The sequence below is a fragment of the Cajanus cajan genome, chromosome 4 (genome assembly GCF_000230855.2).
Source record: "Cajanus cajan strain Asha chromosome 4, NIPB_CcT2T_4, whole genome shotgun sequence".
Taxonomy (NCBI): Eukaryota; Viridiplantae; Streptophyta; class Magnoliopsida; order Fabales; family Fabaceae; genus Cajanus; species Cajanus cajan.
In genome coordinates, this window is record NC_138520.1 from 69,243,432 (window position 1) to 69,306,793 (window position 63,362).

Below are 63,362 nucleotides of genomic sequence, written 5' to 3' on the forward strand. Positions count from 1 at the left end.
TCTTGTATCAAAATTTTAGCTCTTTAAATATTATAATTATATAACTTTTTGTACTTATTTAAATTATATGTATTATAATTTTCATTCATGTATTAGATGATAGATATTTATTATTACTAAAATTTTGGTATATGTAACTTAAATAGTCAAAAGATTACACAATTACAATATTTAAAACATTAAAACTGTTTAATTAAAATTTAAAGAACTAAAATGGATAAAAGTGTATTTAATCCTTTTAATTTATTTGAAAATTTAGAATAGAAGAAACTTCATAAAACTTTTTTTCTTAAAGTGTTTTAGAATGACATTTGAATTAGAATTTTTATCCAAAGCGTGTCACGTTCCTTGTATTTGTTGTTTATTTATTTTAAAAAAAAAAATTGTTTGATAGTAGTGAATAAGATAAGGTAGGGGTAAGGTTAGGTAACAGTGGTTATTTATGAGGTAAACAAAAGGTGCATGATCTAAAAAAAAAAGAAAGGAAAGAGAAAAAGATATTATTATTATTATTATTATTATTATTAATTTATTATTACTTGAAATCTGAAAGGATACAGTAGCACGTGACTGTGGACACTTGTCATTGTAGCAGCTGCCTCTCTCTTTTGGGAAAGGAAAGACTTACCCGTGAAAGATACAGAAATTCAATTTTCTTTTTATTTTTCTAACAGATAAATAAATCAACAAAAACCTTATCAATCTTACCCATGAAGTCTTTCCATTTCATTTACAAATCTTATTTATTTATTTATTATTAACTAATGAAAGAGAAACACTATGTGTCTCTTGTAAAAAAAATTAAAATAAATGAAATAAAAATAATAAAATTTTAAGAATGTTCAATTAACTTTAAATTAATAAAAAAAATTAAAAGATAAAAATATAATTAAACAACTTATTTAAAAAATAAAATGATAAAATATATGTGAATATCAAAATAAGATATCATTTATTAATGTTATAAATAATTAATTACATTGCATATTTTTATCACACTACATGAACATCTTGAAGATGATTATATATATATATATATTCACTCCTTGTGTTTTATATTATAAGAAAAAAAATATAATTAAATTTAATTACTTTTACATCATTAATGATATTTTTTTTAAATTTTTTTTTATAATATATGACATTTTAGTTGCATTATTTTTTTTACATTTATAACAAGAATAATTTTAAAAAAAAATTATGAAAATAATAAAATTTAATGTAAATAATTATTTTTTTAATAAAATTAATTATTTTTATTTATAATAAAAGACAGAAAAATACAAAACATCTTAAACGATAGTCATGTGATATTACATATCAAGATAAAGTTCAATAAATTTTTTTATTAAATTGTCCTCTTGGTTCTCAACATTTATTTTATCAACAATTTCATTTTTCAATTTTTGAATCTAATATTTTCAAAGCGTGTTTAGCATATTATTTCATGTATTTATAATTTTTTAAACTAATTTATAAGTTAATTCAACTAAATTAAAGCTTTTTATACATAAAATTATACAAGTTTATTTTAAGAGTTTATAACTCATTTTCATAAGCAACTTCAAGTAACTTATGACTTATAAGGTATTTTTTTTATTTTCATTAATTTACTTCAATTTTTTATATACTTTTTTAATTTAGAAATCATTTTGCATATCCTACTGTGAGACTCGTAACTTTCCCTCCCCACTTTCTCATTTTCCTTTTTCTTTCTCATTCCCTCTCTTGGCTAAGTCATGGTGTTGGTGGTAGATCTAAAAGCTTGAGCTGGTGAGAAGCAAGGAAAATAACAAGGTTGTTGGAGTCTTCCTCACGAAGCATCTTCATTTCTTCTTCTTCTTCTTCAATCTCAGAGTAGTTCGGAGTTCATCATTCACTCCGTTTCGAGGTAAGGGAAGCTAGAACTCGAATTTGTTGTACCTTTTGGGTTGCATGTGGTTGAATCATCATCTAGGGTGTGATTTGGGGGCTGAGTAGTTGAGTTGGGTGGGTTGCATGTTGTTGGGTTGTGGTGTTCTTAAATGAGCTGGGTAAAAATGGGTGATCATGAACGTTGATGCATGCATGTCAAAATTTTCATGGTTTCTGGGTTGCATGAACGAGTGTAGTAGTAATCATGGGTGTAGATTATGTTTAGGGGGAAGATTGGTGAAAAAAGGAGAGGATCGAAAGTGAAATCCATGGAATTTCAGATAATTCTAAGACTCACAGCCATGGCTGTGAATGGCCGTGGGGAAAATGTGGAGGTAGAAACTCATAGCCATGACCATGGATTCACAGCCATGGTCGTGGGGGAAAATGTAGTGGCAGAAATGTGAGACCCCCCTCCTTTTTCTTTCTTTCCCCGACACCCTCACTCAACACTCATTTCTTGCCTTTTCTCTTTTTACTCTTGATTGTTGATCTCTCTCATTCTCCTCTCCTCTACTAAACTTCATTTTGGTGGCCGTGGTGATCTTGGAGCTGGGTAGTGGTGTTGGAGGCTTTAGCTGAGCGCGGATTCACTTCTCCTTCTCCGTTCATCTTTCTTCCATTCTTCTCTTCCCGGAGCTCGGAATCGTCTCACCGAGGTAAGGGAAGCTAGCTTTCTTCGCTATTTTTGGATGTCATGGAGTTCAAGTAACTCAATAGTTGTTGAAGGGGTTGATTCTTGGTTATGATTGAAGAAAAATTTTCGTTTTCGGGTTTCCGGGGTTCAGGTACAAATCTTGGGGATTTCTCTTGTTGATGGTTGCATGTTGGAAATGAAGTGTTTTTCTTGATGCTTGATGAAAATGCTGGCTTTTGGATGGTTTGCATGTTGTTTTCTTGGTGTTTTTCGCAGGTTTTGATGAAATTTTCGAAGTGGGTAATTTGAATTTGCGCTGGGCGCAGTTCTTCGCGCCGGGCGTGATTTGAAATGGGAAGTTTCTGGGTGAATCGCGCCGGGCTCGGGGAGAACCACACCGGGCCCAATATACCTCTGTAGGTCTCTGGTTGAGAATTGAGCCGGGCTCGCTTTTAATGCGCCGGGCGAGACTTTTATTTTCAGAATTGGACTCTATAGTCTTCATGAAAGTTGTAGCCTTTGATGTTAGCTTTCCAATGGCGCTGGAATCACTCAAAAAGGAGTTTTAGAACTCTAGATATGACTGTTTTAATGAAGAGGGGTTGAGCTGCTAGCTTTGTTGATAGCTGTTGCGGTTTTTATCATTTTTAACACGGTAGATGAAGGAATTAGGACTTTGTGTCTTCATGAGAGTTGTAGTAAATCTTCTTATCTTTCATATGAGACAAGGATGAGTATGGTAGGAGTAGTATAACTCCTGATGCGCTATTTTTTTGTGAAGGTTGCCATCTCCCATTTAGTGATTTGGTTGAGTTGAAAGTTGTCTTAGGTGCTTAGGTTGATTGTTGTTGTTTGGATGAGTCGTATTATGTGTAGAATATGTTGTTAATGATGTAATGCTACACTGTATATATATATTTGTCGTGCAGAGCTGGGCTGTCATGAATGATTTTCATGTTGAATTAAAATATTGTTGTACTATAGATTGTTGAGCTGAGTTGTGAGTAGTAAGCTGTGTTGTATACTACCTAGTTGTGCTGGATGCTGATATTGATGTGCTGCGTTGAGTGCGGTCCTTGTCGCACTGGGCGTGAGACTCCTTGGGAGTCTCTGCCTTTTGGGCGATGGGCGCAATTGGTATTGCGCCAGGCGCGAGTGAGCCTTGGGCTCTCTGGCTGGGTCCCGCCGGGCGCAGGCATGCTTGCGCTGGGCGCGTTGGCCCCCTGGTGCTCTCTGGTTGCACTGCGCTGGGCGCAACCACGAGTGCGCCGGGCGCGGAGATGTGATTTCACTAATGGATGTTAGAGGTTGTTTATGTTGAGTTTAAGTCGAAGTTGTTGATTATAATGTGATGACTTGTGGTTAATGCTGATTGTTGATGTTGAGCTGTATTAGTTGTATATTGTTGTAAGTTGATATGTTGAGTTGTATTAGTTGTACATTGTTGTAAGTTGATATGTTGAGCTGTACAGTTGTGTTGTGTTGTGTGTTGCTATTGGATGTTGTAAGCCGAAAGGCTGAGGTGTTGTAGGAGATCTACGAGGTGATATGCGTGACGACGCATTGTGTGCTTATTACTGATTACGCTGTAAAATCGATGAGTTGTATGCTGATGATGTGAGATGTGTGCTGTTATTGTTGAATGTTGTGGTAATTTAAACTGATTTTGTTAAGTTGATTGATGATTTGATTTGATGTGTTGATAGGGGTAGCTGTTTACTATTCATATATTTATATATATGTATGTTATTTCTTTTCACTAACTTACCCTTTGTTGTTTCCATGTGGTTTGGACTGCGATGATCATACTATGTATGGGAGCAGAGCAGGGTTAGACTGGTGATAGTGGCAAGTCTGCAGTTGGCAAAGGGAGGAGTCCTGTTTGGCTAATGTCTTGTTGTTGGGCCACTATTTGGCTACTTTGGTTGTATTTTGTTTGTACACCCTAACTCTAGTCGGATTGGGACATTGTATATATTTATATTCTAGATCCTATATTTATATACTCGTTCTATTTTGTCTAGTATTTCCAGTGTGTTGTGGTTGTGAGTGTAGTGACCTGCCGGGTCGTTACAAGAAACTTGCAGCCATGGCCGTGGCAAGGAAACTGAGCTGGCAGAAATTCAGTGCTAAAATGCTGATTTGAGTGCTGCATAGTTGAGGGTAGATAACCGAATTTGGTCTTGAGGTCTTCATGAAAGTTGTAACCTTGGATGTTAGATTTACAATGGCACTGGAATAACCCAAAAAGAGGTCTATAGATCCAAATATGCATGTTTTAGTGAACAGGGGTCAAGTTGTCAGCATTGGTTATAGCTGTTGCGGTTTTCAGAATTTTTAACAAGGTAGATGAGGGAATTAGGACTTGGTATCTTCATGAGAGTTGTAGGAAATCTTCTTATCTTTCTTATGAGATAAGAATGAGTATGATAGGAGTAGTATAACTTCACATATGCTATTTTATGTGAAGGCTGCCATTTCATAATAAGTGATTTGGTTAAGTTGAAAGTTGTTTTGGGTGCTTAGGTTGATTTAGGTTGTGTATGTCTGTACGTTAGCATGATAAATGAGTTGTAAATATGTAGTACGAGTGTATTATGTGATGAAAATGTTGTGTGATGATATGAATGATAAAATATTGATTAATGATGTTGTTGGTGATGCTTTCGTGTTGAAAGATGATGTTCTGTATCATGATGAGGATACTTAGTAGTGAGATGTGAGATGCATGTTGTAGCTAAGTTGTGAAGTTGTGTAGTTGTGTAGAGGTGCTAAATGAGTTGAAGAGTTATGCGTTGAGTGAGTTATTGTGCTAAATAAAAATGTGATGAACATGTGGTATGTTGTTAAAGTTTTTTTATGTTATGTGTTGACTATTTATATGTTGTGAAATGTGATAAGATGATATAGTTGAGAGTTGTGAAGAAGCATGATGTAAAGTGTGTAGATGTGTTGAGATTTACACAAAGGTTATTAGTGGTCTGTGTTGCTAAATTGTTAGATGAGAGTTGTATGCTGTTATAAAGTTGTATGTTGTACTATGTGTTGAAAAGATATTACTTTATGATGGTTGAGTTGTAAATTGTGAGTTGAGCTATTAAGCTGTTGAGTTAACTGTATTGTTTAAAGTTGAAATGAGTTGATAATTAAGCTGATGAGATGATAACAATGTTATTAAAGTTGTGAGTTGACTGTGTTGTTCAAGTTGAAAGTTGATTGAGATGATGAGTTGATAACAGTGTTATTGTGCTGTGATGATGAGTTGTTGATCACTAGGACTAGGGGAGATGTTTTCGAAGTTGTTCATCCCATTGTGTGGATTGAGAGTGTTGTGGTGCTCTGAGAGCCCAATTTGTTGAAAACTCTCATTGGGAAGTTGTCCCTTGGAGTGGATAATGTGTTGTTCTCTTCTATGACTTAGTTGATCCCGTGTGTGGGCAAGATTGATGCACACGTGTACAAAGCAACCACGATATAGGGGCCAGATCGAGTTATACCGATTACAAGCAGCCAATTCGAGTAAAGTACAAAGTTGAGAACTTAGTTCCTAACCGAGTATCAGAGGGTTGTAGTATTTGGAGGATAGTCAGTAGGCTAATCCCATAGGTGGCTTAGTTAAGCTAGCTAATGTCATGGTAAGCCTAAACCCAGTTGTCCTATCTTGACATAGTACTATATACTTCCTTGTTTAAGTGACAAAGTTTGAGAAATCGTTATCGTGTTGTAGATTTTTATCCAAATTTGTTGTTTACCTAACAAGTCCAAAAAGGTTTTGTGTTGTCGGTTTGATAGGGTCTAGCCACTTAAACTGCTCATCCTGTGTTGTAGGAGATCTCTGAGTTGAAATGCGTGATGACGCATATGTGTTGATGAGTTGATATTGTGATGATATGAGTTGTATGTGTTAACGTGTTGTGAAGGTGCTGTTGAGATGTATGTTGTCTATGTGATGTGTGTTGCATGATGAATAAGTTGTTATTGTTGGTAGTGACGTTGTGTTGTAGGATGCTTTTATATTTATATGTTGTTTTAATATTATGTATTGTATGTTGAACAAGTTGATGAAAATGATGACAGTGATGCTAAGTTGCATGTGTTGTGTGTTGAACTATTTGATGATAATAGTGATGTTAAGTTGCTTTTAAATATATGTATTGTTGAGAGGTATGTAATACATGTGTTGCTTGTTGTTGTGTTGAATATGGTGATTATTATCATTATGAGTTGTTTATTTTCTTTAACTTACCCTTGCATATTTCCATGTGATTTGGACTGCGATAATCATACGATATATGGGAGCAGGGCAAGGATAGGTTGGGAGATAGCTGCTAGAGGCCACAAGAGGTGCGTGGAGTTGGGTTTTATTTTGTAGACTACCAGTTGTTGGTAGATACTTTTATATATATGTTGGTATATAGTTGCTGGACAAGCAACATAGTTGTACATATTCATGAGATATAGATGTGCTTATATTATATTACTGTTTCAGTATATGTATATGTGTAGTTAGTCGTGTGTTGCGCAGTGTGACGACCATGACGGGTCGTTACACCTACCATTCTCCCACTCTCATTGTAAAAATAATTTTTTGTCATTTTACATTTAATACCTAGCTCGTCAACTAATCTTATCAAATATCTTTTATTCAATTAATTTGCTTGTAAGTTTCCAACTTTTGAGATATTAACTTATAATTTGTAACCCTTCAATTACCTTATAATCTTTTAGTCAATTGATGAGCTAGTGTTACCAAACATACTTTTAGCCTCTTAATTTTGTGAAATCCATAATTTTGGTCTAACAATTATATGCTCATTTATTAATGGTTAAAGTTATAATTTTAATTAAAATATGACATTAAGTAAATGACATGGTAAATTATATTTAAACTAAATTATATTTGGCTAAATTGTACTTTTTAGTCTTTCTATTTTTATCAATCTATAATTTTAATCCCTCTATTTTAAAATAACAACATTTACTCCTTCTAATTTAAAAAATACAAATTTTTGGTCCTTCTATCAAACTGATATCTATTAATTGTCAAGTTTTAACATTTATTCATATTTAAATTATTTGACATTTGAAGATAAAATAACTAAAAAAATGTGCAAATAAGATTTATTAATAAAAATAATAATAACCACTCATTAAAATATATACAAACAAAAATTATTTTGTATGTTATTTTTAAATTTTTTATCTCTACATATCATATCACTTAAGAGGTAATAGGTCACTAAATAACGTTAAAATTTAACATTCAACAAACATCAAATTAACAGTAGGACTTGTAACACTATGTGATTTTAGCTTATTTAATTACTTATATGATATTTGTGATTAATTGTTGAAATACTATTATTACTGTTATTTTAGAATTCTAAGAGTCAAGGGATCCTTGAGAGTTAAATTGGTCCAACTTAAAGAAAGGTATATAAGATTTTTCTTAAGATATGAATATCATGAGTTCAGTTCTTAAGAAAAGTAAAAAGAAATTAGTGAGATACGCTCTAGAGTCATAAAAGATCCTTAATTTCTCTAATTTTTCAAGAACCTTAGAAATCTTTTTCTTAGATAAGCAATGATAGTTGCTCATCAGATTCAAAACTTGGAGGCCAAGAATCTGAAGTTGTGAGTCGTGTGGAGAAGTTTGAGTTCTTCTTCTTTCTTCCTCCCCTTTTCTCATTTTTTGGATGATTCAAGGTAAGGAAAATTTGTAATCTTTCCTATTTTTACAAAAAAAAAAATATATATATTATATTTTTTTAAAATTTTAGTTACCATATTTAATTTTTTTTTTAAAAATTAGTTACCATATTTAAAATAAATAGATAAATACTAATTTTTATTTTTTATACCTTATAAAATTTTATATTTTAAGTAGATTAAAAAAATATGTGCATAATATTCAATTATATTATAAATAATTATAATATTTTAATTATTATAATTACATGTAATACAGATTAAATATATTATAATTTATATAATAATATATACATATAAAATGGAATGGTTCGATGACTTGTTTAGTGGTGCATAAGAACCATAAGTTACAGATAACAAGTATGTCATGGCTCTATATATTTTTATATAACTAATAATAATTAAATAACTTTTATCACAAAACCTAATCTAAATCTAGACAAATCTTGGACAATCCTGTCGTAGATAAAACTTATCTACAAGTACACAAATCCTCTCTATATATTTTTATATAACTAATAGTAATTAAATAACTTTTATCCCAAAACCTTATGTGAATCTAGACGAATCTTGGACAATCTTGCAGTAGATAAAACTTATCTACAAGTACACAAATCCTACAGTAGATAAAAATTATCTACTTATCTACAAGTACAACTCTAATAAATAGAGTTAGGAAGATACGAGTTAGTAACGCCAAGATGAACGATGAACACGGGCCTATAAATAGCATTGAACAAGAACGAGAAAATTTGAGAAACAACGGGAAATTTTGAGAAACACGGAATGTACGAGAACGGAAAAATTGTGAAAGAGAGGAAAAACTGTGAGAAAGAGGAAGGAGTGAACTTTTACTTGTTTTTTTTTTTTTATACTAAGGTAAGGGGGAGGAAACCTTTGTCTTTTTAAAATTTTATATGTTATTATGTTTGTTTATTTTATGTTATATTTTATATGTATTTACTTAGTGGGGTGTCTCTAACCTCATTTACTTGCTTAATCTATGATATTTTTTACTCTTAATAATTAATGAGGTGTTCCTAGTTTATATTGTTTAATTATTTTATGATGTTTATCATTGTCATTTACTTGATTAATATTCTTTAATACATTCTATTTACGTAAACTATATTATGTTAAATTTTAAATAATTAAAAATACTCAAACTTATTTAGCTTAATTATTTTTATATTAATATTAACTATAATATAGTTTTGTTAAAATATCTTAAACTCATCTTGTTGTTATTTCTTCATGCATTTATAAAGATAAAAATTATTCTATGGCCATGAGAATGAAAGTTTGAATTAATTTGTAGTTGGAAGTCTACCTTGGGGATTTAAATGAGTAAAACTTAAGGTGAAATAACCTTTAATTATTTATTATTATAATGCTCATTTATCCTGACTAATCACTACAAGTATAATTCAAATTTTTATATCAAGAAAAATTAATATATATATATATATATATATTAGTATTAGTTTAAAAAAATTCTATGCATATTGTTTAATTATTGATATTTATTGGATAATTATTATCACTCCTTATTTTTTTGTTTAAAATATTTAATTAATTATAATAAAAAAATATAGATGGATCTACCGGCAATACCCAACCCTTTTTCTTTTGTCATATTAGTAGTATTTTCTGGAACCACTTGGAGTGTAGATGTTGTCGCTAATTCGATTACTTTCCAAGGAGTGGCGCTGTCAACTTTCACATATTCTTCGACTCATAAAATCCCTACAGTTATTGATGGACCGATAGTAGTTACTTTTTTCCTACCTCCGGCCAACCACGTTAATCCTATAGTAATCTTATATCAACCTAATATGTAAATATTGTAATAGAAGTGAAAAATAAATGTGTAAAATAGTATGATGTTGTAAATATTCTTAGAATAGTTTGTAATGTAATTATAAGCTAACTATATGTAAACAAGTTCACAAAATCTTTGTTTTTATGTAAAATATTATTAATGATATAATTGTGATATTAATATATAAGAAAAATATATTTAATATTTTATAATTAGGCATTACATTTTAATGGTATTAGAGCAACATTCCATGTGTAACTTGGGAAAATGTGTTAACCATGTTTCTAGTATGATAAACTAACCTATAAAAATTTTAGATGGTAGGAAGAAGAAATACAGAATTAACAAAGGCTATACTAGCTATTAAGGACATGGCTGCAGCCTTGTTAAGAAATCAAAGACCAGAAGGGTTGGTTGAGTCACAGGGATTGGTTGAGTTTAGGAGAAATAAACCTTCCCATTTTGACGAAGGATATAATCCTGAAAAAGCTGAATTATGGATTAAGGAAATAGAAAAGATATTTCGAGCCATGAACTGTCCTAATAACCAAAAAGTGAACTATGCAATGTTTATGTTAGTAGGAGAAGCAGAATATTGGTGGCATAGTACTAGAAATTTATTAGAAGGAGGAGAAATAATTATTACATGGGAAGTATTTAGAGCTAAATTTTTTGAAAAATATTTTCTTAATGATGTTAGGAGGGCCAAACAAATAGAATTTATGCAATCAAAACAAGGGAACATGACAGTAGGAGAATATGCTTTTAAGTTTGAGGAGTTGGGAAAATATTTTGCTTTCTTTTATCATCTTGATGAGAGAACGAAGTGTATAAAATTTGAGGATGGACTTAGACCAAAATTAAGAAAGACTGTAGGGATATTATAAATTTTTGATTTTCCTACATTAATATACAAGTGTCATTTTCTGGAAGGTTTTGATCACAATAAGGACAACAGACCAAAATCTTTTGGTCCTTAGTTTAACAAGAAAAGGAATAATGAAGGAAAATCTTATGATCGACCTCAATGGAAACCCCAATCTTCTCAATTTGCAAGAAATTATAGTAAACCTATGAATAATCAGGTCAAGTGTCTTAAGTGTGGACAAGGACATTATGCTAAGGACCGTCATCTCAAAGGACCTGTGTATTTCAAGTGTGGGAAGCTTGACCATATGTTCTCTGAGTGTGGACAACCAAAGACACCTGCAAATATTTCTGGACCCAAATCAAGACCTACTACAACTGGGAGAGTTTATACCATGACTGGAATTGAAGCTGCTCAAAACAATGATCTAATACAAGTTACATGTTTCATTAAAGGTAAAACTTTGAATGTACTGTATGATTCAGGCGCAACTCATTTCTTTATCTCCAATGATTGCGTTCAACACCTTTAATTGTCAGTCACTTCTTTAGAGACTAATCTAATTGTTTCAACCCTTACAAACAAATATGTAATTGGCAATAAAGCTTTTTTAGACTGTCCTCTTTTGATAAATGATAGGAAATTTCTTGTAAGTTTGATGTGTTTACCTTTATCACAATTAGATGTGATTTTGAGTATGAACTGGTTATCTTCCAATCATGTCTTTCTCAACTGTGCATAAAAGTCTATAATATTTTCTGATTCTAAGGACCTATCGGTTTCATTATTCAATCCAATAAGCTCATTTTCATGGGATAAGGTTCAATGATATTTAATATTATCTTCTATGGAAGCCAAAGAGGAAGTTGATTTGAAAAACATACTTGTTATTCAAAATTTTCCTGAAGTTTTTTCCAATGATATTCCTGATTTGCCACCTAACAGAAAGATTAAATTTTCAATTGATTTAATGTATGGAACTGAACCAATTTCAATGACACCTTATAAGATGTCACCTTCTGAATTAGTTGAGTTAAAGAAATAATTAGAAGAGCTGCTTGAAAAACAATTTATACGCCCTACCTTGGGGGCTTCTGTCTTGTTAGTTAAAAACAATTTATTCAATCCAAAAAGCATGTTTTCATGGACTCCTGCCTGATATTTTAGTTTCATATAATAAATATTTACTTCTTAATAAATATTTATTAAAAACTAAATACATACTAGTTTTTAATAAAACTAGAAAATATATATTCACAAAGTTTGTAGTTTGAAGTTTTTTTTTCCTTTGAGATAGAAAATTCAAAGGCTTGTAAACCCTATAAAAATTTTCTACAAGATCAAACAACTACCAACAATGATTAAAAAATGGAGCGGTTTACTATCCCAACAATTTAATTGACAATTTTTTATAATGTTCTTATCTTTATAATCGATAATGGAACCTTTATGCTTCAAAATTCATTCCAAACCTAATGATTTAAGATAAGATTTTACCAATAAAAAAATGAACCTTTTCCTTTTGTTTAGAATAGAATATGGTTGAAATTCAACAAAGTGAACTGTGTTGGGCATGTACATTCAACAAAGTTCCAATAAATAAAGTCCAAGGTTGACTGTCCTTGTGCCACGTGTCTGACACACATGAGACCGACTGGGGTTGTGGTTTCAGCCCCAAGTTCAAGCAGTTATCCTTGTATTAGGTTTCTTTGGCATTTAGTAGATGGATAAAATTTATATATGCTATCATAGATATTATTATATTTTTTAATTAAAATTGAAGTTTTATTTTAATAATATTATTAATATTTAATAAAAAAACATTAGAATTAAATGTGTTTTCTCTCTCAAATATTATAATTTACGTGATTTTGATCTAAATAATTTTAATAATTCAAGTATTATAATTATGCAATTTTAGTTTCTTTTACTAAAAATTTAATAATTTTTATTAATGCAAAACTAATTGATGATATGATATATCAATATTTTTATTTATTTTTTTCTAATATAAATATCTTATATAATATGTATAAATTTTATTTATTTACTAATAATATATATCACTTAATACATGAATGAAAATTATAATATATAACTTAAATAACTTAATAATTGTATAATTTTAAAATATTATATTATATGTATATATATATATTTTAAAATTTTAAAATTATTAAATTTTTAATCAAAGTAACTAAAATATATAATTATAATATTTGAAAAATTAAAATTATTCAATTTATGAAAGATTAAAATTTTATAATTGTGATATTTGAGAAACTAATTTTTTTTAATTAAAATTTTAAAAATCAAACTCATATAATTACAACATTTCTTCCACTCCACAAGGATCACAATTTTAATATTTGAAAAATATTTTAAAATAAAAAACATTTTTATTTTTCAATGTAATATCAATTTTTTTTTTCATAATTTACTCTATCATTAATTATTCAATTATCATAATAAAAAACAATGCATTTATTTAAAAAAAAAAACTATTTTAACAAAATTATATATAAAAATACATTTATCGTTGACTTTAATCTATATGCAATTATAATACGGAAGGAAGGAGTATATAGAAGTAAGTTTCTAAATTCTATTAATAACACTTATAATACTCCTAAGTTTTATCCATTAGTCTATAGTCACCTACCCTCAAACTAGGTCTCTTTATCTCTTCTCTCTCAGGTTATTGTTGTGCACATGCTTTGCTGCGTCAAAACCCAACAAGATTATAATGGACCCACCCACACAATTTCAAATCCAGACATAAATCAAGGACTCTTTTTTCTTTGTTATCTGTATTCTATTCTGATAGGGAAAAAGCTATTAATTAAATAATGACCACAATATATATATAATTTTTAAAAAGATACATGGTTTATCTTTTAATTTTTTTTAAAGATAATAGAGATAATGAGATTTCTAAAAGATTTTTTAATAGTATATAAGTCCTTAAATTTTAACTTAGTTGTGTAAGTTAGTCTTTCTGTTACACTCAATTATTATCTTAAACAATTAATAGTTAAATATTAGGTTGAAACTCGTTTTCTCTCTGGATATCATCTCTCTTATAATGCAAAGTTTGGATACTTTTCAATCATCAACAAACACTTTGTCATCTTTACATATTTTGTTTATGAGTGTTTTAGTTAAAATGGAAGGTAGTTGTTGAGTTTTATAGGGCTCCCTATAGTTGAATTTTTCTCTCTTAATTATCTTTAACTTTTTCGTCTATTTTACTACAATTAGGATTGTAAACCTTAAATTATTGAATTTAAGGATTAGCAAAATGAGTAGTTGTTACCTCAATTGAATTTAAATATTTTTGTTATGTTTAATGAATTATAAAACTCTTCTAGTTAGAATTGAAAAGAACTTAATGATAATGGTCCTCTCTGTTAATCGGAAGAAAGAATATGTATCATTGTGACAATTAACTATTAATAAGTTATGAAACATACAAAATTAGTAACTAAGTATAATGAAAAGACTAACTTATATAATAAAGTTAAAATTTAAGAATTTAAATGTCACAAAAATCTTTTGAGGGCCTGTTGGTCACCTCTATCATCTTTTTAGATCAAATTAAGTGTTTATTCAATTTTTAATATTAATTTTGACATGATTTTTTTTTTAAAACTTCTTCCTTGTTATTTAAAATATTCTCACAAATTTTAGAATTTTTTTTTATAAAAAATTTGCTATAAAACTAATAATCACTCTAAAATTTAGTCAACTTTTTCGCCTCTTTTCAAATATATATTATGTGGAAATTTAAAACATTTTTCTCTCCTAATTTCAGTGTGTTATTAAATTAGTTGCACACATATTAAATATTAAAAGAGTTTAACTCAATTGATTGAACATAGTTGTATAAATGTAGTAAATTTTATATATCAATTTTAATTCTTCTGGAAGAAAAAATGAGTTGCACATATAAATCTTAATTACAATTTCAAGTTAACTTTGATTTTATATTTTTCTTCCAAAAAGTATATACAATAATTGCATTATTTTTGGTATATATAATAGTAATAATATGAAAACTAATAGGCATCTTTAAAGTTTAAATAGTGACGTTCCCTAAATGAAACAGTAAACTAAACATATGAGCCGACAATCCCGAAGATTAGAAACGACTTTATACGACAAGAAATCCAAAGTTTTATGATGATGTTAATAAACCAATAATATCACTCACTCATCCTTATTAAAATATTTTTAATGTCATATAGTATGCAAATAGTATATTCCTTATTATATGCTCCCATCCTCCATATGTATATATACGTCAAAATATTCTATCATTAATTAATGAAAGTTTTTCTCTAATATGATTTTTAAAATGATTATAATAATAATTAACAGTTTTTTTTACCAGAATAATTAACAGTTTTATTACATATAATAATGTAAAACATGTATTATATAGCATATAGTATATGTAAGATGGTCAAAAATAGTTGGTATATTAGATTGATAGCATTTATTTGGAACTGACTTTAGACCCAAAAGAACAAACCAAGGACCGACTTCTACGACACTGAAATCAACCAAAACCATCCCAATCGAATTGAATGAAAAATCAATAATAAATACAATAAAATTTTAATTTTTAATGTAAGAAATACCAAGGTTTTATTCAGAAACAAATATACTTTTTTTATATTTCTGAAAGAAAACTTTTCTAGTTTTCAATGTTATACCTTATTCTAATAATCAATAAAGTCTATCCAAATTAGTTGAATAAGATAATGTTATAAACTCTTCGGTACTAAGTTTAATTTACATAGTATAAAATATATAACATTTTGACATGCAATTTATTTTCTAATGAATATTTTCTTCTAATGAAATCAGTAAGTTAAATTTTCCCAAATGTATATCCTATAAATGTGTATATGTGACTAAGTATGAGTACTAATAAAAGTAGCTTTAAGTTGAACCATTCCAAGTTCCAACTATAATAGGGATATGTGAAAATTTGTGAATATAGGAATTAATTTCTAGCCAGTTCGTCCAAGAAAAATTAAGAGGACATGATATTTAGTACATATACCAATATTGTGACTTTAAATATAAATTGAACTAATTGTTTTCTCTGCAACAATTACAATTGTAGTACGACACCTGCCACGGGGACAATTATTTTATCCTTTAGATGCGATACATTTCTGCAAATCTGCAATCACTTTAGGTGTTAATAGTTCTTGAGGTTTAGTTCCATTGTCCAGGTTAAGTTTTACTCCATTTCTTTTTGATCGTTAGATTTTTAACAAAAAATATTTCTATTTGCCTGTCGTTTACAAAGCTAAATATAACATTCTTTTAATTCTTCCCTTATCCCATTAATTATTTCACATTTTTTAATAATAACAAAAATCAGTATATTTCGAGATGTATATGTATTACACAGATTAAAAAATGGAATGATTTACATTCATCGTGATACTGGCATGACACTATAAATGAAAAAAAAAAAATAGTTAAACATGATTTGGGCACAATTTTTTCCTTTTAATTTTTGTCACCTAATCTAAGAAACAATTTTTCCACCAAAATATTTTTTTTTATATATTATTTATTCATTTTTATTATATTTGAACACAACATTAACATTACCTCCATCCCTATACATAACTCTTCACTTTTTTGCTTGTCTCTTATTAAAAGACCCCTTTTTAATTGTCGGATGCATTAATTGTTTCATTTCTAAAATATTCTTATTTAATTAATACTTTTTTAAGACGAAAAATAATAAATGTTTGACATTAATTAAATAAAAACTTTCTTATTAAAATTGAAGATAAATAGACACAAATATATCTTTCTCTTTCAAAAGTGAAAAATGATTAAGTGAAAAGATTAAATGAGAATTTAAAAGCTGTTAAAAGTAATTTTTAAAAAGTGGTTTAAATTATTGAAGAACAAAATAAAAACAGATAGACATCTTTGCAGTAAAGTTTATAGATGTCAAGTTTTGAAAAGTTAAACAACGGAAATCTAACTGATTTTAGTTTATCCAAAATAATAATTGGTAGCTTAATTCGTAAAGTTAAGTAAATAGCTTTCTCCAAGACCATAGAGGTCAAAAAACGCACTAAATAATGTTTGATTCATGATCTCTCCCCTGGTGCTAGTGCTAGTGCTAGTGCAGAATAACTCGTCATCAGAAGAAAAACACGAGAAATTCTAACAAGTCACTTAGCAAATCATCCGAAGCATTAAAATCTACCTTCATCCAGACAAGTATGTCATAGCAAACACCAATATTTACGTAAGTCACAATCACAAACGCTTGGGAGGGATATATTGCACACGTTCGTCTTCACATATGGTCTGCAAATAAACAAGTAAATAAATAAACCAAATTCATGTGGTGCAAAATAAGATGATATATAAGCCAAAATAATCACATCTCATGGCAACACTAACAACATATTACCATTTCATAATGGAACAATTATTACTTAAATAACCTCATTCTATTCGCCAAACATAATAATCACTCAAGCAATTTATAAAAATCCCAACTCCAAGGCTACACTGCAAATTCAGATTTTCCCTTGCAGTATTTTGGATTTCAGAATCAAGATTTTCAACGCATACAACAAACAAGCCAACTTAAATCGCCATACCCAACCAGGTGAACTAATGATAAAAGGCACAACCTACGAGGAAGTCCACAAAAAATTGCTGGTTATGAGAAGAAAGTCAAGCATGAAATGCTTTATTAATTAGAGACTACAAGTAACAGACCATTTCAAATAATGAGTTCACAATTTCACATGATAAATTAAAGTTTACAGTGATTCCTGCTACAAAATTCAAAATCAATTTCATATAAATTGAAAGAAAATTTAAGACTGCTTCCCTCATACCATAGTTGTTACTTGTTAATCCCGAATAGCAGTGCAGAGTAACTGACCCATAAAACAGACAAGATAGTGGATAGCGGGATAGCCACAATATTAAAGATAATCAAAAAATGTAATTTATACTAAACATGTATAAATGAAAGAACAATTAACAAGTCATGTCTCGACACACAATCACCATCAATATAAAGGAATAATTAACGAGACTGAAGCTGCAGACTCTTCTGGGCTGGTTGTGACTGAGACAATGCCATGACTACACTACACCAAAGAGGGGCTGGAATTAACAATTAAGAACAAAAACAGACAGAACGGAGGTCGAACAGGATGTGTCTCACAGCAAGAAATAAATTCAAGATTGAATCATGGAAGCTGCAACAAGAAAAAGGGCAGGACTGCAAGTATGAACAACGAACAGAGCTCAAAAGAAGGTGTGGGCTCAACAGAAGTTAAGAGGCTGCCCAAAAACATATATTGGGACAACCAGGAAAGCAGGGAGCTTTGCTAGAAAGAATTGTCTACCGGAGAGTCCTTGCACTACCAATGACAGAAGGCAAAAACTTATGCTACGGTTTACTGTTTTCTCTTGTTTGTAAGAGCTGTATCAGCTCCTTTTTCTATTTCTAATAATACAATCAGACCTGAAGCATTCCAGGGTTCTATTATTGGTCCTACCTGCCGGATGCTGCAGAGCATATTTTTATTATCGACCAAGATTTCAGGTAAAGTAAGGGTGTGAAGGTTAATCTAACAAGGAGGGTATAATGCATGACCGACTATCTTTTTAATTGTCTTATAATTAGCAGTATAATCTCACAAGTCCCTTAATCATATATTGGTTGTCAAAATCTTGCACGAACTCATTGTTGATAGCTACAGATCACCAAATGGCATGCTGAATCACTTCCACGGGTGGATTGCTCCAAGATTCTTGACTGTTGAAGTGCACTCCACAAATTTGTATGTAATCAAACTGGGTTGGGTCAAGCAACCCATTTTGAATATTAAAAAAAATGCCCTTTTCATGATCTAATTGCCGTGCAACTCTTTCTTAATGCTGGATTCACTCTATCAATCTCCGCTCTTCCCTTATGGTTCCCCATCTCTACCCTAACTGAATGGACCCTCTCCATTCACTATTGTCCCGAGCTCTGTTCTCCTGATCCTTTCTGCTTCTCTTTGGTTCTGGGTTGTTGCTGCATGATGTCATTGATGTGACTCTTTGTTGTATGCTTTAGTTTTGTGTATTATTTGTGTTGTCAAATTTATGTGACTTGTGAGTTCTATAAAGACATGAATCTTCAATTCAAGTTAAATTAAATGTTAGTTGTGATTTAGAGGCTACTTTTTTATTGTTGTTAAAAATAATAAAAAGAACAACCTCTAAGTCACAACAAACATTTATAATATTGTGAAAAGGAGGAGAGGGAGACTAAGAAGAACATTGGAGGAAGCACAACAAACATTTATAGCCTAGTGAGAAGGGGGAGAAGGAGACCAAAAAGAACATTGGAGGAAGTTGTCAAAAGAGATTTCATGGTGAGTAATAACTCTGAGGATTTGGTCTTTAACCAAGTCCAATGACATTGCATGATTCATGTAGTCAACCTCACCAAATGAAAGAAAGGCTTTTGGTATTGTTGTTGTATTATTTGTGTTTGTGTGGGTATGTAAATATATTTTTACATAATTGGAAGTTGGAACTTACACTCCATGTTACGATCCTACAATTCTACACCCTCTCTCTGTTCCAACATTAAAACTGGATTTTGACAATCTTGGCCTTAATAGAGGAGCAAAGTCTAGTGGCCAATCAAATACTGTGGCTAGATGTATTGACCAAGTGATTATTAGACAATTGTCAAATCCTGTGCTAGAAAACAAATAGCTATGAATCACTCTTTAACAACATAGTAATATATTGTGAAATCTATCACAAGTAATATATTATGAAATCCACATTGCATTAATAGAAAATTACAAACCTGCATCTCTTCTGGAAGAGCCTCCGAGACAGCAAGAGTATATACACCAGGAACAAACTTACCTGCAGCATATTAAAGAGAACCCAAATTTTACAACTCAACTGCGATAAAAGATTTCAATCTAGATACAAAGTCAGCAAATCTAGACACAAAATTATCCTCTTTTTTTTTTTTTTTTTCTTTTCACAAATTGTTGTCACTTTTCTGGCAAATAAATTGGCTGATTCAATGGACTAAATTGATTGAAATAATGAAATAAGTGCATGGATTAATCTTTATGGCCTTTTCTTTTTTCCTTTAATATTTATGGTTTATGTCATGATCCAATGTTTTGAGTATAAAATTAAATACGCAACAAAAGTAGTGGCAAGCAAACAGCTAGGTGGAGGACACCATTCAAATCAATTTCCATTATAATATATCATTTCATTTAAATTCAAGTTTTCCTTGTTTCATGAGTTCTCAAATTATCTATCCAAATCTTGTCAGCCTGCTGCAAGTTATAAAGACTGTCAGTGATATATTAGAAATCTGAACAGGTTACTCAAATTTTATCCTTAAAAATTTAGACATCTAGTTTTTCACAAATTACAAATATTTAAAGATAAAATAAAGCTAATTACAGCAGAAAAAAAGCTTTTCTTATTTTAATTTTAGAAGTATTTTAATACAGTATTTTGAACTTCAAAGTCTCGGGTAGATATTTTGGGAGCTTCTTTCCAGACAAACAATCATTGTATATTAGATTTATCCACCTATTGCTAATTATTTTAAATAGAAATTTTATTATGAAAATTAGATGGCAAACTTAATAAAAAAGTGTCATGATAATGTTGAATATTCCAGTGTAATACTGTCAGAATATTGTAAAAACGAGAAAATTGGAAGCCAAGGAAAGGAAAAAATTATAATGAGTGTAACAGGAGATTTGATGGCAAACTTAATAAAAAAGTGTCATGATAATGTTGCATATTCCAGTGTAATACTGTCATCAGAATATTGTAAAAAAGAGAAAATTGGAAGCCAAGGAAAGGAAAAAATTATAATGAGTGTAACAGGAGATAAGTGAACCTACCAATGCGCAACCAACGGGCAGCCCAACTACGAGTTGGATCCATAACTGAAATGATCCTGTGGAAAAATCAAAGGAAAGAAGAAAAACAAAATGAGTATTGAGAGATTCAAAGGTGAAGGGGATTTTGATGAAAAGGAATTGACATCAACAAACCCATTAAAATTGGGAGTAGTGCAATCAACAACACGCTCGTGATCTTCTTCCATCTTAAAGAATTGGCAATTCTCACAGCCCGACTCTCTGAACTGTGAAAAACAAAACCAGAAAACGTAAACAAATAACAACAAAAATAAAACAAAAAGAATAATGAAAAATGTTGAAGTGTATACTAAGACCTGATCATAGGTTTTGACAAGGCGGCAACGAAGACAAGCCCTCAACTCATGGCCAAAACTTGTAGGAATTTGTGCAGGTGCATTTGCCATTTTTTGTTAGCTCCCTGTTTCAACTGATGGCTAGATTAGTTCAACTAGTTGGGCAAATGGTCAATCTGATCATATGACATTATAATTATATATGACATATTATACATAAGTAATTTCAATTACTATAAATTATGAAAAAGACATAACTCAAACTTAGTTAGCTAGCGTTGTCGGAACGATCTATCTATCTGGCGGATAACTAGTCGTGTTACTAACAGTCACAGTACTATGAGCAAGATTAGAATACATCATATATCTAAGTCTCTGAGAGCACTAATATCCATCATCACATGTTAAAATCACCCCTTCCCACCCAAAATATTGTGGAACACTTAATGGAAGACAAAACAATAAACACCTAGAACTTAAAAACAACGATTGAAATTGGAATAGACATGTGCAGGAAACATTATAAACGCTGATTAGTTGTTCATTGGAAAGCAGAAACGCACATGAAGCTCGAGACCTGGTCCTCTCTTAGATGACATGCAAAGGGCATTCCCAACAAAATTTGTTCATAATTTCCCAATTGAAACAGGGGGCTAGTTTCGATATTTAAAGCAGAAAATACCATACTCAAAATTTGGAAACCCACAGTGAGAGCAAATGAAACAATTTGAAATTTGAAGGAAGAATAAAAACCTAAAATTACCGATTGAGGCCTGGGCCAAGCTAGGGTTTTCCGAGAACGAAGAGTGAAACTGTTGTACGGACAGCGAGGGTCACCGAAGTGGTTTGGGTTGAGGTGAGAGCGGAAGACAAAAGGAAAATAAATTTCCCAACTTTTTCTTTTGCCTTAAGTTCGTCGTCACACTTGTGCATTCTTTTGTCCCTAACTCTCAAATTTCAATTGAGTTTTAGTTTTTTTTTATGTCCATGTAGTATAGGGCAGATAGTGGTGATTAATCTCACCGAGCGAGACTGCACATCAAAGGGTGGGATAGCTAGCCCCAAAATTTAATGCGGAAGTATATACAAGGCAGGATTCGAACTCCTACCGCTGAACCACACGCTTGAAGTTAGTTTTAGTCTCCTTTAATAGTAATAATAATTAATAATTATTTTAAATATATAAATGAAAATTGCAATATATATATTTTTAATAAAAAAAAATTACATGTGTTTATTACTAACGAGTCTAAAAAATATAAATTATTAATATAAATGATATAATCAATAACTTAATGGGAATAATATTATTAACTATTGATAATATTATCAGTATTATTAGTACTATGGAAAAACAACAATTCTGTCTCTCTATTTAAAATAAAAATAAAATATAATCAATGATTATTTAAAAAATTGAGGTCTGAAAACTAATATTGTTAAAGTAGAACAAATATAAAATAAATAAAAGATAATGAAAAAGTCTATATCAAAAAATAATATCTTCTTTATTAATAACTTGTATGACAAAAGATATTTTCGATTTTTGTGAAAAAAGTTTTTTCATTAAAAAGCAAATAGATAGTTATTATTTTTATAGAAATTGATTGTTTATTTTTATATATAATTTTTCTAATTTTATCCATAATTATATATTGGTGAAAAAAATATAATATAAAAATATAATTATGTTAGAAAAGTGGACATCTTCTTTATATATTATTATAGATATTAGATATTATAATTGAAATCAATAATTTAACAAATATAAATATATAACAAGGAGATTCCTTAAAAAATGTGATACACAAATATTAAATATTTAATTACATATTTTAATTATTAAAATTTATATTTATCTTATATTTTTAATTATTTTTCTTCTAATATATCTATCACTTATTTAATATTTTATATTTTCATAAAATATATTTATTTATGTTTATTAAATTATTAATTTATTTATCATATACAAATAATATTATTTAAATTAAATTTATCAACAATATTATTAATACTAATATCTATATAAATTTTTTTATTAATAAAAATTATTTTTTATATATAAAAATAAAAATTATAATATATATACATATATTAAATAGGTCAACAAATTTATGATTTTAAAACTATAAAACTATTGTATTTTGTATTATTTTAATATACTAATAATATTATTAGTACTACTTTATTGATTATATTATTAATAATAGTAAATATAGGCAAAATTATGGTTCGTGTTGATGGTATATATATATATATATATATATATATATATTAGTTTTTATTTATAACTTAAAAAGTTATTAATTTAATAGTTAAGCGTTATTGTTTATTGTTGAATATAAGAATAGTAGATTTTATTTTTATTTTTACATGTCATATAATTATGTCATGTTATCAATATATTTTTTTTATCACAACAGTAATAAATCATAACAAAATAACTAAAATTACACAATTGAAATTTGTAGAATCAAAATCACATAAAAGTATATTTAAGACTTCTTTTCTTATGTTTTTAACTTTGTTTTCACAAGTGGATTTAATGGTGTAGATTCACTCAACACCAAGAAAAACACCCAACCCCAAAAAAAAATGGTGTAGATTCACTCATTATGTTTAACCGTTGAAGTAAGTTATATCTTAAATCAATAGTAGAAAGTGACTACTACAATTTAGTGTGTATTTGATTTATAATCAGAAAGTTAAGTTGAATTAAACTTAAATTTTTAAATAACTTTTTTTAAAAAAATACCTCTATTAAATTATACTTTTCACCTCTTCATCATATAACCAATCATAGTCTTAATAGTCTTAATAGATAATATCACTGAAATCAACCAAAGTCGTCCCAATCAAATTGAAGAAAAATAAATAACATATACAATAAATTTACAAATTAATTTTTAAAGTTAAAAATAGCAAGGTTTTATGAAGAAAGGTTATGTTTTTATATTTGTGACATAATTTTATTAGTTTTCAATGTTATATCATATTATGATAGAGTAGAATAGGCGAGTATTTGTAAACTCTTTTTTATATCAAATTTGATTTTCATGGATGCAAAAAGTATCATATTCTGGTATGCATTTTTTTTTATCAATAAAATCAGTAAGTTGACATTATCCCAAAAATTTATAATTAGAGGAACTTAATAGCAAATGCAACTATAAAATAAGAATAGCTCAATCCATTATCGTGTGGCCCAAAGGAAAAGAGCCCTCGGTTACCGCATCTTGGATTAAATCAAAGTATTGATTATGGATTATGCTGAAATCCATTATAGTAACATAGTATGCTTCAAAGTTGAACAAGTTTCAACCAAAATACACGTGCACAATGAGGCCACCAAACCAGCATTCCTCAAAAACAACAAAAGAAGTTGACAATATTCTTATTGCAATTTGCAAAGCAGAAAATTAACTGGCAAACTGAGAGACTTTTTAAATACAAATTTATAAGAGCTTCTCTACAGTTAAAAAGTTCTTTTTTCAAAAGTTCTTATAAACTTGTATTCAAACAGTTCTACCTATCATGTGTTGATTGAATTGAACTTCCCCTCCAAACTGTGAATCATTGAGCATAGGTTTTTGGTAGCATAAAACCAGCTCTCACCTCCTCAAATGAGTATTCACATGACTGACTAGTCTTTGAAGCAGAATACACACTGTCTGGTGTAGTGGCAGTCAACATAGGGACTGAAGTTAAGGGCGTGGTAGGCACTGGAAGTGCCATATTCTTTGGTGTCATGTTTTCTTCATCGCCAACTATATACGTCAAGAAAGGTGGAGTTCCAGTTAGCATTTGGCTCTTTTGCAGTATTGCTTGTGTTCCTAAATTCTGCAGTTTCTTTTGGTCTTCTTGAATATTTGATATGTTGGCTATAGACAGGACTGTGGGAGAAACAGGATAGAGGGGCTTCCTAGTCAATGATGACTGAATTTCAATTCCCTTTTCTGCATTGTGTGCAGTCTTCTTCACTGAATGACCAATGGCATTAGAGTTATCCTTTCTTGCATTAGTTTCCATCAACAAAAAACATTTAAACACTAAAAACAGGGGCTTGATTTTGAGCATCTTTCAAGGTAAGCTTTTATTGGAAAACAACATTTTTTTTATGCCATAAATACACAAGCCTTAAAGGGAAAAATGTTGACATTTTCCAAAATAAATATTTATCGATAAAACACAGGCACAATGTAATGTTTTTTGAAATACCTGAGGATTGAGATGAATGGTAAGTATTCTTGTTGCGAAGGATGGAGCCTTTCTGATTGGTATTGTTACCCTTTTTATTAGATTGCTGAATAAGAGAAGCATGTCTTGGATCCTGAAGCATTGCTCCACCAACAGAAAATTTTCTGAAACTTGGAATTCCTGTTGAACATCTGGCAGCCTTGATCCCACTTTTAGATAATGGGCTGGGTTTTGAACCAAAAAGTGTTTCATGCTCTGCCATTAGTTGTCCCTGAAATTTCTTTTGATCCTAAAATTAATATGAAACAAAAACAATTGAATTAGATAATGTGTAGAAACAAGTGAAATGTCTAAAAAGAAAATTCTACACCATCTAGTATATATTTAGTTACAATAATGTATTTCTTATAGTTCATACCCTCTGCCTTTGCCTTTCATTCTCTTTCTCTTGCCTTAATGTGCTGTAATCTTCAAGCATGGAAAGTAGCCGGCTCTAAACACATCCATGATAGCAACAATGTATGAAAAGATGAGATCTATCCAAATATATTGAACTTATATGCCAATATGATACTTTGGACATAATTTTCCAAGAGAAAGTCAACCTCAACAAAATTTCATAAATTTAGTTGGCTAATTATTAGAAGTTGCACAAATGATTGTTAAAAATACTTACTCTATCATACAAAAACTCGACTTCTCTTTCTTCTTCCCATGCTTTAACTTTTAAAATTATTGCCTCTACCATCCCTGTTTCAATAAGATACAAATTAAAAGAAATAAATCTACAATAATGACTAAAAAATTAACTCCTCGTTGTGCATGGTACTCCTTTTTATCACAAAATCAACACTAGAAGAATAATGAGCTTGCAATAGACAAACAACCGAATACGATTAATAAGCTGATTTCATCATGTCATATGTCAATATTTAGTCCAAATCTAGCTTATTGTAATAACAGAAACTATATTGTTAAGTAGTTGTTGTAACTGAATCATCCATGTATTAGTTGGCAAAAGTTATGTTCTTGGTATAAAAATATGATGGGCTCTTTGCATTTTCATCTTATTCAATCAATCACTCACTGTTTTCTATGGCATCCCTTTCTCTACTTGAGTGTTACATGATTCACTCATCAAAATTTTGATACGTAAATTGCAGAAGCCATTGCAAAATGATAGTAACGTATTTGAAGAACTAATTATGATAAAAGGATACTCACCGGGAATTTTGTTTAATAAAGCACGAGCCTTCTCAGCACGTTTTAAGGCAAGGTGTGCACCTCTTCCAGCATTATAACGATTATCATCCTAAAACGCCACAGTAACTAAAACGATAAAGTAAACAAAAGTGAAAGAAGAAATATCCATTATTGTGAATAACAACGCTGCATTACCCTATTGTATTCCTCTAGCCAGCTTTCTTCTTGACATGCAGCCAACCACTTCTCAACCTTATCAAGGATTTCTTTCCTGCTAAGAGCTTCTTCTTTTGTCTTAGTAATTAGGTGCTCAATTTGATCTGCAGAATGATTACCAAAATGAACAAGGGGACAATACTGACATTCATGGCACATTTTGATAAACAAAAACAAATTGGTAAATAATAAATAAACAATTTTTGTGTGGAAATTTTATGAATAGCAGATGAGAGAAATGAAGAAATTTAAATTAATAGCCATATCATTGCTCTTCTGCTTGGGACTAGTTATTGTCCGACAACCTTGTGACTAACCTATGGCTTGGTTGCTTAACATCTATACCTAAGGACTTTAAATTAAGATTGGGCATATTGTGGAATCATTATGCAATAAATGAAGAATGACATAATAACAGAAATCTTAAAAAAATTAAGGAAAATCTTACCATAGTCTAAAAGCTCAAGTGAATGTTGGCTTGGAAAAACTGTTTGTGTAGTCAGATGTGTTTTTCTGCATATTTCTTCTAACTCCAACTTCTTCTTTAGTATTAGTTCTTTCATTTTGGTTGATTTAAGTTCTTGAAGTCTTTCAACTTCCTTCTCAACCTGCAAGGAGCAAAACTCATTCAGTTAAATTACACAATTGAAGCAAAATTAGTTTAGGTGAAAGGGAAGAAGAACAAAACCAACATTTTAGTCAAAGACAAAAAAAACTCACATAAATAACGGAGTCAATTGAAAGCAATTTAGACTCAGTAAATTCAGATTCCAAAGCAGCAATTTTATATGTCACATGGTGAAATTTCTGCTGTTCCTCCAATGGTGTATCCATCAAATCCCACATCTCTAATAGCGCAGCTGCGAGACTTTGAAGCTGATGCGGTACGTAAAGTGAGAAAGTAAACTTGAAATAAAAATGTATTTGACAGGATGAAGGATGTCATAAGAGCAAGAATGCTGACCTTCTGCATTCTGTGTATTTTAACCTCTCTCAAACTTTGTATTTCATAAGTCAAATTCTTTATTGTATTATCACTAACATCTTTTGTCTCTGTGGAATTAACCATAGTGGGGCAAATCTCACAAATTTTGTCTTTGACATCCAAACCAAGGACCAAGCACAATGAATTGAGAGTGTTCAGTTGGTCAGACACCTGCTTCAGTCGATTGGCCTGCAGCAATGCAAAAGAAGAATCATAGAGAAATTAACTTATGGAAGTAATTCTTTGACAGGGTAAGATTGTAAGAATAGGTTTGGAAGAAAACAAAATATCACTATTTCATCTAAATTTACTCAAACATTAACAATAAGTATTGCAGGATTCCTGAACACATCATGAACATTATGCATTTCTGTCAATCAAAAGTTTGAACAAATAATACAGCAGTAAAGACAGAAATCACCTTTTCATTTTGTAATTGAAGTAACTGCTTCTGTAGTTCCTCTAGTCTTTTCAAAGACAAGTTGTTCTCATCTAAAAATGCATTAACCACCATGGAGTCATAAAGCTCGCTAGAAATAATCTTCAACTGATATAATACTTCTGAAAACTTTTTCTTCCTTTCAGTTTTCAGCTTTCGCATTTCCTCAAGTTGTGTAACTACTGTTTCACGTGCTTTCTTCAAGCTTCCACAAGACTTTGGATCAAACTGAGGGCCCACAAATAAAAACATGTCAAATGTGAAATCTCCATGTGACCAAGAAAATGGCTAATACACTCAATTCTGGAAGTTCCAACAAGACTTACGTGTAATGGTTGTCCTCCCATTGCTGCACAGACGCTGGAAATCTCTGCCATATAGTCAGCAATCTCCTGCTGAATCTGTGCTCTACACAGTTTGGCTTCATCCACTTTTTTTCTATAAAAATCCAGACACTTCTGTTCTATTTCCAGCAACATTGCATCCCTATGAGAATCAGACTCTCCAAGTTCATCCCATATTATCTTACATTCCACATACGAGGATCAAGCAAACAGAAAACATACAATGTTAGTCCAAAGTCCACTAGAAGAAACTGTTAGGGAAGAGAACATGATGAAAAAGAGAGATTCTTCAGATATTGGATAAAGGGGAAAACCTGGAGTTCTTTTAGCAACAAGTGACATGATGTTTCTTGTTGACCAAACTGACCGCTACTACGATTGCTGAACATAGGAACAAGTATGCTGAAAAAAACAAAAAAGCCAAAATGATTCTCAGAAAATGTAGAACATATATGCTCACTTAAATACAATCAAACATTGAAAATTAACATTCCCTAAGCCTAAAACTCTTGGGGGAAAACAAAAAACAAAAAAAAAACGACATAGAAGAGAAAATTCTTTTGTGGATAGAATGAGCACAAGTGAGACACTTGAAATTTGACGCACGTTCCACAAATGTTATGTATGCATGTTATCATGAACACACTGTTCATTCATACATACATATATACATAGGTATATAGATACATCTATACACACACATAATGAATCAATGGTTTCCCTTATATGACAACAGTCGTTTGTTACTGCAAAAAGAATGACTTTTATTATCTCTCTCATGATAAGAAAAAAATTATCCAAATAAAAAAAATTCAGTAAATTTGAAAATGGTAAAATCCCATTGTTCCAAACGAAAATTGTGTCTTTTTTTCTTTACCCTTCATTTTCTCGGAAACAAAACAGAGCTGAATCGTAAAAAAAAAAATGCCGAGGAAAACAGACCTTCAGGCTCAGCACTTTCACGAAGAATTGGGAATTTTTTTAGGGTTTTCAAAATTGGAATGCGATTTGAAGAATGAAGAAGAGAGGGATTTTTTAGAGTAAGAAGGAAGGTTTGAGAATCGAAATCGGTTTTGGGAGGGAAACCGGAGAACCAGATCTGCTGCAGTCGATTATTTCAAGCTTTCGCACAGTCAGTGAATATCAACCGTTGATGAAGATCGTACGATTCAGATTTGGAACTCTTGTTTGAATACAACATACTGAGATGGAATATAAGCCGTAAGATCTTCATTCAACGGTTGGAATTCAGTGACTGCATGAATGCGTCAAATAGCCTACTGCATGGTATTCCACATTGGAGGGGGAGGACCGTTTTCTCGAGCTTCATAATCGAACCAAATGTTGACACGTCAGCAAGGAGACATGAAAAATGGTGACGTGGCCAGTGAGCGTTATTTTAATCTATGGACCATAATTGCATCGATTCATTTTGAATTTCAAAAAACACAAAATGCATTTATTTTTTTTTTACAACGGTGAAATTTTTACTTATTTTCATTAATCATGGTTGAATTTTTTAATTAATGTCCCTTAATGACTGATGACTAAATATTTAAATTTGAAGAAATGGTTTAAATATTCCATTCATTTTTTTTGACAGTGAGTCCCATTTGTTAAAATTTTTAAATGAGACAATTAAATATTACCTGCAATGGGATCATATTGTTGGAAAATGTATGTGTGAAAAATAGAATTTAAAAATATTTTATATTTGATTTAACTTTTTAACTTTATTAATTTACAGAACAAGGTTTCTCTTTTTGAGAAATTTATGGACTTAAAAATTTGAAGGTAGGATTAATCAAGTAAATTTTCATTTTAGTCATTAAAACAATAAAACGGTAAGAATGACTTTTGGCATTTTAATAAAAGTTATATTGGTGTATGATTGATGGGTTAAATTAATATTAATTTTTGAGATCAAACTAATTAAAAAATGGTAAATATTAATTTTTTTTAAAGACCAAAATAATATGTATGTAAGGGAGAGAGGTTTTTTTTCATATATAGAAATTATGATTTCTAAAAATTACAAATTTTAAAAATTATGATTCCTGATAATAATTAAAATATATTTAGTTACTTATAAATTTTTTTAGAAATATTTATATAAAATTTTCATAAATTAAAGATTTTTATGTTTAGTTATAATAATATATTTTTTAGTATATAAATATATTTTACAGAAATATCTTTCATTAAAATAAATTTATTAAATATATTTATTTACTCAAATTTTATTAATAATATAATATTAAATTATTTTAAAAACAAAAAATTCATTAAAATTATTTAAATACAGAATTCAACAAAAAAATATTACATCATAATTAAGAAAAATAAAAATATTTTATTTTATTTTATTTAAATTTTAAAAATAACAAATATATTAAAATATAGAAATAAAATAAACTTCAATAATATTATTAAAATTTACTAGGTTAAGAAATAATATAATACAAGAATAATGGAGATATATGAGGAAAAGAAAGAGACAAAGAGGGGAATTTTTTACTAAAATAATATTTTTTTAAAAAAATTATCCAAAAACATTTGTTCCAATTTATTTACACCACTAGTACCTTTTACAGCCTTTTTAATTTATTTTTTTTTGTGTTTTGGACTTAGATTATGAGGTAAAATTGAATTCAGAACGGGTCATTATACTTTTAGAACGGGTCGTTCCAGATGTAAAAATAAAACATGATGAATGCAAGTAGAACGAGTCGTTCCAGATTCAAAATTAACACACGACGAGTGCAAGTAGATTGAGTCGTTCCAGATGAAAAAATTAACGCATGACCTAAACTCAAAATGAAAAAAATAATATTAAAACGCTACTCAGAATTCGGTTCTCCGAGAACGGTAAAAAATGCTACTAGTGTAAATAAATTAGAATAAATGCTTTTTGGGTAAATTTTTTTAAAAAAAATATTATTTCAGTAAAAAATTCGAAAGAGAAAAGAACAAGGAGTAAGAGTTAAAATAAGAGAATGAAAGAGAAACAGGAGAGAAAAAGATGTAAAGAAAGAGAGGAAAAAAGATATATAAGATATTACACTATTAATCAAAGTTTTGTATCAATTAGTTATACCTATGCGTGTTTTGTGATAATTTCATGAATAAATAGAAATTTTCTATATTGTAGAACTTTACGCAAATTAAGAAACATTAAAGACCCAAACTTAAAGCATTTTTCAACTTCATTATTTACGCGAGACTTTGAAAAAACTAAAAATTTCTTCTTATTTATTTAACCTCTCTTTTTTAAGGTTGTTTTTACCCATTTTTTCTCTTACTTAATCCTCTATATATCATGGTTTTCTTTAACTAGTTTTTTTTTTCTTTTTCTTTTTCGCAACAGATACATTTGCTAACATGACTTTTATTTATGCAATAATATTCTGTTTTATTATCAAGAAGTATATCTCCATCCAATATGAAATAATTGTTTATAAAAATTTGACTGATACTAAATAAATAGATATTTTTTCTCAACTTAGTTAGCAATATATAACTCTTCTAATTTATTTTTAACAAAATAATTTTTTATCAAATTTTTATAAACACAATAATTAATTAAATTAACATGATATTTTAATCTATAAGTAACATTGTTGAGATGTAAATAAAGTCCCTCATTCTTAAAATAAGAGAATGTACATGAATTTATATATATACAATTGTTTCTATTTGTTAGAGACCTTTTAGATAATGTTAAAAATAAAATCATAAAGACTTAGATTTAATATAGACAATAATTTACTAATATAGATATATGTGTATATGTAAAATGTCCAAATGCAAAATATATATATATATATATATATATATATATATATATATATATATTCTTTAGAAGAAACAAGATAAATACATATGAATGAGAAGTTTGTATTTTTTCAGTCTTATCATTATTTAGATGAGAAAAATGTCTTAAAAGTATATATTTAATGTTCCTTAAATTGTGCGAAGATGCAAATGATAGAAAAATTCAAATAAATGAATAGTACTACTATATTCCATTTACCAAACAGATTAATAAATGTATTGTCATTCATCAATTTTAAATTATAAATGTATATTATTTATTTCGTTTAATATATTTTTATCCCTTCAAATTTCATGACTTTCGTTTAAATTTTCTATTTTTAGAACCTTAAAACTCAGTTCCTGTAATTTTTTTCTCCATTTTTTCATCTCTTAATTTCCTATTTATTTTTTTTAAGTGCCTATATTATTTTTTAAAAAATAAATAGGACCAACTAATAAACCTATAATAATTAGAGATATCAAGTTTTTAATTATGATAATTAAGAATTAACGACAAAAAGGCACTCAAACAGTCAAAATAAAAGACTAACCAAAAAAAGTAATTATATAAATATAATTTTTTTTATATCAGTACATCTTAATGAATATAATTTAATAAAAATTATGTTATAGATGTAAAATTTTACAAAAATCAAATTTCAACATTTTGAAGAAAAAAACCAAATGATCAAAATTATACGATTTCGATAAACATGTTAAATCCACACAAAAAATTATAAAAATTATGAATCAATTTTGGCTGACATTAGAAACTCACTAAATATATCAATTTAATAACAATCTTATGTGTAGAAACCACCTTTGTTTTTAATAAAAGAAAAAAATAGAATTAGAAATAACAATAAGACAATACAAGTAAGAGTGCTACAATTTTTTTTAATTATATAGACCAGCGCAGAAAAAAGGCATTTTATGCCACACTATATTAAAAGAAAATATATTTTCATGAAAAAGAGTAATTTTAAAAAATGTACAATTATTTATGAGTAGTTTTAGAATAAATCAAATAAAAATTAATAAAAATATATAAGATGATGATGATGTAAGAGAAAGTAGTTCTAAGGAGTTTTAAAAAAATAAACAAAGGTTAAAGTATACTCTTTAAGCTTATATATATATATATATATATATATATATATATATATATAAATTTGCAAGTATTCAATGATATTTGTATATATTTATTAAAATATAAATATTTAAATAAATTATAATAATAAAACAAAAATAAAGGTGTAATCCCAAGCGTGTGGTTCAGCGGTAGGGGTTGATCCACGCTTAAGCAAAGTCAGGGGTTCGAATCCTGTCTTGTATATGCAGCCGCGTTAGTGCCTCCAACGTACAAAAATAAAGGTGTATACATTTAAAATATATTTTATATTAAAAATAAATTAAAATATTTTTCTTTATAGATGATTTAGAGAATATAAATGATTTTAATATGTCGGCAATCCCTGTATAAATATCTTACTTTTTGCCTCATCACTTGTCTGTTAATAAATGAATATTATCTATTCATAATAGGTTTTACCAATCTGCGAATATAGCTAGAACCTTAACTTATCTTTTTTATAGTAATTATTTCTAAAAAGTTGCATATTCAATATTAGCTCTGGTTTACAAAAATCTCCCTCTCTCACACACAACCCAACATATCTTAATTAACCAAATTAAGGGAACCTACTTACAGACGTTCATACATAATTAACTCCTCCTAGTCTAAGCATTTTATGTAAAGTGTGGCAAATTAAAGCTCAGTCAATATTAACAAAAGTAGAGATTTTTAGATATCTCAATTATATATATATTATCATTTTTCTCTTCCAAATGGTGTTAAATATGATTTAAGGTATCTTATACTTTATTAATAAATAATAATAATAAAGAGAATCAAATTTAAATATTTTTTTATCTATACCAACTCTTAACTATTAAATCCATCCATTTTCACTTGTTTTCTCTTGCTCATTATATACATATTAAAAGGAGTAATAATAACAATAATATTTCTTTATTTTGGCACCAACTCTTACAAAAACTTATTTTATGATTACATCATCCTTGGCCCAAATTCAAAGCTTCATCCCAAAACATACCTTGCACTCACATGATATCACTAGGGGAGTGTCAAGTGTGTTTGTTTTTGGAGAGAGAAACATACGTTTTTGTTGAATATGAGTTCACAATCACAAGAGGAAAATGAGGACAAAAGAAGAAAACTGAACCAGTTTTTAGGATACTAGTAAACAATACTTTGTATATCTCATGTTTTTCTTGATGCAAACAACTAAATTTGGAGGTTAATCATTTTTCTCCCTTGCGTGCCTTTTAAGCCTTCCTCTTTCCTATTAATTCCCCTCATTAAATTACTATAGCCACACCAAAACAAACTCATACCTTCAAATACCACCATTTATGTTCTTCTCTCCTCCTATTCACTCTCATAAAATCTTAACCCTATAACCTAATTATTCCATACCCTTCATCAATGGATAGCGAAAGTAGTGATAATAACAGTGGTAGTAGTAATGGTGGTGGTAGACACTCTAGTAGTCCTTGTGGTGCTTGCAAGTTTTTGAGAAGGAGATGTGCACCAAGTTGTATCTTTGCTCCATATTTTGATACGGAGCAAGGTACAGCCCGCTTTGCGGCCGTGCATAAAGTTTTTGGGGCTAGTAATGTGTCGAAGCTCCTTTTCAACATTCCTGCTAATAGAAGGCTTGATGCAGTCATCACCATTTGCTATGAAGCTCAATCAAGACTTAGAGATCCTATTTATGGTTGTGTTGCTCACATATTTGCCCTCCAACAACAGGTAATTAAGGATTCATTATTGATTTATGATTATAACTTTTGATAAATTCATGATTTAACATGTTTTATATAACATAAACGGAGATCTTGTTGCATATCTATTATATTTATGGTTTGATTGTTTGCTTTTAATTTGGCTATCTTGAATATTAATTTTAATTTCTTATCCCTACACTAACCGTTTGAATCATAGAAATGGTATGCTTTCAAGACTATTTTTTTCCTCGACTACATAATGAGTATCATAATTACAAATTTAGAAAGTGGTCAGATTATGGGTGTGAAGTTTATTTTCAGACTATTTAATTTATTAAAAGAATTGCGAGAAATCGTATATTAAACATTGTATACAACTCATGTAACGTCCCAATATTTTTTTGTTTGTTTGTTAGCCAGTTAAGTCAAAACTGAAATAAGTGTCATTTTACAATGTTCACACATGACTAGGATGTCTTTTTTATAACCACAAAACAAAGAAATAATTTATTATTATTGATGAAGTCGAGACATTTTATGTTTTTATTTTATTTTTTAAAAAAAACTTTAGAAGCAATTTTGTATCGATTATAGCAAGAGAAAAAATAATTATATTGTAATAGAAATGTAATTTATATATACAAATTTTAAAAGACTAAAATGTGAAAACAAAAAATTATACTTCTATTTATTTTTCATAAAACTTTAGAAACAATTTTGTGTCAATTATAGCAATAAATTAAAAGAAAAACAAAAAAGGTAATTGCATGAATAATAAAAAAAATTCATTTGTAATAGAAATGTAACTTTTAGGCACAAATGTTAAAAGACTAAAACATGAAAATAAAAAAACTTTATTGATTTATTTTTATGAAAGTTGTGAAAGATAAAATAATCTCATTAAAAATAAAGATCAAAAGCAGTTGAGGGAGAATATTTTCCTTTTCATATTTTGTTATAAATTATTATTATTATTATTAAAGTTGATTATGATTTTTTTATAATATTATCCACTAATTTAGTAATGACTGATTTCTGTTAAAAAATCTAATTGATCATCTTTAATAAGATCTTCTTTTATAACCAAAAAAAAAGAGTTATTATTATTATTATAATAATAAAATTGATTATAATTTTTTATAATTATATTATTGATATAAAATATTTTCCAATTTTATTGATGAATAATTTTTATTAGAAATATGATTAAATAACATTAGTAGAATATTTGTAACCACAAAACAAAGAAATAAGTTGATGTGATTGTTGTTATTAAAGTTGATTAATCTATAGACTTCAAATGAAACCGTAAGAAAATGAAACCTCTGGAACAGTGGACTTTAATAAAAGTAATACTATCAGTTTAGAAGTTTAAAGGTTGAGATAAACCTCGGGAACAGAACAATCGTTTCTTATTCTAAAAGGGGGTGTCCCTTCCATTAATTCATTACATTGTTCTAGCAATACTGGTTTGTGCCCTTCATATGAAAGATGAACCAAAGTGAGGAATGGGGTAAGAGGAAAATAAGGGTAGCTAGGGCTTGGGAAGCCATGGAACTAAGGACGATATATATATATAGTCTCTAAGTATTTCAATGAAATCAATAACTCATTTCATTTACAAATGATGAGGTATGCTAACTGTTACACAAATGATTAGTCTATGACTATGGTATGGCCATTACTTCCTTGGTTCTTGCAGGTTTTGGGGAGTTGGTCGGTTAGTCCAGGGTTCAGTTAATGAGCACTTTGATAAGGAAAACTAAAATAAATAAATACTTTTGTCCCTGTCTAATTAAAATGACTTTGACAATAAAAATTTGTAGTAACACTCATCCATTGTTCTCTTTAGTATCAAGGTACATAACGGTGTGATCTCTAAAACGTGTAGTGTCATTTGCATTGATTACATAGTTAGATGTATAATTTGGTAATATTTTTTTATATTTTCTTTTATTTTTTTTATTTATTTGTGAAATCACACGTTAATCCACTAACTAACTCTTAGTTTTTTTTTTTCTTTTAAGATCCTAGGGCCTTAAAATAAGGTGTGGTAGAAAAAAAGCTTCTTCCTTTTGCAGTAATCTATCTACCTCGGACTGTTTTTTCTTTTCCTTCTTTTTATCTCAATTTTGGCGTGACACAGTAGGGAAAGAAATAAGTTATAAATAATTTGGGTTCCTTTCTAGCGAGACTAACATAGAATTTTATCGGATAATAAAAAAAATGTTAAAAAGAAAATGTTGTTGGAATTTCTCAAATAGAAAACATTTTTGGCTTTAATTTACGCGTCTATCATGTACTCTAATTAAAGGTTTGATTGTTAATATTCCATTATAATTAGCTAATCCATGTAAGCTCTAGTACATATTTTAGTTATTATTTAAAATGCATTAGTTTTCATAGAGTGTATTATTTATCGACCAATAAAAAATATTATTATTAATATAAATTTTAAGACAAATTTGTAAAAATTAATAAATTTGACATAAATGATAATTTGTGATGATTAATGATTGTTGATCCAATTAATACTATAATTGATCCTCAAGTCTCAAAGTTTGTATAAAATTATTTTATATTATAGTATTTTTTCTTTTTTAATATTGTTTTAAATATTTTTTTAGTCTTTGAATAATACATTTCTTTTTGTTTTTGGTCTCTAAAATTCTTTTTCTTAACTTTTAGTTCTTATAAATATTTGTTTTTTGTTTTTAATCACTGTGATAACTTTTTTCATTGTTTTGGATGATGTGTCAAATAGTGATGGACCTACCCACATTTGACAATGTACAAATAGATCCACTTACTTTAATTAAATTAATAATAGGTTAAATTTTTACATTTTTCACCCATATTTTTATATTAAACTCATTGATAATTATTTTTTATATTTATATTTTGCTTTTCTTTGTATATGATAATTATTATCATTAATTTTTATTTCTACTAAAAAGTTATCTTCACTAACTCTGAATATTAGATCTATCATAGATGTCAAACATTAAGTGCTGTATTAAATTAATTTAATTTCATATATATTTTTCAAAAATAACCTCATCTCTCTTTTAGCCAAAACCATCCTCCAAAATTTCCCTCACCGGGTAAGTAAAATGAAGAAGAAAAAAAAAAGAAGAAACATTTAATTTATTATGATTCAAGGATTTATTTTAAATAATAACAATTAATCACCAATGTATTAACATTTTTTTTTTATTTCATTGTTCTACACAGGCGGCGAACTTGCAAGCAGAACTCTCTTACTTGCATGGCCACCTTGCTCAAATGGAGGTATCCCACCCACCACCCACTCCTCCGCCGCAGCAGGCGGCGGCACCACCGGTTTTCTCAATGGCTGACCTACCGGCCACCACCATGGCGGCTGCAATACCGGTGACCTATGACTTGTCATCACTTTTTGAGCCAATGGGCCAATCTTCATGGGCCATGCAACAGAGGGGCATGGACCCACGTCACTTCATGGGTGGTGGTGCTCCATCAACCACAACCACTCAGTCTCCTCCAACAGCTCCTTCAAGCTCCAATGCATCACCATCTCTATCACTTTCTAAGTGATCAAACCTCAAACATCTTTTTTTCTTGCTTTATAAACTATCATCTGATATTTCTCATCCTTATTCGGTTAAACTAGCTAGACTAGCAATTATTATGATGGGATCTTAAATTTTCAAACATGTTTCAATATATTAGCAACTGTTTATTTTAATAATTGTGATTATGTATGTCGTTGCTCTTTCCTTGGTGATTTCTTTAAGCATTGTTTTTTGGGAAGAAGAAAAAACATGGTAGATTTAATATAGAGTCTTACGGATACAAATTAATAATGTTTTTGCGAACTTCTAAATTTGTATTTAAAGAGACTTATATATGTATTACTTGCTATATATATTTCGAATATCTTATGTGAGTGTGTGTTGATGGTGTAATATGTAACTCAATAATAAGTCATGAATCGTGGAAAGAGGAGGATATATATATGAATATATATGAGATCACATCATGGTTATTCATCGTCACGGTTGAGGGTTTTTTGATGTTTACATCCCATTTTTAAAAACTCTTTGTATAGTTTTGGAAAACCTTTGAAAACAAATTAAAGTGTTTGATCACTACTAGAATTTCTCTTACTACATGCGATTTTTCTTGCGAATTTTTATAAAAAATTCGCAAGAAACGTTTTTCCTACAAATTTTTCTGCAAAATTTTATCTGCAGATAATACCTTCGTCGATAATATATTTTTGCGAATTTTAAAATTCGCAAGAAATTTTCCTACAAAATTTCTTGCGAAAAACAAATTTTTCTTTGCAGGAAACTAAATTTTCCTACGAAATTTCTTGCAAAAATTTTTTGTAGGAAAGTTACCTTCGTCGATAATATATTTTTGCGAATTTTAAAATTCGCAAGAAATTTTTCTACAAAATTTCTTGCGAAAAACAAATTTTTCTTTGCAGGAAACTAAATTTTCCTACGAAATTTCTTGCAAAAAAATTTTGCAGGAAAGTTTCCTGCAAAAAAACATTTGCAGGAAAGTTTCTTGCGAATTTTTCACAAGAAATTCTGCAAGAATATTTTTTACAAAAAAAATTACTATAAATTCTATCAATAATTCTTTAACTTTTAAATGCTCACAATGAATTCATCTGAAGCATTTGTTTCCACGCCTCCAACATGTGATACATAATCTTTTAAATTTTAAGATTGTTGTAGATTATAAACCTAACACTCAACCATACAAATCAACTTGTAAGGTAAGTGTTGTCTCAAACTTATATACTCTTTAATTATTTTATTTTCAATCGATGTGGGACTTGAAGTTTTTTTAAAATATTAAACTTATAAATTTAAATATTTTTTTTAGTTTTCCTGCAGATTAAAATTTGTAGGAAAATCCGCAGGAAAAGTTACCTGTAAATTTTTTCTACCATTCAGTAAACATTACTTGCGAATTTATTTTTGCAAGAAAATCTGCAAGAAACAAAATAAAATTCTTACAATATGTTCTGCAAATTTTTACCATGGAAATTCTTTTTTATGATTATTAAAATTGTAGCAAAATTTGTAAGAAATATCTGTAAATTATTTTTCGCAAATAAATTTGTAAAAAATTTCTGCGAATATTTTTTTCAGGAAAACTCGCAAAAAAATTTTGCGAATATTTTTTTGCAGAAAAATTCGCAAGAAAATGATACTTTTCTAGTAGTGGATTCATGGATTGAAAATTTATTTATGAAAATATGAATTTGGAAATGTGGTATTTTTATGTTTGCTTGGAATTTTTTCAAAAAATATTTATAGGTATTGTTTATTTTAGGCTTTTTGACCGGTTTAAATTAAAAAAAGAATTAGAAAAGAAAGTATTTAAATAATAATTAATTTATCAGAATGAATAATTTCTTTTTAACATTATACAAATAAAATGTCTGGTCCTAGACGTTTTTGCTGCAAACGAAAAAAATAAAGAGAATGTTGAAATTAAGCCCCAAACGTTTTGTATTGTTTATATAAAAATCACTTAGGCCCTCAGGCTTTTTGTGTTGGAAAGCTTTACAGCAAAAAATGCGCGAGTCTTCAAGCGTTTTTTATTTATTAATATTTTAAAAAATTACAAAACGCTTAGAGGAATAAACGTTTTGTGTTTAATGAAAAAAACAAAAAAAAATAGTATCTTTCCAAATGCATATTTAAGCGAGGACAGGAGTTCGAATCCTGCCTTGTGTATGTAGTCGTGTTAAATCTTGGAGCTAGTTACAAGAAGATTAGTTACCGTTATTAGTGGTGGATACTCCAGGGACGAAAAAAAAATATGCATGTTTGGGAGCGAAATTCATTCGCGGAAGAAATCCACCAACCATTTAGTCAAGCAACAAACGTACTCCATGATATCCAATGCATGAGTATAGATGAAAATGAACATTATTGAATTAGCTTATGTAAACCCTTATAAATCATGGTCTTAAGGTTTTATAAAGATAAATAAAGCACATTATGTAATTTTACTTACTATGTCCAGTGATGATATTGTTCTTAAATACAAAATTATTACTAGGATTAGTAGGATGAAAATAAGTTAGAACAAATAAGATTTTGAATATACATATCAAATTAACTTTATAAAATAAAAGTTTAAGTTTAATCTATTATTTATAATAAGTTTTTTTTTATAAATTTGGTCTAACATTTTTAAAAGTCTATTTTGCATTAACAATGTTGAGTAAAACAATAAATTTAATTTTAAATAAATCAACAATTTGTATGATAAAAAAGTTTACTCTATTATTATTAAAATTTAGAGTTTAAAATAAAAATAAAAAACTAATTATTAGAATTTTTAAATATTTTCAGTATTCCACTTGAAGTATTTTAAATAACTAATTATGAAAATAAAAAGAAAAAAACATGATAAGTGAGGATAAAAAAAAGACACAAAATGTTAAGTGATCTAATTTAAATTTTTTAAACAAAATAAATTTAATATTAAATACAAAAAATTAAATTAATATTTTTGTCATATCAATATAAAAGACTAACATAATTAAAAAAAAAATTGTAAATATAAGAACTAGAAAGACCCCTTTTAAAATATAAAAACTACATAAAAGCATAAAAACTAAAAATTAAAAACTTCTACTTTAAATTATAAAAATTAAAAAATAAAATAAGTGAAACTATTAAAACTAAAATATATTTTAACCTTTAAAGAAGTACTCAATGATAAGAAGCACCGCACCTTAGCATTGCTTTGAAAGTAAAAAATATTATTTGATAACACACCCAAATCCCACATACTTCATTTCATTGGCATCCTACATTGCAAGATAGTTTAAGTAAGATGAAAGGATGTAAATAGTCCATGACTTTTAAGGAGAAAACTTACCTAGAGTTTTTGGTTAGTATTGTTCTCTAATCAAGATTAAAATTTTGCTTCAATAATATACATAAAAATATATTAATAAAACTTATATTAAATATAAATTCATAATATCGTGTTATAATCTCGATTCTAATAAAAAATAGTATGAATTTCATGTAAGAAACTCTTCATAAGTTTTATCCTAAAAGACAAACGCACTTACATTGTCAATATTCCAAGGGTTCATGAATTATGAGCTTACAACCATTCTTCAACTCCACATAAGGTAGTCAATGACCTTAGATGTTGAGGAAGCTCAGATAAATTACTACATCTTTCGATGACCAGATGTTGAAGACAAGGCATTGCACCTTCCTCTATTATCCACTCATCCATGTATATTCCCCTCACATCAAACACTTGGACCTGCAGGAATTTTCCAGCGTCCATCTCAAGGTCACATTCTGGAGAGTCAAATTTGTTTCCCGAAATTAGTTTCAAATAGCGTGTTCATGAAAAAGTGTTTTCCCACGTTGAATGATAGTTTCAATATTATCTTGGTAAGATTTGATGGAAATGCGTTGGAGTGTGAAAGTTGTGCCATGTCAAACTGTATGTTTAGGCTCTGAAGATTGCTTCAAGGGCGTAGACTAGGCAATTCTTCCAAAAAATGAGATCGAGAATGATGTCGATACAAGTGACTAGAGTTAATTTTCTCAACCTATTGGAAACGTTACTTTTTTCAGCAAAGGGTTGGAGATTTTCCATTCTCTCTCTACTTGCTTTTGGTAACTCATACGCAACTAAACAATGATGTTTCAGTCGCTTCAGCTTCCAAATTCCACTAGATATTTTTCGTGTCCAATTTACACACAGAGTTTCTAGATTCCAAAGGTAGCTTATAAAGAATCTGGAAGGTCCCCAGAGCTTATTTTCAAGTATCTTAGATGGATCAGTCTTCAAATTTCTAGGTAGTGAAAAAAAACTTAAATCTTTAGAGTGTAGCACACGAGCCAACTTGAAGCTTTCCATAGTGTAATCTATGCTCGTTTTAGGAAAGATGAACACAGAACGAATGAACCACTTGTTAAATATGTTTGCAGAAATAGGAGAGGGTGGTTGACAGTGAAAGTGTAGAAACCGAGACGGCGGACGCAAGTTGAATGAACCTGAAACCTGAAACACTGAACAATTACGTTAGTAAAATTCTCCCGAGACGTGTGATGGCACTGACCAGGATACAACAGGGTCGTCTCAGTAATGAGGAGCAGAACTGGCAGGTTAAGTTTTTGAGAACTCAGAGAGAGAGAGTGAGGGAAAAGCATTCGGGGCTGATAATTAAAATGACGTGCCCGTATGTATAGAGCCTCAGAAACCCTAATAGGATCTGACTGTTAAGGAAATTAACCCGAATAAATTAAGAGAATAAATCTGTATAATTAAAAAAAACTAATCCGATTTTTTAGTGATAAGATTTGATCGGTTTTCAAAACAGAATCAAGTTTGAATTTTGAAATGGAAAAACGGTCATATTCGGATAAGGTTTCTTTAATTAATTTTAAGAAAAATTTAATGTAATAAAAAATAAAAATATTTCCGGATTTGATTATCGCAAGCGCAGGGAGGGGCAAATCGAGAGATTTGAACTACAATGGACTCACAAGGCCCATTCTCACGTGTGCGAGCCCACTACCCATTGCTTGCCTCTTTGGAAGCTTAAGGAGCACTTTAATATATAAAAGGCTCTACATATAGGTGGACCAAGCAATGTGGGACTATTTCCTTTTGAAATATCACATATATGTGCAACAATCCCCCACATATTTCGAAAGAAAATACTTTAAATTTAATTACATTAAAAGAGAGATAGAAAAATAAACTGAGTTCTCATATTGGTTGTAATACATTGGACCTAGTATAGCAAGCTATATGAACCAGTCCTAGATTGATAATGCTTAACATACAATGAGATTGGTGTAGCAAGCTATATGAACCAATGCACTTGATGTATATTAGTGGTTTTATCAATCATATTACAGCCCCACAATTCACTGCCGTTATCGTTGTTTTGCGCTACTAGGCCATGCACGTGCCCGATATTCATGAGTGTTTTAGAGATCTTGCCAAGATCTCATGCAAGTGGCCCCACTTGACACTCATATAGGTGATTTCATCAAGTGCATGCTGCAAATCATACACCACCCATAAGGGATATGAAAATCATTAAAAGTTTTATAATGTGTCAAGCTTTCTCATCATAAAATTTGACAATAAAACTTACCCTCTCAGTAATGCAGCTCTAGCACTTTCTCATATTTAAGGAAGGGACAAAAATGTAATTTTAGTGCTAGCAGAACTAACAAGTAACTTGTTCTTACCCATATGAACCCTATTCATGGGATCTCCAATCACAAAGGTTGGGTTACCATTACTTGTTTGTTTTCAATTGGCTTTAGTCCCATTCCTCTCGATGTTTCATAAATCATTTTTCTCCCTAGGGGTTTTGTTAGAGGATCTGCTGTGACACCCTCTATCCCATTATTAATATACAACAAATGTAACAATAAAATATTTCTTTTCTTCTTATTGGGTAAATAAAATTTTTCATAGTTGACAAATATTTCAGATATCACAAGGTAGAAGATTCACATTCGTAACTCATAATTCATAACTCCAGTGTAAAAAATTATAAAAGAAAAGAAGTTAAGATTTTCAATACAATTTAGTGAAAAACAAGAAATCATATATATACAAATAATAATAAAGGAAATATAAATTAACTCCAGTAAAGGTGGCAGTGCCTCCTGGTTAGGGATTAATTTATACTTCCAAATCATATAATAATAAATATAACAAAGATGTACATTTTGGTCTTTTCTCAAGAACGTTCAAAATTACATAAGAAGAGAAAATTAAAGCTTTTAAAACAATAACATCCATAAAAAAAAACAAGCCTAGCTATGCCCGATGTCACATCCTATCAGAGCATGCCCCACTGAAGCCTTAAGCCTCATCACCAACATCCCCATGATGCTGATCATCTGCAACATAATTTAAAACATATACAAAAATAACAAGGGAGTGAGAAACATCTCACTCAGTTTCAGGTGAAGAATAAATGTTAGATAGCACCCACACACACACAACAAATATAAGTCGCATGTAAACAATACACATACATCATCAATATTACAAATACATTCATTTATCATGCAATGATGTCATGGACTCATCTTATAAATGCATGCATGTGGCGCCATACGGAAGTTTCACATATCATCACTGGTGACCCAAAGGTACACCTGGTTACATCACTGGTGACCCTAAGGTACACCTGGTTACATCACTGGTGACCCTAAGGTACACCTGGTTACAAGTTACATCACTGGTGACCCTAAGGTACACCTTGTTAGCAAGTTACATCACTGGTGACCCTAAGGTACACCTTGTTAGCATGTTACATCACTGGTGACCCCCCCTTACCTGGATAGGCGGAGTTGGAACTTGGGCAGGATCTCCTCCTCTGGATCCCCTCTTTTTCTTTCCCTCTCTCTCTTTTTCTTTCTTTCTCTCTCTCTCTCTCTCTCCTCTTTCTCTCTCTAAGATTACCACTTCTTGCTCAATATAAATTTTTCACCCCCATTGGCCCTATTTATAGGCCTCCTGGCGCAACCGGAACGGCCGTACTGATTTCGGAACGGCCCGTTCCGGATCCTTCAAACGTGGGCAAATTTCTCAACCGGAACGGCCCGTTCCAAAATCGGAACGCCCGTTCCCAAAAAGCAGAACGGCCCGTTCTGAAACCAGAACGGCCCGTTCTCAAACTCAGCAGAACAGCCCGTTCTCCCTCCGAAACGGCCCGTTCTCCTTGTTGGAACGGCCCGTTCTGGGCCCGTTCCCAACCTAAAATTTTTGCTTATTTTAAATGCTCAGAACGGCCCGTTCCACTTTCGGAACAGCCCGTTCCGAGTTACTCAAATACCCCTAATACCTTTATAAAATTACGAAAATGCCATCAATAATTACGAAAATGCCATTATTAATAAAAATATCCTTTTAAGGAAATTGGGGTGTTACAATTCTCCCCTCCTTTTAGAAATTTCGTCCCCGAAATTTACCTGAAAACAAAAATAGATAAGTTTCTCGCATCTTGCTTTCTAACTCCCATGTAGCACTTTCTTCAAAATTTCCTTATTGATGTACAACTCTATCAATCTCTCCAAGAAATGTCTAATGTTAATAAGTTCAAGGTGAGCAGACCTGGTAAGCCTATCCATTAATCCAAATAAGATCAAATTTCTTAAGAATATCATACATAACTACAACTAAATCCATAGATACAGAATCTTATTTTCAAATTAGGCCGTCTAAAGGTTGTATTAAATCTGAAAGTTTTTGGTGTTCGACCTTAGCTTTCTAACATACTAAGCAAGCATACACAAATTCCTCCACTTCCTCCGTCATCTTAGGCCACCAAAACATCTTCTTAAGATATTGATACATCTTAGTAACTCCTAGATGAATACTAAGACTGCTCTTATGACCTTCTTCCAAGATTGATTTCTTAAGTTCTGGCACATTTGGAATATACAACCCATCCTTAAATCTCAACACTCCATCCACTCCAAATTTAAACTTACTTTCTACACCTTGATTCAACTTCTCTACTTCTCTTTAGACCATCATGTTTCCGCTGCGCCACTCTGATACATTTCAGTAACTTTTAAATAAATGCTAAAAATATTCTTATGTCCTTTCTCTAAGATCATCTTCCTTAATTTTGGGTTTACTAGGCACATAGATTATATCCTTGTATCCCGAAAACACCATCAACTTCCACTTGTAAAAGGCTATTTATATTCCTACCAATCTTTTTCACTTGGGTCACTAAGAAAGAATCTAACTCCTGAGTCTTCTAATCTCATTATTAATCCTTTCAACATATTCAATTCAATGTTCCTAAGGGTGAGCTCACACATCATGCTTAAGTTTCTAATCTACTCAATCAAACTCAACCCTTATATCATCAAAATGATAGATAAATGTTCGTCCTACTCAGGACATTTGTCACCATATTAGTTTAACTTGTATAATCTTCTCCAATGATTAGGCATCTAATTGTAAGTTCACTATGTACTCATACTCGGTCTTCAAGTCTTACCACTTTATTTATACTCCAAGAAAACTCTTATTCACTACCTTGTCCTATAATCTCATACCTGGCCACCAAAATGAATCGACTAATATGCTTATTCAATATCCTTTGAATAATTCATTCGTTAATCGAGTCATACATAGTCCCTTACTACTAGGAGTAATTTCACAAATCAAACTTAAATTCCTAACTTGAGCCAAAAGATATATCTCTTTGACCATAAAGAAAGATAAATATAGATATTTCCTATTCAAAGCATCGACTGCTATAGGTTTACCCAGATAACAACTAAGATTAAAATCTTAATCCTTACAATTTCCAACTATCTCTTCTATCTCATATTCAATTCCTTCGGATCAAACAGATATTTAAGATCCTTATAATCACTAAATATCTCAATAATGTTTCTAAAATCTCAAGCGTAACTATTACAACTTCTAATTCAAGGTAATTTCTCTCATGAATTTTCCATTTCCTAGATGCTTAAAAACATAAGTTACTACCTTTGCATCAATAATCCACCCAAACCTGTCTTCAAAGTCATCACTATATCCCACATAAGACTTACTAGAGTCAGGTAATATTATCACTAGTCAATCTTGCCATAAGAGTTAGAACTACTCTTATACTTACTATCTCACATAAAGACAATACCCCTCATAGTGAATGTAGTCAAGGCAATGCTATCCTAGAAATTCTTTCAATAAATCTCCAATAGTAGGCCTCATAAAACTTTTATTCTCGCTAACTTGCTTAGATATATTTCTGCTTAAACATAACTTCTACCTAAGACAGATTCATGTTCACCTTAACTGAAATTTACAGGGACTAGAAAACTTAACATACAACCGTCTTGGATATATCTTCACCTTCAACTACAATATGATCATATCACATCCTAAGATCAATATCACTAACCATACAACATTCACCATTTGATCCCTAAGGTCTTCTATTCACATATCGACATACATGCACATCAAGTCATATTAGAATGCCTACTATAAACCTTCATATATATCATCCATAAGCATGTACATGAACAACCTTTACCACATAGCATGATATAACCTTAAACAACCTCTCAATCTACACGAAAACACCTCAAAACATGTCCATTCTTATTCTTGCATTGCCTACTAACCCGAAAACATTATTATACAGACTAACTTCTATTTTTAACAACTATCAAAGAAAACAACACATAAAGAGTTCTACTCATCCACGTGATATCAACCTATCACTAAGTGAATAGGCTACAACTCTTAGTGAGACATGAGATTTTAAAAAAAACAAATCATCTTCTTAGCTAAAGAAAACTTCAAAAATCACAACAAATATATTCAGTGCTTACAACTATACCTCTAATTACCAAAGCAGCTATACTGGAGTTCTAGACCTCCGTTTTACCTGATTCCAATTCCATTAGAAAGATAACATCCAAGGCTACCACTTTCCTGAAGACTAACAAAAATTCTAATTTTGTCAGTATAGCACTTGTACTGTCACAACAAAACATCTCCTACACCAGACAACAATAGTGTATCAACATCTAAAACCACAAAATACCTCAATCCTTCCAAACTTACTCCTTTCCACCTAAAATTCATATCAAAGTTTCCCACTACAAATCTAAACCAAATAACTCACCTATTCAGTACAAAAGGCTTAGAAAATAAAATTTTCATGCAACCATCAAACTCTAAAAATCATCAACACTTCAATCTCTCCTTAAGAATACCAAAACTCCAATTCTCAACATATCTCATCTTTGGATTCAATTGCTACAACTATAGCTTTCAAAAATTTCACCAATCATAAATTCTTAATACACTTTAAAATAAATCAATGTCTTACCCAAATCTAAGGCCTCAATAGTTCCCACAATATTAACAACATATTTCGTCTACCACTACTCGCACATATGCTTGCAACACAAGCGATATTACTCAACCACCAATTCTTACGTAAGTATCAAACAATTAAGCAATCATAAGAATGAAGAAGAAAGGTCATAATGGTATTAGCTGACACTATCATTACTATCATTCCTCTAATTAAAAAAATAACTTAACAATATCAAACTTTACAATATCAACACAAGGAGAACATCATCATCATCCTTATCAAAGCAAAACATCATCAAAGCAAAGCATCACCAAAGTATACAACAAACAAAACAATGTCAGAGTACACAACAGAATCTCGATAAGTCACGGCCGATTAGATCGACCTGCTCTGATACCACTAAATGTGACACCTTCTATCCCATTATTAATATACAACAAATGTAACAATAAAATATTTCTTTTCTTCTTATTGGGTAAATAAAATTTTTCATAGTTGACAAATATTTCAGATATCACAAGGTAGAAGATTCACATTCGTAACTCATAATTCATAACTCCAGTGTAAAAAATTATAAAAGAAAAGAAGTTAAGATTTTCAATACAATTTAGTGAAAAACAAGAAATCATATATATACAAATAATAATAAAGGAAATATAAATTAACTCCAGTAAAGGTGGCAGTGCCTCCTGGTTAGGGATTAATTTATACTTCCAAATCATATAATAATAAATATAACAAAGATGTACATTTTGGTCTTTTCTCAAGAACGTTCAAAATTACATAAGAAGAGAAAATTAAAGCTTTTAAAACAATAACATCCATAAAAAAAAACAAGCCTAGCTATGCCCGATGTCACATCCTATCAGAGCATGCCCCACTGAAGCCTTAAGCCTCATCACCAACATCCCCATGATGCTGATCATCTGCAACATAATTTAAAACATATACAAAAACAACAAGGGAGTGAGAAACATCTCACTCAGTTTCAGGTGAAGAATAAAGGTTAGATAGCACCCACACACACACAACAAATATAAGTCGCATGTAAACAATACACATACATCATCAATATTACAAATACATTCATTTATCATGCAATGATGTCATGGACTCATCTTATAAATGCATGCATATGGCGCCATACGGAAGTTTCACATATCATCACTGGTGACCCAAAGGTACACCTGGTTACATCACTGGTGACCCTAAGGTACACCTGGTTACATCACTGGTGACCCTAAGGTACACCTGGTTACAAGTTACATCACTGGTGACCCTAAGGTACACCTTGTTAGCAAGTTACATCACTGGTGACCCTAAGGTACACCTTGTTAGCATGTTACATCACTGGTGACCCCCCCTTACCTGGATAGGCGGAGTTGGAACTTGGGCAGGATCTCCTCCTCTGGATCCCCTCTTTTTCTTTCCCTCTCTCTCTTTTTCTTTCTTTCTCTCTCTCTCTCTCTCTCCTCTTTCTCTCTCTAAGATTACCACTTCTTGCTCAATATAAATTTTTCACCCCCATTGGCCCTATTTATAGGCCTCCTGGCGCAACCGGAACGGCCGTACTGATTTCGGAACGGCCCGTTCCGGATCCTTCAAACGTGGGCAAATTTCTCAACCGGAACGGCCCGTTCCAAAATCGGAACGCCCGTTCCCAAAAAGCAGAACGGCCCGTTCTGAAACCAGAACGGCCCGTTCTCAAACTCAGCAGAACAGCCCGTTCTCCCTCCGAAACGGCCCGTTCTCCTTGTTGGAACGGCCCGTTCTGGGCCCGTTCCCAACCTAAAATTTTTGCTTATTTTAAATGCTCAGAACGGCCCGTTCCACTTTCGGAACAGCCCGTTCCGAGTTACTCAAATACCCCTAATACCTTTATAAAATTACGAAAATGCCATCAATAATTACGAAAATGCCATTATTAATAAAAATATCCTTTTAAGGAAATTGGGGTGTTACAATTCTCCCCTCCTTTTAGAAATTTCGTCCCCGAAATTTACCTGAAAACAAAAATAGATAAGTTTCTCGCATCTTGCTTTCTAACTCCCATGTAGCACTTTCTTCAAAATTTCCTTATTGATGTACAACTCTATCAATCTCTCCAAGAAATGTCTAATGTTAATAAGTTCAAGGTGAGCAGACCTGGTAAGCCTATCCATTAATCCAAATAAGATCAAATTTCTTAAGAATATCATACATAACTACAACTAAATCCATAGATACAGAATCTTATTTTCAAATTAGGCCGTCTAAAGGTTGTATTAAATCTGAAAGTTTTTGGTGTTCGACCTTAGCTTTCTAACATACTAAGCAAGCATACACAAATTCCTCCACTTCCTCCGTCATCTTAGGCCACCAAAACATCTTCTTAAGATATTGATACATCTTAGTAACTCCTAGATGAATACTAAGACTGCTCTTATGACCTTCTTCCAAGATTGATTTCTTAAGTTCTGGCACATTTGGAATATACAACCCATCCTTAAATCTCAACACTCCATCCACTCCAAATTTAAACTTACTTTCTACACCTTGATTCAACTTCTCTACTTCTCTTTAGACCATCATGTTTCCGCTGCGCCACTCTGATACATTTCAGTAACTTTTAAATAAATGCTAAAAATATTCTTATGTCCTTTCTCTAAGATCATCTTCCTTAATTTTGGGTTTACTAGGCACATAGATTATATCCTTGTATCCCGAAAACACCATCAACTTCCACTTGTAAAAGGCTATTTATATTCCTACCAATCTTTTTCACTTGGGTCACTAAGAAAGAATCTAACTCCTGAGTCTTCTAATCTCATTATTAATCCTTTCAACATATTCAATTCAATGTTCCTAAGGGTGAGCTCACACATCATGCTTAAGTTTCTAATCTACTCAATCAAACTCAACCCTTATATCATCAAAATGATAGATAAATGTTCGTCCTACTCAGGACATTTGTCACCATATTAGTTTAACTTGTATAATCTTCTCCAATGATTAGGCATCTAATTGTAAGTTCACTATGTACTCATACTCGGTCTTCAAGTCTTACCACTTTATTTATACTCCAAGAAAACTCTTATTCACTACCTTGTCCTATAATCTCATACCTGGCCACCAAAATGAATCGACTAATATGCTTATTCAATATCCTTTGAATAATTCATTCGTTAATCGAGTCATACATAGTCCCTTACTACTAGGAGTAATTTCACAAATCAAACTTAAATTCCTAACTTGAGCCAAAAGATATATCTCTTTGACCATAAAGAAAGATAAATATAGATATTTCCTATTCAAAGCATCGACTGCTATAGGTTTACCCAGATAACAACTAAGATTAAAATCTTAATCCTTACAATTTCCAACTATCTCTTCTATCTCATATTCAATTCCTTCGGATCAAACAGATATTTAAGATCCTTATAATCACTAAATATCTCAATAATGTTTCTAAAATCTCAAGCGTAACTATTACAACTTCTAATTCAAGGTAATTTCTCTCATGAATTTTCCATTTCCTAGATGCTTAAAAACATAAGTTACTACCTTTGCATCAATAATCCACCCAAACCTGTCTTCAAAGTCATCACTATATCCCACATAAGACTTACTAGAGTCAGGTAATATTATCACTAGTCAATCTTGCCATAAGAGTTAGAACTACTCTTATACTTACTATCTCACATAAAGACAATACCCCTCATAGTGAATGTAGTCAAGGCAATGCTATCCTAGAAATTCTTTCAATAAATCTCCAATAGTAGGCCTCATAAAACTTTTATTCTCGCTAACTTGCTTAGATATATTTCTGCTTAAACATAACTTCTACCTAAGACAGATTCATGTTCACCTTAACTGAAATTTACAGGGACTAGAAAACTTAACATACAACCGTCTTGGATATATCTTCACCTTCAACTACAATATGATCATATCACATCCTAAGATCAATATCACTAACCATACAACATTCACCATTTGATCCCTAAGGTCTTCTATTCACATATCGACATACATGCACATCAAGTCATATTAGAATGCCTACTATAAACCTTCATATATATCATCCATAAGCATGTACATGAACAACCTTTACCACATAGCATGATATAACCTTAAACAACCTCTCAATCTACACGAAAACACCTCAAAACATGTCCATTCTTATTCTTGCATTGCCTACTAACCCGAAAACATTATTATACAGACTAACTTCTATTTTTAACAACTATCAAAGAAAACAACACATAAAGAGTTCTACTCATCCACGTGATATCAACCTATCACTAAGTGAATAGGCTACAACTCTTAGTGAGACATGAGATTTTAAAAAAAACAAATCATCTTCTTAGCTAAAGAAAACTTCAAAAATCACAACAAATATATTCAGTGCTTACAACTATACCTCTAATTACCAAAGCAGCTATACTGGAGTTCTAGACCTCCGTTTTACCTGATTCCAATTCCATTAGAAAGATAACATCCAAGGCTACCACTTTCCTGAAGACTAACAAAAATTCTAATTTTGTCAGTATAGCACTTGTACTGTCACAACAAAACATCTCCTACACCAGACAACAATAGCGTATCAACATCTAAAACCACAAAATACCTCAATCCTTCCAAACTTACTCCTTTCCACCTGAAATTCATATCAAAGTTTCCCACTACAAATCTAAACCAAATAACTCACCTATTCAGTACAAAAGGCTTAGAAAATAAAATTTTCATGCAACCATCAAACTCTAAAAATCATCAACACTTCAATCTCTCCTTAAGAATACCAAAACTCCAATTCTCAACATATCTCATCTTTGGATTCAATTGCTACAACTATAGCTTTCAAAAATTTCACCAATCATAAATTCTTAATACACTTTAAAATAAATCAATGTCTTACCCAAATCTAAGGCCTCAATAGTTCCCACAATATTAACAACATATTTCGTCTACCACTACTCGCTCATATGCTTGCAACACAAGCGATATTACTCAACCACCAATTCTTACGTAAGTATCAAACAATTAAGCAATCATAAGAATGAAGAAGAAAGGTCATAATGGTATTAGCTGACACTATCATGACTATCATTCCTCTAATTAAAAAAATAACTTAACAATATCAAACTTTACAATATCAACACAAGGAGAACATCATCATCATCATTATCAAAGCAAAACATCATCAAAGCAAAGCATCACCAAAGTATACAACAAACAAAACAATGTCAGAGTACACAACAGAATCTCGATAAGTCACGGCCGATTAGATCGACCTGCTCTGATACCACTAAATGTGACACCCTCTATCCCATTATTAATATACAACAAATGTAACAATAAAATATTTCTTTTCTTCTTATTGGGTAAATAAAATTTTTCATAGTTGACAAATATTTCAGATATCACAAGGTAGAAGATTCACATTCGTAACTCATAATTCATAACTCCAGTGTAAAAAATTATAAAAGAAAAGAAGTTAAGATTTTCAATACAATTTAGTGAAAAACAAGAAATCATATATATACAAATAATAATAAAGGAAATATAAATTAACTCCAGTAAAGGTGGCAGTGCCTCCTGGTTAGGGATTAATTTATACTTCCAAATCATATAATAATAAATATAACAAAGATGTACATTTTGGTCTTTTCTCAAGAACGTTCAAAATTACATAAGAAGAGAAAATTAAAGCTTTTAAAACAATAACATCCATAAAAAAAAAACAAGCCTAGCTATGCCCGATGTCACATCCTATCAGAGCATGCCCCACTGAAGCCTTAAGCCTCATCACCAACATCCCCATGATGCTGATCATCTGCAACATAATTTAAAACATATACAAAAATAACAAGGGAGTGAGAAACATCTCACTCAGTTTCAGGTGAAGAATAAAGGTTAGATAGCACCCACACACACACAACAAATATAAGTCGCATGTAAACAATACACATACATCATCAATATTACAAATACATTCATTTATCATGCAATGATGTCATGGACTCATCTTATAAATGCATGCATGTGGCGCCATACGGAAGTTTCACATATCATCACTGGTGACCCAAAGGTACACCTGGTTACATCACTGGTGACCCTAAGGTACACCTGGTTACATCACTGGTGACCCTAAGGTACACCTGGTTACAAGTTACATCACTGGTGACCCTAAGGTACACCTTGTTAGCAAGTTACATCACTGGTGACCCTAAGGTACACCTTGTTAGCATGTTACATCACTGGTGACCCCCCCTTACCTGGATAGGCGGAGTTGGAACTTGGGCAGGATCTCCTCCTCTGGATCCCCTCTTTTTCTTTCCCTCTCTCTCTTTTTCTTTCTCTCTCTCTCTCTCTCTCTCCTCTTTCTCTCTCTAAGATTACCACTTCTTGCTCAATATAAATTTTTCACCCCCCCTTGGCCCTATTTATAGGCCTCCTGGCGCAACCGGAACGACCGTACTGATTTCGGAACGGCCCGTTCCGGATCCTTCAAACGTGGGCAAATCTCTCAACTGGAACGGCCCGTTCCAAAATCGGAACGCCCGTTCCCAAAAAGCAGAACGGCCCGTTCTGAAACCAGAACGGCCCGTTCTCAAACTCAGCAGAACGGCCCGTTCTCCCTCCGAAACGGCCCGTTCTCCTTGTTGGAACGGCCCGTTCTGGGCCCGTTCCCAACCTAAAATTTTTGCTTATTTTAAATGCTCAGAATGGCCCGTTCCACTTTCGGAACAGCCCGTTCCGAGTTACTCAAATACCCCTAATACCTTTATAAACTTACGAAAATGCCATCAATAATTACGAAAATGCCATTATTAATAAAAATATCCTTTTAAGGAAATTGGGGTGTTACATCTGCCAAGTTTCCTTCTGACTTCACATAATTGATGGAAATTGTCCCATCCTTCAGCAGCTGCTTTACTAAATTATGTCTCAATTGTATATGTCTATTCTTCCCATTGTACGATTTATTCTTAGCTATGGCTATTGCTGACTGGTTGTCACAATGTATTGACACTGATGGGGTTGGTTTCATTCCTAGAGGAATGTTTGCCAAGAAGTTTCTTAACCACTCAGCCTCAGTACAAGTCATTTCTAGAGCTACAAACTCTGACTCCATGGTTGATCTAGCAATAATAGATTGCCTGACTGATCTCCATGCAATCGCACCACCACCAAGTGTAAACACATAGCCACTAGTGGATTTTGTCTCATCTGAATCAGAGATCCAATTAGCATCACTGTACCCTTCTAGTACAGCAGGAAATCCACTATACTCAATACCATAATCCATGGTACCTCTCAAGTATCTCATGAGTCTCGCAAGTGCTTCCCGATGATCTTGATTGGGACAATGGGTATATCTACTCAGTCTACTTGCTGCATATGCAATGTCAGGTCTAGAAAAGTTCATCAAATGCAGTATGCTCCCTATAATTTGGGCATACTGAGATTGAGCAAGAGAATCTCCTTTATTTTGTTTTAGTTGAGAGTTAACGTCGTAAGGGGTAGCCACAGACTTACAGTCATAATAATCAAACTTCTTAAGAAGTCTTTCAACATAATGTCCTTGGGATAGTAAAATACTATCACCCTTCCTTACAACTTTAACTCCCAAGATCACACTTGCCTCACCCATGTCTTTCATATCAAAATTAGATGCAAGAAAAGATTTAGTTTTAAACACTATATCATCACAAGTACCAAAAATGAGCATGTCATCCACATATAAGCATATGATAACACAATCATCATTCATAGATTTGGTGTGCACACATTTATCAGCACTACTGGAACTAAACCCATCATTAAGCAACACTTGATCAAATTTTCATGCCATTGTTTTGGTGCTTGTTTTAAACCATATAAGGATTTTAAGAGTCTACACACTTTATTCTCTTGACTAGGGACCTCACACCCTTCGGGTTGAGTCATATAAATTTCCTCTTCTAGTTCACCATTCAAGAAAGTGGTTTTTACATCCATTTGATGTATCACAAGCCTATGGATTGATGCTAAAGCTATTAACACTCGAATAGAGGAAATCCTGGCAACAGGAGCAAAGGTATCAAAGAAATCTATATTCTGTTTTTGAGTAAATCCCTTAGCTACTAATCTAGCTTTATATTTTTCTATAGATCCATCAGGGTTGTACTTTCTTTTAAAGATCCACTTACAACCTATTGGTTTTGCTCCTTTAGGTAAGTCTACTAAAGTCCATGTATTGGTTTCTTTAATAGAATCAATTTCAATCCTAATAGCTTCTTTCCAAAATATTGCATCTGAAGAACTAATAGCTTCTGAGAAACTTATAGGATCATTCTCAACTAGGTAGGTATAAAAATCACTCCCAAAAGATGTTTCTTTCCTTTGTCTTTTACTTCTCCTCAAGTCCTCAAACATATGTTCACTAGAGGTCTCTAAAGGTGAAGGTTGAGTAGAACTAGTGTTGATACTAGACTTCAAAGGAAAGATGTTCTCAAAAAATTCAGCATTCTTAGTTTCTACTATCGTGTTACAATCAATCACACTACTTTTAAGGACAAGAAACCTATAGGCAGCACTACGTTCAGCGTAACCAATAAACATGCAATCAGAAGTTTTAGGCCCTATTTTCCTTTTCTTAGGATCAGGTAACAACACTTTAGCTAGGCACCCCCACACCCTCAAATACTTTAGGTTAGGGACATATCCTTTCCACAACTCATAGGGTGTTTTACCAGTTCTTCTATGAGGTATCCTATTTTGTAGAAAACATGCAGTTAATAAGGCTTCTCCCCAAAGATTATCAGGAGCAGAGGAACTATTTAATAAAGCATTCATCATCTCTTTAAGGGTTCTATTTTTCCTTTCGGCTACTCCATTGGATTCAGGTGAATAAGGTGGGGTTACCTCATGAATTATACCTTCCTTTTCACAATAGTCATCAAATAACATGTATTCACCACCCCTATCAGATCTAATCCTTTTAATCCTTTTATTCAATTGATTTTCAACTTCCGCTTTATAGGATAAAAACATGTCAAATGCCTCATCTTTATGTTTAATCAAGTAAACTTTTGTGTATCTAGAAAAATCATCAATAAAAGTTACAAAATAGTTTTTACCACCTCTAGACATAGTTTGTTTTAAATCAGCAAGATGAGAATGAATTAAACTAAGCGGTTCAGATTCACGAAACACAGAATGACATGTTTTCTTAATAAGCTTTGATTCAATACATATTTCACATTTACCAATTTGTTCATCATGCATGTTAATCATACCTAGTTGTTTCAATTTTAAAACATACGAGGAATTTACATGTCCTAATCTAGCATGCCACATACCATAAGAATCAATCATATAAGTAGAAGAAGATGCAAATTCACTTGTTATTTCAGAAACATTAAGTACAAAAAGACCTTGGTCACAGTAACCCTTTCCCACAAAAACATTATTCTTGGTCATAACAATTTTATCAGATTCAAACGATACTTTAACCCCCACTTTGCCTAACAATGCTACAAAAACCAAGTTGACTCTGATGGAAGGAACATGCAGCACATCGTTTAAAGCCAGCGTTTTACCAGATGTAAGCTTTATAAGAACTTTGCCTTTTCCTAGAACCAGAGTGGTCCTAGAATCACCAAGGTAGACTTGCTCTTCTCCATCCTCCACAGCAGTGTAAGATGAAAATGCATTTCTATTTGCACATATGTGGCGAGTAGCCCCAGAGTCTACCACCCATTTGCTTACATTGGTCACAATATTTACCTGAGAAACGACGCAACAATAATATTATCCCCTTCAGCTAGGTTAACCTTAGCCTTAGGAGGGTTGTCGTTTCTCGTTGCTCGAAAACGGCACTGAGGTGCATGGTGACCTGGCTTTCCACAGACAAAGCAATTGCCTTTTTTCTTAAAGACGGGGTTAGTAGCATGAGGGAAAGAGTTCTTAGAATTGTATTTATTTTTCTTTTGATCATACCTCTTTTTGTTGGGTTGTTCTTGCAGTTGTACCACGTTTGCTTTTGCTGCCAAAGATTTTGCTTTTGCTGCAACAAACTCCTTACGGTTTACATCCTCTATTATGATGTGGGTGATAAGATCTGAGAGCAACATTTGTTTGTGTCTATGCTTTAGGTGTTGCTTGTAATCAGTCCAGGATACAACAAGGTTGTCTCAGTAATGAGGAGCAGAACTGGCAGGTTAAGTTTTTGAGAACTCAGAGAGAGAGTGAGAGAAAAGCATTCGGGGCTGATAATTAAAATGACGTGCCCGTATGTATAGAGCCTCAGAAACCGTAATAGGATCTGACTGTTAAGGAAATTAACCCGAATAAATTAAGATTATAAATCTGTATAATTAAAGAAAACTAATCCGAGTTTGAATTTTGAAATGGAAAAATGGTCATATTCGGATAAGGTTTCTCTAATTAATTTTAAGAAAAATTTAATGTAATCGAAAATAAAAATATTTTTGTATTTGATTATCGCACACGCAAGGGGGGCAAATCAAGAGATTTGAACTACAATGGGCTCACAAGGCCCATTCTCACGTGGGCGAGCTCATTACCCATTGCTTGCCTCTTTGAAAACTTAAGGAGCACTTTAATATATAAAGGCTCTACATATAGATGGACCAAGCATCGTGGAACTATTTTCTTTTGAAATATCACACGTATATGTGCAACAGAAAGGACAATCTATGAGGATTGGTATTACTCAATAACAAGGTATGAATATTGGAATCTGTGCAAACCTGCAAAAACTTATCAGATATACTCTCTGATATGCAGATCGTGAATCTGACATGTCTTGACACCACCATCACTCCTCCGTTTTGCCACTTGTACTAAGCTGCGATCCACTAGATCATCCAAGTATCTGTCACCAACATCTTCTAGTTCTTCTGATGCATTTGGATTTTCTATTTGTATGAACCCTTCAGCTATCCACAGTTGGATCACTTCCTTTACACTAATCTCATAGTCTTCGGGATAGATTTCCAAAATATAGAAAGCAAGGCTTTAATCTTGCAGGCAAGCTGTCATAGCTAATCTTAAGTATACATATATCCATTACTTCAGCATTGTCCTGAGTAGCATGCCGCCAACTTAAATCTTTTATTCTCTTCCATTCTCTTCGTGACTTGTCCTTCTTTGGCAACGAGTCAAGCTAATACCACAATGGCAAGTGGTAAACCCCTACAAGTTTGGACAATGGATCTGCCTAGAGGCTCTCAATCGAAAGGGCATTGTTCACCTCGAAACACCTTACAAAACAGTTCCCAACTTTCATTTTCATTGAGGACAGGATGGTAGTAGGGAGATATTGGTTCCAACATAGTGTGCCACTTCATTTCTACGACTGGTTATAAGAATTTTGCTACCCTTTTGATCATCTTGAAATGCACCTTTAAACTCATCCCATACTTTGGTTTCCCAAATGTCATCAAGCACTATTAGATACTTTTTCTCCTTCAACTCTTGTGCCACCTTCTTCAGATCTTCCTCATTTAAATTTTCACATTTAGAATTGCTTGACCTTAAACAGTTGGGAAGGCTAAGGAAAAGCTCCTTAAGATTATAGATCTTCCGAGCAAGAGTGTGTTTCTGCTTTTGTGTTAGGCGATCGATGTTGTCAACGTATACATCTTCAGCTTTAGTGGGCAACATCTCTTATTTGGTTCACTACCTCATCATTGCGCTTCCCCCGAGAGCTCTTGAGAAAGATGTCAATAAACTTAAGATAATTGCGCAAAGAATTCACTTTCTCCTCCAAGCCAGAAAGCAACTTCAGTTCTTCATGAAGCAGTCGTGACACGTTCTCCAACAAGAAACTCACAGCAGTGTCGACTATTTCTGGAAGCACGAAACGTATACCTTGCGCACAAACTAAAGGGAGTTTGGTTACAGAACATACAGAAAGAATGAAAGATATGATAACAAGCTCTCTGCAAATGAAGTAATCATGTACAAACAATTCAAGATCATTTGTTACGTATTACGATAACTGTGCATGCGTTGGTCAACGCCAATCCGCATCTTCCCACGTTTTTTTGTACATTTTCAACTCAGCAATTAGCATCACATGCTTTTAGACAAATATTAAATTTAAAAATAAGAACTTTGAAAATCACGTTATTTCACCATATGATCTCGCCTATTTATTGTGTTTGTGGAATGAGTTTAATAATTTTTCCCTTAAAGGATTGTGTGTTTATGACACAATAAATGTTGTTTTCCAATAAAAGCTTACCTAGAGAGATGCTGAAAATTTATAATATTTTGTTTAATTTGAGTTTAATATGATTTTTTTTTTCTAACTTAAAATCAACTTAGTTCACGTGATACGATTCAAGGTTAACACGTGATACGATTCAAGGTTAATAGTTTGAATCACATGAACCAAGAGTCAGTTTTTTTAATCTTATATATTTTAAAATTTTATTTAATAATAAATTTTAGATAAAATAATTGTTTAACATTTTTTAAAAGATAAAACATAACTTATTCTATTAGTTTTCCAAAATTATAAAGTATGACTCCAAAGAAACATGATTAGAATCAAAAACTACTATTGTAATTTTATTTGAATAAGACTCAATAAATGTTTTATTAAACTTATTTATTTGATTATTGGTAAATAATCTTATTCCTTAAATATGAGGTGAGGAGTTTGATTGTTGGTTAGTGTGTATAAAAAAAATTATTGTGAAAGATCAACTTCCTAAAATAAATATTTGTATTCAGAAGATTAGTCCTTAATTAACTTTGAATTAGTTCATAATTAATCTTTTTAGACTAAAATATTTCTAATTAAAGTGTGTTATCTCAATTTAGTAAAATTCATTAATCATAAACTCTTTAAAGAACATGCACTCTTATTAATTAAGAGAAAGATGAGTATTAATTATGAGAGAAAAATAATATAAGTCATATACTCTAATTAGTTAGAAGATTTGGAAGGAAAAGTAGTACTACAATTCGTTCTTATATATATAATCTAATTACCTAATTTACCAAGATTAAATAAAATAGTTAATTTAGTTGATAATAATAAATTTATCCTATTTATAATTTTTTTCTAAAATTACTCTAATATTACTTCTCTTTCCGAATTAATACTCATATATCCTTTAACCAAGTAGAGTGCATGTCCTAAATTATTTTTCTCTCCCAATTAATATCATTTTTTCTCCTAACCAATTAAAAGTGCATGTTCTTTAAAGAGTTTATAATTAATTAACTTTTACTAAATTAAGATAACATAATTTAATTAGAGACTTTTTAGTTTAACAATAATTAATACTCACTTTGTTCTATATTAGTATAAGAAAAACATTTATTTTACACATATTAAGAAAATTAGTTATTTGCATTAAATTTTACTAATTTCATAATATTTTTACTATATTGTCCTTGTACTAAATGTCAAAAGAAATAGTACTCCCTCCATTTTTTTTCATAGTCTTTTAAGATTTTGCACGTGACTTAAGGAAATCATTGATATTTTAGTTTTCAAAAATATTTATTACTTACTTTCCTATTTTACCCTTTATTTTTTTTTCTTCATTTTTTAGACTGTTGAACTACTCCATTAAATAGTTGTCCCTTTTTTTTTATTTTTTTATAGTATTTTGTTGGGAACATATTGCTCTTATAAATGCATATTAACTTTATATGAGTAGTTGGAGAAAAATTAGGTAGCCATTAAAAATAAATACACATATTGTGCAGGAAATATGTATTAATTATCAAGGATAAAAATAAAAGAAAAAAATTAATAACTCATTGATTTTAGTAATATGACAATGAAAAAAAACAACAAACTCTAACAAAACGACTATAAAAAAAACGGAGGGAGTACAATTAAAAGATCATGCATTAAAGGAAATATATTTTAGGGAAAGTATCATTAAATGAAGGAAAAATAGTTAAAATTTGCTTATATTTAATAATAAAAAATAAGTTTTTTGTTTTGTTTATAATTGAGAACAAAGAAAATATATGAGACCATGTGAATTAGGTCTTATATAAAGAAATAAATATTTATTTAAAGTTGAGTCTTATAAATAAGAAAAAAAGTAATATAAAGATAATTTTAAATATAAATATAAATATATATATATATATATATATATATATATATATTTATTTATTATTATCAATTAAAGCAAGTACTCCTTATAGACCTATATATAAGTAAAGAAAAGATCAATATCACACAAACTAAAAAAGTTAATTAAACTTTAAAAAAAGACCTTAATTTAATGCAT

General features: G+C 30.8%; 3 protein-coding genes across 7 annotated transcripts; 1 reads left to right on the forward strand and 2 right to left on the reverse strand.

The window, feature by feature from the left end:
- Positions 1 to 16,950: 16,950 nt before the first annotated feature.
- LOC109802443 (transcription elongation factor SPT4 homolog 1) lies at positions 16,951 to 22,181 on the reverse strand. Of its 4 annotated transcripts, none has more exons than XM_020363821.3 (6): positions 21,968 to 22,181; positions 21,236 to 21,339; positions 21,054 to 21,145; positions 20,901 to 20,956; positions 19,826 to 19,887; positions 16,951 to 17,301 (listed from the first exon to the last, which is right to left on the reverse strand). In XM_020363821.3, the coding sequence occupies exons 2-6, from the start codon at positions 21,323 to 21,325 to the stop codon at positions 17,251 to 17,253; spliced, it is 351 nt and encodes a 116-aa protein (XP_020219410.1). In that variant the 5' UTR covers positions 21,326 to 21,339; positions 21,968 to 22,181; the 3' UTR covers positions 16,951 to 17,250. The 4 variants fall into 4 exon arrangements, with proteins under 4 accessions (XP_020219410.1, XP_020219408.1, XP_020219407.1 ...); XM_020363819.3 differs by having other exon boundaries at positions 21,236 to 21,348; XM_020363818.3 differs by having other exon boundaries at positions 21,236 to 21,348; positions 21,978 to 22,180.
- Positions 22,182 to 24,387: 2,206 nt separating this feature from the next.
- Positions 24,388 to 30,048, reverse strand: LOC109802861 (65-kDa microtubule-associated protein 3). 2 transcript variants are annotated; one of them, XM_020364268.3, is made up of 13 exons: positions 29,544 to 30,044; positions 28,916 to 29,003; positions 28,584 to 28,781; positions 28,240 to 28,485; positions 27,798 to 28,007; positions 27,554 to 27,709; positions 27,282 to 27,441; positions 26,813 to 26,937; positions 26,639 to 26,726; positions 26,091 to 26,164; positions 25,833 to 25,907; positions 25,436 to 25,703; positions 24,388 to 25,197 (listed from the first exon to the last, which is right to left on the reverse strand). In XM_020364268.3, the coding sequence occupies exons 2-13, from the start codon at positions 28,988 to 28,990 to the stop codon at positions 24,791 to 24,793; spliced, it is 2,082 nt and encodes a 693-aa protein (XP_020219857.1). In that variant the 5' UTR covers positions 28,991 to 29,003; positions 29,544 to 30,044; the 3' UTR covers positions 24,388 to 24,790. The 2 variants fall into 2 exon arrangements, with proteins under 2 accessions (XP_020219857.1, XP_082929054.1); XM_083072928.1 differs by lacking the exon at positions 27,554 to 27,709 and having other exon boundaries at positions 29,544 to 30,048.
- A 4,655-nt stretch (positions 30,049 to 34,703) lies between these two features.
- LOC109803060 (LOB domain-containing protein 18) lies at positions 34,704 to 41,487 on the forward strand. The gene is made up of 2 exons (XM_083073320.1): positions 34,704 to 35,253; positions 38,463 to 41,487. The coding sequence occupies exons 1-2, from the start codon at positions 34,927 to 34,929 to the stop codon at positions 38,802 to 38,804; spliced, it is 669 nt and encodes a 222-aa protein (XP_082929446.1). The 5' UTR covers positions 34,704 to 34,926; the 3' UTR covers positions 38,805 to 41,487.
- Positions 41,488 to 63,362: the final 21,875 nt, after the last annotated feature.

Excerpts from the sequence above, each read along its gene's own strand:
- LOC109802443 (XM_020363821.3), bottom strand. The coding sequence starts at position 21,325 with ATGGCAAATGCACCTGCACAAATTCCTACAAGTTTTGGCCATGAGTTG. Across the intron at positions 21,146-21,235 it reads TTGTCAAAACCTATGATCAG|TTCAGAGAGTCGGGCTGTGA; the intron begins GTCTTAGTATAC and ends TGTTTTTCACAG. Across the intron at positions 17,302-19,825 it reads CTCTTCCAGAAGAGATGCAG|ACCATATGTGAAGACGAACG; the intron begins GTTTGTAATTTT and ends GTTTATTTGCAG.
- LOC109802861 (XM_020364268.3), bottom strand. The coding sequence starts at position 28,990 with ATGTTCAGCAATCGTAGTAGCGGTCAGTTTGGTCAACAAGAAACATCA. Across the intron at positions 26,165-26,638 it reads TTTATTAAACAAAATTCCCG|GGATGGTAGAGGCAATAATT; the intron begins GTGAGTATCCTT and ends TTATTGAAACAG. Across the intron at positions 25,198-25,435 it reads CCATTCATCTCAATCCTCAG|TGAAGAAGACTGCACACAAT; the intron begins GTATTTCAAAAA and ends TTGGTCATTCAG.
- LOC109803060 (XM_083073320.1), top strand. The coding sequence starts at position 34,927 with ATGGATAGCGAAAGTAGTGATAATAACAGTGGTAGTAGTAATGGTGGT. Across the intron at positions 35,254-38,462 it reads TATTTGCCCTCCAACAACAG|GCGGCGAACTTGCAAGCAGA; the intron begins GTAATTAAGGAT and ends TGTTCTACACAG.